This window comes from Herpailurus yagouaroundi, unplaced genomic scaffold, assembly GCF_014898765.1.
Source record: "Herpailurus yagouaroundi ecotype Mexico unplaced genomic scaffold, PumYag 210, whole genome shotgun sequence".
Taxonomy (NCBI): Eukaryota; Metazoa; Chordata; class Mammalia; order Carnivora; family Felidae; genus Herpailurus; species Herpailurus yagouaroundi.
In genome coordinates, this window is record NW_024412441.1 from 163494 (window position 1) to 235582 (window position 72089).

The 72089-nt window shown below is 38.1% G+C and overlaps 1 protein-coding gene across 2 annotated transcripts; it reads left to right on the plus strand.

The window, feature by feature from the left end:
- Nucleotides 1-3457: 3457 nt before the first annotated feature.
- XPO1 (exportin 1) lies at nucleotides 3458-48041 on the plus strand. 2 transcript variants are annotated; one of them, XM_040453634.1, is made up of 25 exons: nucleotides 3458-3585; nucleotides 7333-7464; nucleotides 12498-12599; nucleotides 16032-16104; nucleotides 30688-30749; nucleotides 30965-31009; nucleotides 32288-32469; nucleotides 33687-33735; nucleotides 33817-33936; nucleotides 35083-35211; nucleotides 35868-36026; nucleotides 37360-37557; nucleotides 38324-38462; nucleotides 38654-38835; nucleotides 38914-39070; nucleotides 39171-39334; nucleotides 40132-40266; nucleotides 40616-40799; nucleotides 41095-41201; nucleotides 43071-43265; nucleotides 43949-44117; nucleotides 44794-44928; nucleotides 45011-45170; nucleotides 45702-45798; nucleotides 46905-48041. In XM_040453634.1, exons 2-25 carry the CDS (start codon nucleotides 7339-7341, stop codon nucleotides 47049-47051), a joined length of 3216 nt encoding a protein of 1071 aa, XP_040309568.1. In that variant the 5' UTR covers nucleotides 3458-3585; nucleotides 7333-7338; the 3' UTR covers nucleotides 47052-48041. The 2 variants fall into 2 exon arrangements, with proteins under 2 accessions (XP_040309568.1, XP_040309569.1); XM_040453635.1 differs by lacking the exon at nucleotides 3458-3585 and adding an exon at nucleotides 4403-4422.
- Nucleotides 48042-72089: the final 24048 nt, after the last annotated feature.

Consider the following 72089-nt stretch of genomic DNA (forward strand, 5'->3'; position numbering starts at 1 on the left):
CTAGTACAAAGAACACAAACATAGGTTCTAATATTGACTCAACCACTGTGGGGTGGGGTGTACCTGTGTGTATGTATATGCATGTGTGTTTGAAGAGAGGGAAATAAGTGTGAAATTGCAAAATAATAACTATCTGACAGGATTGCTATGAGAGTTAAGTGAAATTTTGTACAAAAAAGTCTCAGCCTGCTAGACAGCTGGCAGGCACTCAATACAGTTTACTTACATTTCCTTATTCATAGCCCACTCCAAGGTTTGAAATCTGTTTGATTCCAGTAAATGAAGGTAATGAAAGCAGTATCAAATGTGTCAGACCTTTGTTCTGAATCTTGAATGTTGAAAATACAGTCATCAAATATCTGCTCCTGTCACTTCTTTTTACACTTGTTAATAACAAGTTGATATTAAATACTCCATTTTGGTTAACTCCAGGCAAAAATGATGGGCTAAATTTTTATATCTGATTCACAGAGAGGACCTCCTAGGGAGGTATGATTTAAAGATGGGATAAAAACAGACAAAGGGAGGGGCGCTTAAAAATGCTCTTAAAAATGCTTCATAAGGGGTGCCTGGGTGGCCTGGTCGGTTAAGCATACGACTTCAGCTCAGGTCATGATCTAACGGTCCGTGAGTTCGAGCCCCGCGTCGGGCTCTGTGCTGACAGCTCAGAGCCTGGAGCCTGTTTCAGATTCTGTGTCTCACTCTCTCTCTGCCCCTCCCCTGTTCATGCTCTGTCTCTCTCTGTCTCGGAAATAAATAAACGTTAAAAAAAAAAATTAAAAAAAAACAAAGGGACAGCAAACTGAGACTATTTGAACTTTACAATCCACACAGTACTTTATGGGTCACACTGCTTCTTCATACCCATTTGATCCTTACATGAATAAGACAGGCATTGATGATGTCAGCCTCATTAAATGGGTGAGATGCGTGAGAAGGAAACCGAAGCCCAAAGAGGTGAAGTGACCTGCCCAAGGGCACACTCTGAGTAAAGCCAGTTCTCACTCCCAGTTTTTATTCCTATTATTCTGCCACCTAACAACAACAACAAAAGTGGCCTGGTACAAGAGCTGAAAATGTGGAAGGAAAAAGTTTTTAAAAAACAGGACGGGGCGCCTGGGTGGCTGTCAGTTAGGTGTCCGACTTCCGCTCAAGTCATGATTTTGGGATTTACGGGTTTGATCTCTACATTGGGATCTGTGCCGACAGCTCAGAGCCTGGAGCCTACTTCAGATTCTGTGTCTCCCTCTCTCTGCCCCTCTCCCACTCTCTCTCTCTCTCTCTCAAAAATAAATGAAAACATTAAAATTTTTTTTAAAAAGACAGCTCCAGTTGTCCAGTTGTAATAGAAGTATTCCAAATGACTAGTGTATGTTATATATTATGGTTTGATATTATTCAGTTAGGCAGTGAGTAAAAATCTTAGGTGTGAAATATTATGTTGGTAAAATATTATTTTGGTAAATCCAAGAGTTGAGTTACAATTTTTCTTTAGGTGAGAATGAGGGAGTTTTTCTTAAGTAGTGCATTAGTGTTAGCTATTGTTGATTGTAATGAATATTTGCTGTTGAAATTGTGGCTTAATAAATCATGATTAAACCTCTCGGTGGCACAATGGGCCCAGAAGATTTTGGTGGGTTACTTTATGTTTCTTAAGAAAAATCAGTAAAGCTGATTTGGAGGGCAGTTGGGGACAAACGAGAGGCAACCACGTGAAAGGCCACGTGCATGTGACTTTCAGGGAAAGTCACTATTTGGGATGATGAAGAATGTGAAGGGCAGCTATGTTGAAAAGAAAACTCAAGGGCACCTGGTGGGAAGCTGTTGGCATGCACCCTAACCCAGAAAAAATACCGGTTACGCCAATTACGGAAATTATAGTTAGTGTCTTAGTTTCTAGGAAGGGTTAGTCCTTGGAGCAAACTCCAGCCTGGAGACACCTCGTTAAAATTTGAAGGAGCCTTGTTCAAGAACCACTCAGGTACCTTTTCCGAGACTCTGAGATCACCAGGCACCAAGAGTGCACGCCCCCATATCTCACCCCAAATTCCTTCAAGGTTATTCTCCCCCTCAACTCCCTGGCCCCAAACGTAGGCCTTTGAAATGGATGAGAGGTCCGAGGCCTACAACTGCCCTCCCCTGCGTTCCTTTCGCTCTTTTTTGCCATCTCCACCTCCTCGATTAAAAAAACAACTGAGTGTGCTCTCCATTCTCAAAGCGCTGCGAGGAGGTGGGTCCCGGTCACTGCGGGCTCGCGCCCCGCAGGTTGGCGGGAGCAGGCAGGGGCGGGCCAGCGCGGATCCGGAGAAAGCCGAGCGACTGCAGCCGCGCGCCGCGCTCAAACTCGCGCCGCCACCAGCTCACGAGCTGTGCCCCACCCTCTCCGTCACCAAAGGCGCCAGCCAATGAGCGGATCGGAAAGGCCGGGCCTGAGGGCTGAGCTTTGGGAGGGGGAGCAGCGGGAGGGGAACGGGAAGTCGAGGGCGGGCTGCGTTTGATTGACAGGTCGCTCGAACCAATCCTCCGCGCGGCTTCTCTTTGCTCTCTTCTCCGCTGGGCACAGCTCTCCGTTCCACCTCCTCCTCTACCCCCCTCCTCACTCCTTTTCGACCCGCCCCATTTCCCTTCCCCCACTCTGCAGGCAAATCGCTGCTGGAAAGAGGCGGGGGCCGAAGCGGCGGGCTCGTGTGGAGACTTGAGGTGGGATTGACGGGGGATCTGGCCAATAAGAGATAGGCTGATGGCGCGGCAGTGGCTGGAACCGGCCAATGGGCAAGCGGGCTGGGGGCGGAGGCCCAGGTTCCAAACGCTCCGCGGCGCCATGGGCTGAAAACTCAACCGAGATGGAATCTCCCAGTCTGAACCGGTTTCAACCGGTTCCGAGTTTGAGGCACTAGGAGGAGGGGGAGAAGCGGCTGCAGCGGCCGCGGCAGGAGCAGCGGGAGCTACAGCATCAGCAAGAGCAACAGTAGCTACAGCCCCGGCGGCGGTGCCTGTTCCAGTCTTTGCTGCTGCAGTCCGTGCAACCACCCAGAGGGGGAGGGGGGAACCACCAGTCGCTGAGGAGCAGGAGAAGGGGGGAAAGTTTAGGCGAGCCTGGGTGGGGGGGCCCAGCGCCGGAGCCGCGTGAGAGAGGGAGCCGTATTTTGGTAGGGGGGAGTCGGACTGCAACTGGCAGCAGAGCGTCCCCCGACCTTGTGGACTCTATACCCCCTACTCCTGCCGCTCCTGCTGCCGCCTGTGGCTGGAGGGTCCCCCTGGGGCTGAATCTTTGGGACTTGACCCCTTTCCCCTCCCCCTTCCCTCACTCCCCAGCCAGGCGCGAGCATTTATTCCACGGATTAATTCCCCTTCTTTTTTTGGGGGGGGGCGGGGGGGGGGGGGGCGGGGGGGGGGTCCCCTAAAATAGAAATTATTTTTGAGCTTTTTTTTTTTTTTGCCCTTATCCTCTTCGTTTTTTTAATTTCCTTTTTTAAGGTGGGAAAACTGAAACCCACCTTGATTTCCTCCCCTCTCCCCCCTCCCCACCTTCCCTCGCCCTAATCCCCCGACAAGGAAAGAAGAAGCAGTTGGTTCAATCTCTGGGTAAGTCGACTGTGTCTTCAGGGCCGAGGGTCGGGCGGCGGCCGGGCGGGAGGAGGCCGGCGTGGGGCGCGGCGGCGGCCGCGGGAGGCGAGCCCGGGAGGCGGCGGCGGGCCCACAGCAGAGCCTGCGATTGAATGGAGCCGCTTCTGCCGCTGGGGGATGGAGGCGGGGAGGCTGCCGCGGGAGGGTAGCGCTTGCTGGGTTATTCGCGTGTGCGGGTGGCGGTGGAGGAAGGCGAGGAGCGTGTGATAGTGAAGTGGAGCCGGCGTGGGGGTGGAAGGGCTTCCCCAGCCCAGGGGGCTGGGGAGAAGTTGGGGTGATTTCAGGAACATCTCTGTAAATTATTAGGAGTGGAAGTTTCCAGAAATATTTAGTGCAGCAGCATTGAAACGTCCGCCTGCATCACGTGGCCCCTCGGTGGAGAGCTTGGGATCGGGGGAGGGAGGGGCCGTTGAGTCCCTCCTCCTCCTGCAAGGAAACTCAAAATCTTTCTGGTTTTTTTGCAGGGTAGGATTAGAAGTAGGAGAGGTTAGTTGATTGTTCAGAGTCCTGCAATTGGGATTCCGTGCTGTAGTTTGTTGGGGGGGGGGGGGTGTTGAGTGTGTTAAGTGATCGAATCGCTTGCTGCTGGCTTTGTACGGTGGATGATGCCCTGATTCTCCTTCATTTCGAGGTCTTCGAGTTTGGGGTGGGTGGGAAGAAGTGGTGTAGTAGAGGAAGCTTTAAAGATTTGCCCACCCCGGACCTCCTCTGATCACGCAGAGGCCATGCTGCATAGAGAATGGGGCGGTGAACTTCTAGCGCCTGGTCTAAATGCCTCCTCCGAGTATGGGCGGGGTGAGTGCGTGCTCCGGTATGCTATAGTTAGAAGTGCTGCAAATCGGTTCGGGTGGGAAGCGAGGGGAGGGCGGGCCTTAGTGAGGTGTGTTTCTACTGAATGAAGCAGGCAATTGCCCACACATCTAAGTAGCAGTCTCTCCTTGTAGCGACTTGTTTTTTGACCTACTACTTAGTAATCATAAAGCAACGGTTATAGTTTGGATGGGAGCTGGCAGTGTGTAGCTGCTTGCTTTTTCAGTTTGAAGTGGCACTGAAGGTATTTTGGTAGTCACTTGTAGAGTCACATTGCTGGATAATCCCTTGTATATGCTATCCAGTGAGTGGATTTTAGGATTGAGTGTCCCAAGGAGAAAAGAAAGCGTTTGTGGTTTCGCCTCTCCAGCGTTGCTGTTTGCTATCGGGCTGATTGTGTATCGTAAGCGTGTGGGACACTGCTGTTAGTGGAAAGAATGTTTTGGAAGCTGTTTGATTTGGGGGACTAAATGTGCTTGGCATTGACCAGAAAGCCGCCATTTCTGTACAGTTCAAGAATAGGTAGGTCATTTCGAAGACAGTCGGTAGTTTTAAGGATGGCAAACTACTGTATTTAACACAAGCTTCTATTCTAACCCTGATTTTTCACAAGAATTTATCCAGAAGAACTCTGTAAGGACAGTGTACTTGAAAGTGAAACTTTTTACAGTCAAATTGTTCTTTTTGTTTGGGTTATTAAATTATGATAGGACTACTTAGAAAAGTTCGTTCAGTTTTTAACCAAAAATTGAAAACTTTTGTTCTGTACATCTTGGTGCTTTGTGGGGGCATTGTTTTTCAGCCTCAATTTTTAGACTGTTCTGATCTTACTGTACTTGAAGCTAGGAAATTTACGTTTGTTGGTGGAATATATATATTTTTGCTTTGATATTAGTATTTTAGTATTTAGAGCAAAGATTTTCATTAATGTGTGTCAGGTATTCTGTTTGTATTGAAAACCTTAAATAAATGCTATAAAAATTTTTGAAATCTTATGAGTTTTTGCTGTCAGTAATGGGCTGAAAGGCGTCAGAGGAATAAAAATCCTTGAACTCTTCATTTTTACGTCATCTGTAACTTAACTGACTTGTTTTTTACACTTCTGGGTTTTTTTGTAACTGGCATTATCATTAAGGAAAACATTTGAGTTAAAATTGAAATTGCTGCCATTGTTACGAACATTTTTAAATTGCTATCAAGTAGCCAAGAAATAATGTCTCTTTTCTACCAACCTACTTTGTACAAACATAATCAAGCCACCCACCCATTTCCTTATCCTGGAAGGTTTTTAAGAGGGGGAGAAGTGGAGGTGACCATCTGACCTTTTTAGGTCTAACTACAGTAAACCAGGGGTTCTTAACCTGAGGTTTCTTGCATGGCTTTCAAGATGTCCTGCATTTTCTGTAATTGTATACAATATTGTGAGTTTTTAAAATTTGGCAGGCACCAACAGGCATCATGTTCTTCTGATTGTAATGCATCTTGGCCCAAAAAGGTTAAGGAGTACTGATTTAGTCAGTCAGACCTTGAGTAGCACTGGCTTTGAAGAAAAAGCAAAGGAAAGATCTTTATAATGCTGGGCAATAAAAATGTGAATGTGTGCCAGCATCTTGATTAGAATCCTCTTAAAAAAGATAACGTTGCATATGAACTGGTAGGTTTTAGCCAGTATATTATGTGAGGTGAAGAAACTCATTTTTCTGTTATCATAGAATTTGTATTTATTTGGCAAATAGTTGGCAGGCTTTTATAGCTTTTCACCTTGCCAATGAATACCTGGAAGTTAAGAAAAAAATTCTTCTGACATATCATAAAGTATTTTTTAGACATACATATGTTCAAGGAATTTGTACACTTGTAATTTTAATCTCCAAAATCATTGAGGGTTGAAAGAAACAAAATATATATAAAAATTTTAAGTTCTGTTGAGTTTAAGGGTACCATATTTGATTGACTTGTGGTTCTTGCTAATTATTGGTATATACAGTAGGAAAACTCGTATACCATGTTTAACTTTTAGCATCTTCCTGTTGTTCTTCCCAGCATATCTTAAAAATTAAGGTAACATGCAATGCAGGGAAAGGAGTTTTACCGAATTAAAAGACCCTACTTAGTTAGGAAAGGGGAAATCCACTTAAACTTCATCTGTACCTAAAAATTTGAGATTAAGACTTCGAACTGTATCGATTTTTAGGGCCATAAATTCCTAATAGTTTCATTTAAAAATAGGTTGGGGTGGTGTCTAGGTGGTTTGGTCAGTTGAGCATCCAACTTCGGTTTGGGTCATGATCTCACTTTGTTAGTTCCAGCCCCACATTGGGCTTGCTGCTGTCAGCGCAGAGCCAGCTTTGGATCCTCTGTCCCCCTCTCTTTGCCCCTCCCCCACTCCCACTGTCTCAATAAAAAAGATTTAAAAAATAAAGTAAAATAGGTTAGGAGTAATTCTTTATTTTTATAGTTAAGGTTTATTTTGAGAGTGCGCACATGCATGAGCAAGGGAAGGTCAAAGGGGGAGAGAGAATCAGAGGCAGGCTCTGCACGGATAACTTAGAGCTCCATCGGGCTCAATCTCACAAACTGAGATCAGGACCTAAGCGGAGATCAAGAGTCAGATGCTTAACCCACTAAGCTACCAGACACCCCCAGGGGTAACTTTTTTTTAAATATGAGTAGAACAGTAAGAGTTTTCTGTGGTCTTAAAATAGATCTTAATAACTAAAGCAGTTAGAGTATCTTCACCACTTATTTGCTTTTACTATTTATTTAGGTAGCCTTTAAAATACTTGTTAAAATATTTCCAAGAACATGGTTGAAGTAAAATAATATGAATAGAAAGTTCTTGACTGGTAATATCAAAACTTCATAGGCACCTTAAATTTTTTTCTTTATTTACAGTAATCTATGCCAGCAATTATGACAATGTTAGCAGACCATGCAGCTCGTCAGCTGCTCGATTTCAGCCAAAAACTGGATATCAACCTTCTAGACAATGTGGTGAATTGCTTATACCATGGAGAAGGAGCCCAGGTAAAGTAGCTGATCAAAACTTTATAACATTCTTACAGTATAATGAAGTTGTTCATTTAGAATTAGATTTTAAATTATTACCTTTTTAAAAAGTGTTCCATAGTTTGTATTAACTTGGAAGTATGTATCAACCAATGAGAAGTGATCTGGAGAAATTGCAGTATATTTTGACATGGTTAGAGTGAGATATTTTGGAATATTATACTCATTCTATCTTTCAGAAACCCTTACCGCCGTTTAATGAAAGACCCCCCCCATTTAAAATATTTATTAAATGCTTTGTAGATATAAAGGCTGTACATATTTTATGTGTGTAATATATTTGGAGTAAGGATTCTTGTATTTTTGAAATATGTAAATTACAGAAGTACTTCACAGGTAAAACTTGTTTTAAAATTCCCAGCAATACAGAGCATCTTAAGTTATTTGAATTTAAGACTTGTAAAAGTGGTACTGTTAATGTAGGTAGTTATCTTACATATCCATGTTTTGAACAGTTGAAGGTTTGGGGTTTTTTTGTTAAAAACACCCAGTTGAAAGAAAAACGAGAGAGGAATGTTCATAAATGTTTTAATTGTTTTACATTACAAGAAATTAGGCAATCTTGAATCTTCACTGGAATTAATCACAAAGAATTTTAAATCAGTAAGTTTTCTGTTGTTGGATTTAAGTCTTTTAAGGTGATGTAACAAATATTAGTACAATTTTGTTGCCAAAACGTTATGTTTCTAGTAGATAATGTCTAGTACTTTTGAAGTTACTTATGTTCAAGAGATTAGTTTATATTTGTGTAGTTAAACCCTGAGTACTATCATAACTTTAGAAACCTGAAAGGTAGAAATTCTTTCTTTTATGGACAGTATAAAAAACAGGATGTATAAGTACCAGCCTATGCATAAGTATTTCCATTTCTTTTTGAAATCTAACATTTGTGGTTTCGCTGTATATAATAAAGAGAAAATTTAAAAAGGGGGCCATGAAAGTTGTATGAGCAGTAAAAACTATTCTGCAGACTTTGTGATAAGCTTGTTGGTCCAGTTTTATAACTCCTAGGGGCTTTTGGTCAGCATTCTTGTCTCCAAAAGTCTTCCTGAAAAAGTTATTCCATCCTTACCATGTAGTTGTTTTTTTGTGCTGTGCATTCACTGTGGAGCTTTAAGCTTCATTTCATTCTAACATGCACGTATGGAAAGCAGCTGCTTTTGGAAGAAAGTATGGAAGTAAGGTTGGGCTCAACTTTGAATGTATTCGAAGCACAAGTCTTGTCGCCTTTAGGAAGATGGGCATTTAATTTTGTCACGTCGCTCAGCTGCTACTGCTGTTTAAATCTTTGTTGTTTTTTAACATGGCTCACAACATCTAAAACTATGATGGATAAACAAAGAGACCGGTGTTTTTTTAGGCTTAAAACTAAGAAGTAGCAGTAATTTTTTTTTTTTTTTTTTTTTATCATGAATATATTGGTACTGGGATACCTGGCTGGTTCCGTTGAGTTCAAGCCCCATGCTGGGTGTAGAGATTACTAAAAAAATAAAGATAAATACGTATCAGAGGTGATGCCACTTTTAGTAATGTTTCACAGTATTGAGAGTTAATGATTTGTTTTAAATTTGACTTTTGAGTAAAATGTAGGCTTAGAAAAGTTTTCATATTTTCTAATTTTGTTCTTTCTTTTTTTTTTTTTTTTTTTTTGAGAGAGAGAGTAGGACAGGGATAGAGAGAGGGAGACTGAGAATCCCAACCCGGCTATCAGCACAGAGCCCGACTTGGGGCTCAAATAAACCATGAGATCTCAACCTGAGCTGAAATCGAGAGTTGGACACTTCTGAGCCAACTGGACACCAACTGAGCCACCCAGGCACCCTTAAATTTTCTATTTATCAAGGCAAAATAAACTTTCCCCAAAATAAGAATATTATGTTTCGTTATATCATAAGATGAATAGGTTGCGTAAAGATAATTGCAAACTGTTATATTGTAGATAAGGAAATGGAGGCTGAGAGCTTAAAGTCAGCTGAGAACTTTTTTCTAAAAGTCATGTTTTTTAAATTCTAGTTCAGTGTATTTTACATGTGCCACCTTTTGAGGGTCTTATTTTGAATAAAAAGAAGCATAAAGCTGTTGTGGAAAACATGTTTTTAGTGATAGAATCTTGATTTTAGTCCAGTAAGGTTTCTAGTCACTACTCTAGAGTCTCAGCCACAAGGTTACCAACTTACTGAAGACAAAGATAGTGGGGTTTGTAAAACCACCTGTTATAGTACCTGATACTTACAAGGCATTCTATTTAAAAGGTACTTTGGGAAGTATAATGAAGATTTACCATATGTGATGTAAACTCATTGTGTTTTTGTTTTGTTTTGTTTTGTTTAATTTTTTTTTAACGTTTTTATTTTTGAGACAGCATGAGCAGGGGAGGGGCAGAGAGAGAGAGGGAGACGCAGAATCTGAAGTAGGCTCCAGGCTCTGAGCTGTCAGCACAGAGCCCAACGCGGGGCTCGAACTCACAGACTGAGATCATGACCTGAGCTGAAGTAGGACACTCAACCGACTGAGCCACCCAGGCACCCCTAAACTCATTGTTTTAAAATACAGTAAGGTTTCTTAATTTTTTCCAGTTTCAAAATAATGTACTAAAAAATGACAACTAAAGGACTACATAAAAGTATTTTTCTATTTTTAGCCAAGTTAGGCAGCCAGGGGGGAAAAAGATATATAGAAGAGTTGTGTGTTTTCTCCAGTATTGTGTGAGGTGACTTGAACTCAATCTATTGCTTAGCAACTAAAATACTTTCACCATTCAGTAAGTAACACAGGGAGATAACAAATTTTCTCTTCCTTTAGTTGCCTTTTTCTTTTTTAGCTCCTTTTGGAGTTTTAACTTAATAAAATATTATAGAAGGATAGTGTGGTTGGGGCAAAATTAAGACCCTAAGATGGAAATACTAGAAATAACTTTAGAGAGTAAAATGACCACTAAAAGGAAGGGACATGATTTATGCAGAGTTTTAATGAATGGTTAATAGTGTAGGGAGTATTCACTACGTGCACAATGGTCATCACTTCAAAAGTTCTCCCAGTATCTTAACAAAATATTATTAGGCATGGATCTTTGGTATTCTTATTCTCTTGATATTTGTTACTATTTTATGTGCAAGACTATAACTAGTTAGAAATGAATAGATCTAGTTAGATGCTCTCAGGGAGAGAATCAAAACATTTCTAAAGTGTGCTTTGGCCCTAGATAACTCAGTTCACTATTCTTTTAGCTTTTTGTCATATAGCATAATTATAACTCCATAAAACTATTAGTCCCTTAATGAAGTCAGATCCGAAATACTTACATAATAAGAATTTATACTCTGGCTTTAACCCTATGTATATTTTTAGGTTGGAACCCAGGCAACTGGTTTTCCTTCCAAGTTACATGGTGGTTCTGGTGGTGGTGTCAAGGTGCAAAACCACTACTTAACATAGTTGGGTGTATATTTCTCAGTTCTTCTAAACAGTAAGCAGTGTCTATTGCTGATTGGGTGGTAGGGAAAATCACTATTTGCTACCTAAGGAAAATAATGCTTAACATTAAAGCCAAAATAAGGAGCATGATTTTTTTTCTTCTGTAAGTTTGAATAAAAGCTAAGTTAAAGAAGATTATGAGGTGTCGGTCAGAGAAGGTTCCAATTGGAAGGCTTCTTTTCCCCTTTTTGATGCTTGCTTATAAACTCTTAACCAAGTTGAATCAATCTGACAGAAAGGTAATTGGCATTCTAAAGCCATCAAACTTTTTGATTTCATGTGTTAGAAACAGGTAAAAGGTAATTAGGGAGGATCCAGTTGAGCTACAAAACTTCCTTTAAAGGCCAAAAGATTAAGCTCTTCTTGGAAAAAAAAATCAGAATTAACAGCCTTTGGTAAAATGTGTTCATCTCCTGAAAAACTATAATGATTAAAATGAAAATACATAGTATCAATATGGCGAGATCTCAAACTCCATTGTCAGTCATACCTTGCAATAAAGCTGAAGGAAAATGTCAAAAGAAAAGAGCAAATTGTAGGATTTTTATAGTATGTTATTTATGTAAAATTTAGTGACCACACAACTGTATTGTTTATGAAATTTATACACATGCTGTGAAGACATGGACAGAAAAAGACACCAAATTCATGAAAGTGATTACCTCTACAGGAGGAACAAAGGAAGGAAATGGCATTGGAGAAAGGTATAAAGGTGATTGCCAAAAGTTTTAGATCTTCTGCGTTTAAAAGAAAAACAGATACAAGTAAAACAAAATGTCAGTATTTGTTCTAGATCATGGCTGTATGCTAGGTTTTTACTATTTCTGGGTTGTATTTTAAAGATAATGAAACGAAGTTTTTGAAATAAGATCGGATTTAATATGACATTTAGAGGAATTTGAGAGAGTGTAAAACAGATGTATTTACCATAAACTTAGACTTTTTAAAAAGGGTTTAAGGATCTTCATGTTTTATATATATCTACAGGTATTTGAGGTTTGTGACCTTACTTAGACCTAGTTTTTTTCAGTCTTCCTATGAGATCTATTTTTATAGTAAAGTTTGTTAGAGGTATCTTGGTAACTTGTAAGTCAGAGTGTACCATTACATAATTTATCTAAGTATCTGAATTTTTATATGTTGCTTTTGGTTGATTGTAAACTGAAATTTGGGACGACTAGGTGGTTCAGCTCTGCTCAGGTCATGATCTCATGGTTTGCTTTGTGAGTTCAAGCCCCACATCAGGCTCTGTGCTGACAGCGCTGAGCCTGCTTGGGATTCTCCCTCTCCCTTCCCCCATCCCCTCTCAAAATAAATGAATTAATTTTAAAAAAAGAAATCGGATTTTAAGAGTGATAATGGACATATTTATTTGTATATGGACTCATTAATTTCTTGTGTTTCAGAAAGTTAATAGAATCACTGTCCCATTGGGATTTGTGCCTTGCTCGGTACCATTTTAATGAATGATTAAAAAGAACAAGTGAGCTTAAAATTATTTTCATGTAATATTTTAGCAAAGAATGGCTCAAGAAGTACTGACACATTTAAAGGAGCATCCTGATGCATGGACAAGAGTCGACACAATTTTGGAATTTTCACAGAATATGAACACGAAAGTAAGCAAGTGGTGGTTTTAAAATCCATTATTTCTTCTTTTCTTCCAGTCATAAACTTTGAGGAAGGTATCTCATTTTTAGTATTAGTGTTTGTTTTCTCAAACATTTAATATTGTTAACTTATTTCAAAATTTAGTCTTAAACATAGAATTAATTCTTGCAAATAGTCCTAAGAATTATGAATGAAGTTTTGTAATTGGGACTAGAATGCAAGGTGGCTTTTTTTTGGTTGTTTTTTGTTTTTGTTTTAGAATATGTATACAGATCTAAGTAGCATAAATTCTGGATGTTATTCAGATATGAAACATAACATCAGAGGAATTTTGGGCAAGTAATCAATATAATACAGGTTAGGCACCTCCAACACGAAGTTGTGTGGGCAGCAATAAAACCCTGCTCCATGGTAGCAATGCTCTTAATGGGACAGCACTCAGTTTTTATTTGCAATTGAAAAATGTTATAATTTGGGTCCTTTTTTCCTAGTTTGAACAGAAGGGTTGATCAAAATGTGTTTTGACTGTTTTAGGCTTGATGATTCACACTTCTCTTTAAACTGCCTTGAAGTAATAAAATACCATGCATGGCATTCTGTTTAATACACACAAGATTTCCACTTGGTATACATTGTGTTAAAACAGAAAATAGCCATTTTCACATCTGTTTCTGAAATCAGACTGTATTAATTAACAGTTTTAAAATATTGATTAGTTTTGACATCTTGTAAATTTTAGAGCAAAAATACAGTCCAGAACTTCCTCAAAGTGCTAACCTTAAGTAACATAATAGTGTTTGCCTGTTTGCTTGCCTGGTAAATTTTGCTTTTTATACTGACAGACATTACTAATGTTTAAGTTGATTTATCAACAGTATTTTTAAAAACTCAAATTTGTCTTGTGAAAAATGAGATGATTAGAGGAACAGAAAGAAAGCAACAGGTAAAGAATTCTTCAATTTACATAAATTACAAATGATTTGGTGCTAAATTTATGCACTATGACATTTGGCTTTTATGCAATCATTTTTTTTTCTTTAAAGATGTTAACACTACCTGATATTAATCATAATGTTCCATTATGTTGATTGCTTGTAATAGGAAGAAAAGGGGTGTCTTCCTGTGCAACTGACACAGCTAGGCTTTGACGGCAGGCCTCCACAAGGTCTACCCTTTTGATTCCCTTTAACTGAATTCTGTTCATCAATTGTTTTTGTTTCATGGGCGGTGGGAGGGGAAAGGGGAATTCAATGCATAAAATAAGTATTTCTAAGGGCTCAGTAGAAATTTCTACCATAGGGATCATTTCATGCATTTATTTTTTCATTTAGTCTTTGCTGTTATCTGTCCCTCATCTTCATAACTCAGCAGTGGATTTCTCAGGTCCTGAGATGTGACGTAGATACGTAAATAATTCTTTTGAATGATGTTTGGATTATTTATCAGTATCTCCAAAGTAGTCTTTTACTATTGGCCCCAGATTTGGCTAACACTTAAGATTTTTAATCAAAATACTCTTATTTCAAAAAAATGTGGGTTCTCTTCATATGTAGAGTCTTAAGGTCTAGGAGAGATTCGGTTTGGGGATATTATGATGATCTTTGTATCCCTTTGACTTGTGAAAGCTTTTATTGGGCTTAACTGCTTCAGCCAGGAGGGCAGAATGAGGAAAATATGAATTGTATGCTCCGCAAGCTTATGCTATCTTTTTACAGTTGGGGAAAGGACTTAGAGGTTAGTAAATAGGTAACTTAGGTAACAAAGTATCAAACATAAAGGAAGCGGGGTAATAGCCTTCAATTAAAAAGTGTAAGCTGGAAAATATGGGCTAAATAGGGCGAAGTTAAGAGATTTTGCTTCTTCGTGGTATATTTATAGTGGATTTTTAGTTTTTTAAAGATCTTTTTAATTGCTTGAGAATTAACAATATTCCATGTAGTAAGAAGTGCATTGTTTTGACTTAGCAAAACGTTGACAGTCTGATTTCGTATCTAGAAAATTAAAGTTTTTAGGGTAGTATGTTCTTAAAAGTTAATTTAAAATTTCAATCAGAATATCACCTTTTTTTGCCTATTTTTCTGAGGTCTAGACCTATAAAGGAATTATAAATGAACAGGATAGAAAGTATCCCTATTTACTGCTGATTATGAAACCCTTTAATGGTATCAAATTTGTAATTTCAGAATTTTGCTTTGGCTTTTTTATTTTGGAAGTCTTTTTAAGGAATGTTCTGCAAATGTAGGATTTTAGTTGAAATGGCAAAATTTTCTTGAAAAGTATGAAATGTTAAAATGAAAGAAAACAGCAAAAACGTTTACTATTTGAGCACAATGTAGTTTGGGACAGTCTATATTGTGCTTTGGATAAAATTAGCATTCACATGATCCCTTTGGTTGAAATACTAATGCTCCTATTTTATTGTGTGATGACTAACCATTTTAAAGATGAACTCTTATTCTCAGCCAAAACTTGCAATCTGAGGTTATATGTCTATATATGAATGAGTTTATCTTTCAGGTATTATAACTGATTCTTCCCTAATTCAACCAGTTGAGACGTACCACAACAGTTTTGTCCCTTTTCTTCCTCCTGTCTATCCACACTAATTGGTCATGGTAATAATTTTGTGTAGTAACTTGTATAGCATTATAAATTGTTGTGAACATTGTTGACTATTTAGAGTGAGTAATGAGCAGGAGGGACAAAATGGCTTCAAAGTGGTATCTGTATTTATTAACGTACTTATATTTTTAGTAATGACTTTTATATTTAGGAAGGAATACCTGAAAGATAAATACAGATTGCAACATGCGTTTGTGTATTATTTTTGACTGTGCACAAAAGTTTATCTTTAAATTAGTAGAAATAGCAACTGTAAGGGTGGGATTAAAATTGAAAATTAAACCCTTGGGCTGTCTTGCTGCTCCTTAAGTAACACACCAGTGATGTTTGTAAACACTTTCTATAGAAAGTATCTGTGACAATACTTTAATACTTGGCCAAGAGCTTACAACTCCTAGAGGATGGTAGGGAGCTTGAGAGCATCCAAGCTGCTAAATTCTTAGGAGCCTGGTCGTGTTAAAGTACGTGAGCCTATGAGCAGTCATTTATGCTGTGAATTCATATCTGGCTGCTACTTTTCCTTCTACAGATAAGCCCATTTGGCTGCTAAAGGGCTTTTTATTTGGTTCTTCCTCCTGGTGTGAGCATGTATAAACAGCAGGACATTAAATAGAGTAGTAAACAATAAAATGAGGAAAATGCATGAAAACTCAGTATATGGGTGAATAGATCCTTGTTTAATATATGTAATTAAACTTGGTAGCATAATGTTTTTGAAACTTTAGATGTAAATGTGTGAATGTCTGTCCATTTGTGAATCCTGAAAATTGCCAGTCTTATAGCAATATGTTCACATGATTCTATTCTCCAATTTTCAGTATTATGGACTACAAATTTTGGAAAATGTGATAAAAACAAGATGGAAGATTCTTCCGAGGAACCAGTGTGAAGGTAGGAAAATGCTTTGAAGAATTGTAAATCCAGAATTTTATTATTTTTGGCATTTGTATTATAGTTGAATATCAGATGGGGGATTGTTAAATCTTTAGTAGTTTATTATGCTTTAATGGAGATTATGGCTTTCGTCATGTAGCAAAGCAGGGGGAGGAATTAGTTTACCTTTTGGGGGAAAGAGGAGGCCAAAGTGGTTGAACTATTTATAATAAGTACCATGATAAAAAGTATATATCAACTTCTAGTTAATTGGGACCATGTTTGAAGTGAGTGAAATTTGAATGTGTGTTCTTACACATGGGTTTAAGTTTGCCAAATGGTAACTGACAAGTGATAAGTACTGTAGTACCTGAAATAATATGTCAATTTAACAAAGCAAAGGAAAAACGAAATTTTAAAAGTCACAAGGCTTTACCTTTGGAAATTCTGGGCGAGCGCTAGAAGATATGGACTTCTAACTTAAGGAAAGAAAAGAAAATTAGGATGTGATGATGCTTGCTATTCACATTTAACTTTTGCCTTTGTACTGTCTCAGTAACAGTCCTGTTTAAGAAACTTGGGGCAAGCTTAATCTCTTGGAGTATATTGATGTAGTTACTTCCAGTTTTCATATACTGCCTCTGTCACCTACTTTATATCCCTTGTTAACCTCTGAAAAATATAGAAGTACAAGCCTGAACTTTATAATGGGGAGTATGCTACTACTGGTGGCAGTTTTTTCTATTAAAACCAGTCTCCTGTCTTGGACTGTTGATCTTTAATATGTCTTTTTTCACTTGCTTTTTCATGTCTTTTTTATGGTGGAATAATGACCTGGATTTACTCAGCTGGTCTTTCTCTAGAAAACTGACATCTTTCTGGCATGTTTATAGGTGAATAAGACAGTTTTTAATGGCAGTATCCTTAATGTACCATAAGCCATAGAGTAAGAATGAGAGTACAGGGGGAAATACTGCCTTCAAAAAAAGGTTCCTATTTCTTTAAATATTTTATTTGGGGTTGAAACTATCTTAGATCACGTTGTGTGACCTTCTCAGAAGTTAGTAAGTCCAGTTTGTTTGGACCAAATAGATCCTTCATATCTCGTCACTGCCCTTTAGGGATCTTCGGAGCACTTCTCATTCCTTTGCTGCTGTTAAGTCCCTCTTTTGTTTCTAAACACATAGTCTGCCTCTTACCACATAAGGATTGCACTAGATGATTCTTTGACATTTTTCTGACTTTAAAATGAAACAATTTATAATGATACTAGCTGATCATGGTTCTCCATGAAAAAATTTCTCCATGAAAAAATTGGAGGCTAAAGGGTTCCCTGAGGATTTGACATTTTTAGCCTTCTGCATGAATGAGAGTAGTAGTAAGTTTTAGTTTTTATCATAAAGTCCCAGTGCTTCTCATGCTTATGTGTGTCAAATGTGCACATGCTCCAGGGTGTGTAAAACTGTTTACTTTTGAAAACCTGTCATGTTTGAAAAAACCGGAGAGAGACATGGTGATTATTCTGCCTGTAACATTTCTAGACAAAAGAATATTATTAAGAAAATTGAAGTGAATATATACTTACAGTATTATACTGTATATAATTTTTTAAATGCACATATGAATGGACCCATCCACTTCAAGCCTGTGTTGTTCAAAGGTCAGCTGTTATCTATAAAACGATTTATCAGGGGCACATGGTTGCCTTAGTCAGTTGAGCATTTGACAATTTTGGCTCAAGACATGATCCCAGAATCATGGGATGGACCCCGGAGTTGGGCTCTGCATTGAGCATGGAGCCTGCTTAAGATTCTCTCTCCCAAGGTTCCTGGGTGGCTCAGTCAGTTAAGCGTCTGACTCTTGATTTTGGCTCAGATTGTGATCTGACGGTTCATGAGTTGGAGCCCCATGTTGGGGTCTGCACTGACAGTGCCGAGCCTGCTTGGGATTCTCTCCCCCTCTCTCTACCCCTCCCCACTCGTGCTCACTCTCTAATTGAATAAATAAAATAAAAAACCTCTCCCTCTGCCCCCCCCTTGCATGTGTGCTGTCTAAAATAAAATAAAGATTTATCAGAATCCCCTTTCCCCTGGTATTTCTCTTAAAGACTAATGATAACAATTAAGTGGGATCTAAACTTTATAAAAACCACTCACATGATGGTTGCCATTGTCAGTGAGGTCATTACATGGAGGAAAAAGTGGTATAACTTCTAGGATCTTTCACAGGCTTGTTGGAAGAGCATGTAATGTGCCTCCCAGAGAATGTGAATTCCAGATTTAAATAGGCAACAACAACTTTGCATGATGCATTTAGTGTGATTGTGTTTTTAAAGTAAAACATTGGGGGGGGGGGGAATTCAGTACTCTCTGAATTTTTTAATTAATTTAAACGTTGTCAATCCTGGTAGGGTTCTCCAATCTTAAGCTTTCTTATCCCCCAAAGTACACTAAGTTTTCTGAATGTTACTTTTATTTCATCTTTAAGTAACTTAAGTATTGGGAATAAGTTTGTGTAACCCCCAAAATAATGTATATTCTTTTTATCTACAATTGTCATGTTTTTTAAAGGTGTTGTCTCCACTTGGTAGCTATTCCTTGTCCATCTTCCTTAGCATATATATTTATTTACCTAGTACATATATTGTGTTTCTGCTTAGTACAAAGCATTAGTTGGTATTAAGTCTATGTAAATGTATCCCTATACCAACATGCAGTAGTTGGGAAGATATAGAAAAGTTAAATAAGGTATATATAATGAGTGCTACTCTCACTATAAAAGAAGGGGATGATGATCAGGTTGAGCCCTTTAAACCGCTCCTTCATGTAAATGGCAATATTTTAAAGTAAGAAAACATTTGCACAGAGAGCAAGCCAAAATAACTTTTACATTTTTCCAAACTAGTTTTTTTTGTTTATGTTTGTTTTGAGAGAGAGAGAGAGTGCCTGAGCTATGGAGGGGTAGAGAGAGAGAATTCTCCAAGCAGGCTCCGTGCTGTCAGTGCAGAACCCACAGAGACTGACACGGGGCTCAGTCTCAACAACCATGAGATCATGACCTGAACCAAAATCAACAGCTGGATGCCTAACTGACTGAGCCACCCAGGCGCCCCAGAGAATTTTTGTTTCTTTTTTTTTTTTTTTTTTTTTAATTTTTTTTCCCAACATTTATTTATTTTTGGGAGAGAGAGAGACAGAGCATGAACGGGGGAGGGGCAGAGAGAGAGGGAGACACAGAATCGGAAACAGGCTCCAGGCTCTGAGCCATCAGCCCAGAGCCTGACGCGGGGCTGGAACTCACGGACCGCGAGATCGTGACCTGGCTGAAGTCGGACGCTTAACCGACTGCGCCACCCAGGCGCCCCGAGAATTTTTGTTTCAATTAAAATTTTTTTATTGAAGTAAAATTGACACAGTTTCAGGTATACAATGTAATGCCATGCTCACCATAAGTGTAGCTTCCATTTGTCACCATACAATGCTGTTATAATATCATTGACTGTATTTTCTATGCTGTACCTTTCATCCCTATGATTTATTCCTTCCATACTGGAAACCTGTACATCCCAGTCCCCTTCAGCCCCCCCCCTTTAGTGTTTTATTCTTCATTTTTGAGAGAGAGCATGAGCAGAGGAGGGGCAGAGAGAGAGGGAGGCACAGAATCTGAAGCAACTCCAGGCTCTCAGCTGTCAATATAGAGCCTGACGAACCGCAAGATCATGACCTGAGCTGAAGTCAGACGTTTAACCAACTGAGCCACCCAGATGCCCCACCCCTTCACCCCTTTTGCTTCTGTGTAACCATCTGTCCTCTAGGTAGCACTAGTTTTCTCTTTATATATGGGTATGTTTCTGCTTTGTTTTGTTGGTTTATTTTGTTCCTTAGGTTCTGCATATAAATTATGTGGTATTTTGTCCTTTTCTGACTTAGTTCACTTAGCATCATACCTTCAAGAACTCATTTTTTGTGGCTGAGTAATAATCCTTTGTGTGTGTTTGTATTTAACCCCACATCTTTGTCCATTCATCTGTCGATGAGCACTTAGGTTGCTTCCGTATCTTGCCTATTGGAATTAATTGCTGCAGTAAACACAGGGGTGCATAGATCTTGTGAATTTGTGTTTCCATTTGAGTAAATCCGCGGTAGTAGAATTACTGGATCATACGGTATTCCTATATGTAAGTTTTTGAGGAACCTGCACATACTTTTTTCCACAGTGGCTGCACCAGTTTACATTCCTACCAACCATGCAAGAGGGTTCTTTTTTTTCCATATCCTTGCTGTGGGTTATTATTTCTTGTGTTTTTGATTCTACCATTCTGACAGATGTAAGATGATCTCATTGTGGTTTTGGTTTGCATTTTCCTAATGATTAGTGATGTTGAGTATCTTTTCATGTGTTTGTTTGCCATCTGTATGTCTTCTTTGGAAAAATAACTATTCAAGTCCTCTGCCCATTTTTAATCAGATTATATGGGGGATTTTTTGATATTGAGTTGCAGGCTTTTTATGTATTTTTGATGTTAACCCCTTATTGGATAGATCATTGGCAAATATCTTCTCCCATTCAATAGGTTGCCTTGTTTTGTTGATGGTTTCCTTTGCTATGCAAAGTTCTTTTATTTTGGTGTAGTCCCAATAGTTTAATTGTGGTTTTGTTTCTTTTGCCTGAGGAGACATCTGTGCTAGGTCTAAGAGATTACTGTCTATGTTTTCTTCTAGGAGTTTTAGATTCATGTCTCATATTTAGGTGTAACTCTCTGTTAAGGTGTGTGTGTGTGTGCGCACGCACGCGCTGTAATAAGAAAGGGGTATAATTTCATTCTTTTGCGTGTAGCTGTCCAGTTCTCCCAACACCCATTTGTTGAAGAGACTGGTTGCTAGACACTGAAGTAATTAAAGGTACACTAGGACTGTTAGTGATGTTGATTATCTGGGCTGCACATCAACATGAATTTTTCCAGCTAACCCTCCTCCTTTTTTAAAAATAATGTTTGCATTTGGATTAGAAAATTCTAATTAGAATTAGAAATTCTAATTTGATCTTCCCTGGGAAAAAAAATTTATCTGTATAAAGATAGCTTTATGTTTTGTTTTATTTTGTTTTGTTTTGAACCAGAGGATCATGATTTAATCTGTTAAGGCATATGGCTTACATGTCCTTTCATTTCATGAGATAAGAACTTACTATAGTTGAAAAGTCGTGGTCAATTTATGAGTAGTTCCAAGTGATAAAGTCATAATTGGACATTTTGAAAGTTTGGGTGCTCAATTAAAGGTAGTTGGGCAATTAAGTTCCTGAGTTGTATACTTCTGTGTTTTAATTTGAGTAAGTTGACAAATCCAGTTACCCAAAAGATTTTTACTCCGTGCCCTTCCTATGGAATGAGGCATATGGTACATTTATTTGTTTGTTCTAAGTTTATTTATTTTGAGAGAGAGAGAGAGAGCAGAGGAGGGGAGGAGAGAAAGGATCCCAAGCAGGCTCCGTGCTCCCCACGCAGAGCCTGAACCAGGGCTTGGACTCACAAACTGTGAGATTGTGGCCTGAGCCAAAACCCAGAACCGGACACTTAACCGACTGAACCACCCAGGTGCCCCCATGGTACAATTATTAGTATGATCTTTATGCAAAATATTTTACTCCTCTGAATCTTGACTGCTTTGCAACCATTTTGGGATATGATAGAAAAGGTAATGTGTATAAAGCCCCTGGGCCCTTCTAGGTGCTAGGTATGAATAAACATCCGGCATGTGTTTCGCCAGTCTCTTTCCACAAAAATGTATTCGTTTCACCAAATAACCTTGAAATTTCTGCAGTAGCTTCCTAACTAGGCTCCTTAATACCTACTTTTGTGTGTCCCCTATATTTACCACAAAGGATTTTACCATGTTTCGTTTATTATTTTCCCAAACAAGGGATTTTAGTGCGGAGAATTGAGGGGGTTGGTAAGGCCAGGAGAGGGCTATTGAGGTAACTCAGATGTTAGTAAACACAGGAAGCAGCTACTAACCTTAGGGAAGGGGGAACAAAAGGAAAGAGATGGTTATCAAAACCTAGAAGCTGTTCACTTATACAATTTGATAAGAAGTTTGACTTAAGCATATACCCATGAAACCACCACTGTAATCAAGGTCTTCATCTTTGTGATTGCCTTCTTTTTTACCCTTCCTCCTCCCCAGTCTTTCTGTCACTTACTTGATTAGCTGGAGTAGAATGGCTGGATAATATGGTAGGTGCATGTTTAACTGCCAAACTATATTCCAAAATAGTTGTATCATTTTACATTCTCACTAGCAGTACAGTTGACCCGTGAACAGTGTGTGTGAGGGGTTAGGGAAGCTGACCCCCTGGCAATCAGATACCTGTGCAAAACTTTTGATCCCCCAGAATTTAACTACTAATAGCCTACTGTGTGTTGCCTCATTGATAACAGTTGATGAATACGTATTTTGTATGTTGTATGTGTTTTATACTGTATTCTTAAAGAAAGCTAGAGAAAAGTGTTAAAATCATAAGGAGAGTACATTTACAGTACTGTACTGTATTTACCTAAAAAACCCACGTATAAGGGGATCTGTGTGGCCAAACCTGCGTTGTTCAAGGGTCACCTGTAATCAATGAATCTTAAATAAATGGTTGTTTTGTGATAAAATATACATAAAGTATACATAACCATTTTAAGTGTGTAGTTCAGTGTTTGTAAATACATTCATAATATTGTACAACCATTATCACTATCAATCTCTAAAGTTTTTTCATCCCAAATTGAAACCCTACCCATTTAACATGAGCTCTCCCATTATACTGTCTCCCCAATCTCTGTTAACTACTTAACTACTGTTATGCTATCTGTCTCTGTGAATTGCTTATTCTAAGTAACTCCTGTAGGTACAATCATTTTATGTGTGTCTGGTTAACATCACTTAGCACATGTTTCCAAGGTTTGTCCATGTTACAGCCTTCGATATCTGAATTTCATTTTTTTAATGACTGAATAATATTCTTTTGTAGTCTATACCACATTTTTATTGGTTCATCTGTGGGTGGATGTTTGGGTTGTTTCCATCTTTTTGCCCATTATAAATAATGATGCTATAAATGTAATAAAATTTAAATTCCTTATATATCCTTTATAGTTCTTGTTCAATATCTGAGGCCATAAAACCCTTTTAAGAGTGATCGATGTTCTGGGGTAACTGGGTGGCTCGATCAGTTAAGCTTTGGACTTTGGCTCAAGTCATGATCTCATGGTTCAGTTCATGAGCTCAAGCCCCAGGCAGTGCAGAGAGTCTGCTTGGGATTCTCTCTCCTCTATCTCTGCCCTTCCCCACTTGTGCTTTCTCTCTCATTGTCAGAATAAACAAAAGAGTGATCATTATTCTTACAGCTTGTTCCTCCTGAAATTACTAAACATGCAGGTAATAATCGTTCTAGCCTATCTGTGTGAGCCCTGGGTTAAGAATTCCCGCTTTTGAGGGGTGCCTGGGTGGCTCAGTTGGTTAGGCGTCCAACTTCAGCTCAGGTCGTGCTCTTGCGGGGTTCCTGCGTTTGAGCCCCACGTCGGGCTCTGTGCGGGCAGCTGAGAGCCTGCAGCCTGCTTTGGATTCTGTATCTTCCCCTCTCTCTGTCCCTCCCCCATTCGCACTCGGTGCTCTCTCTCTCTCATTAAAAATTTTTTAAAATTCCCACTTTTGAATTGATTCAGCTGTCTCTCATTTTGCTGTTTGTTATCTGAAGTATTGAATTGAGTGAAGAGTAGGAACCATACTCTGGATTCATCTGTACAAGAAGGTGTAAAGAGGTTAGATAACTATATTTTAGTGTCTGCCTTTCTGATGGTCACTGTTGGTGGTTAGATGGACAGATATTTGTGATAAATTTATGGCACAGGGAAAGAACCTTACTTTCAATTAAAATGGCTCTGATGGAGAAATGTACCAGACTTGCATTGTTAGAGCTTAAGAATGTAAAGAAATATTTAAAGTGGAATTGGAGGGGCACCTGACTGGCTCAGTCAGGAGAGCATATGACTTGATTTGAGGGTTCTGAGTTTGAGGCCCACATTGGGGTAGAGTTTACTTAAAGTAATAATGCATAAATAAATTTCTAAAGTGGAATTGGATACTTTTAAGTATTGCACAGTGGTTGGAACTGGGGTGAACTCAGTTTTGTCTGTAGTTTTGCTTTTATAATAATAGTGTGTTGAGATTTTGTTTTCTGTAATATGTAAAAATTAGCCACTGTGAAAGAGGAATCAGAATGTGCAACTTTTTTTTTTAAATACTTATTTTTGAGATAGAATGAGTGGGGGAGGTGCAGAGAGAGAGGGAGACAGGTATGAAGCAGACTCTGCTTCATTCTCCCCCCGTTGTGGGGCTCGAACTCAGGAACTGCAAGATCATGACCTGGGCCAAAGTTGGATGCTTCACCAACTGAGCCACCCATGCACCCCCAGAATGTGCAGCTTTTTTATTCAACATATTTTATAATTTGTCTAGGAATGCATTTTTTCTTAGTAGGTACAATCATGTATTTGGTGGAAAAGTTGCTGACAATCTATCACTGACCAGATAGGATGCTAAGGTAGAACCTTAAGTAAATTTTGAAAAGTAAGGCTTTTGCTCCCAGGGGAATATGACACCAACAGGAAGTTGTAGTCAGTAATAAGTTCTCATATTTTAAATTTGAAATTTTTAGTTTTAGTGAATCCTCTTTATGAAATTCAGGTTTGGTAATGGATTTCTTTTACCCTGTCATTATCCACTTTTTGGAAGATATTCCTAGATGCAAGTAGCTTGCAAGATGATGTGTAACTTCTAAGGCAGGATGATGTTTATTTTATTTTCTAATGTTTATTTTTGAGAGAGAGAGAGTGTGAGCAGGGGAGGGGCAGAGAGAGAGGGAGACACAGAATCTGAAGCAGCCTCCAGGCTCTGAGCAATCAGCACAGAGCCTGGACACAGGGCTTAAACTAAGAAACTGTGAGATCATGACCTCAGCTGAAGTTGGATGTTTAACCCACTGAGCCACCCATGTGCCCCAGGATGAGGTTTATTTTAATCTTACCTTTTAACTAGCTAAAGTTGACATGCTCTCTTCTTTCAATAAGTTTATGTTGACTGTTTAGCATTGCTTGTTTTTTTATTTTAATGTTTATTTTTGAGAGAGACAGACACAGCGTGAGCAGGGGAGGGGCAGAGAGGAAGGGAGACACAGAATCTAAAGCAGGCTCCAGGCTCTGAGCTGTCTTCACAGAGCCCACTGTGGGGCTTAAACTCATGAACTGTGAGATCATAACCTGAACTGAAGTCCGACACTCAAGTTACTGAGCCACCCACGCACCCAAATTGTTTATTGTAAATAAGACTGTCAGAAGACATTTTTCTTTACCTTGAGAAAATAGATGATAAGAGATAAATGCATAAACATGGATTTGAAATTTTTGCATCATAATATGCTTTTCTATGACTAGTTTGCCATTTTTATGCTAGTGTAGATATTAAAGAAAATATACATGGCCGTCTTTTTTAAAAAACAGCACTTAAAAAAAATAAAATAGCACTCTTCAGTACTTTGTAGGTTAATTTAAACTTTGGAGGTGAATTTTTGTTCAAATTGAGAAGAATGAGGAGCTATAGATAAAAATTTGTTAAAATGATTTTATGAATCCCTTGAAAAGCTTGATGACATAGTAACAAGAACATAACTGTGCTGAAATGTTATTGATTTTTCAAAAACTTTTTAATTTTATATTTGTGTGTCTTATCGTTTCTTCATTCCCAAAGAGGAGCTTAGAAAGCTGCTGGAAGAAATATCCCAGGTTCTTCACATACACTTTCTGAATGATAGGAAACAGATAATTTTATATTAATAGGTTTTGACAGATAATAAAGTTTTATATGAATGTGTATAGGGAGTGCCTTATTTTAAGAAGTTTATATTATGTGAATGTCTCTTTTGCACGTGACAGACATGAATTCGTTTGGTACAAAGAATAAGACACTGAGAATATATAATTTTGTCATCTCAGATAATTTTCTGTTAAGTTTCAGAAGCTGAGCTTCTCTAATAGTTGTCAACATTTGGCTTTTCTGCCTTGATAAGCACGATGTCATTGTGCTATTTCTTTAGTTTTTATTTAAAAGTTTTGTTTTTTTTTTTTTAAGCTTACTTGAGAGAGACAGAGACCATGCGAGTGGCAGAGGGCCAGAGAGAGAATCCCAAGCAAGTTCCACAATGCCAGTGTAGAGCCTGACTTGGGGCCCTAACTCACAGAACCGTGAGATCATGGCCTGAGCCAAAACCAAGAGTCGGACACTTAACTCAGCCACCTAGGCGCTGCATTGTGCTATTTATTTACAGTTGTAAAACTCCTCCTCATTGAGCTGCTTTTTTAAATTTTGGGTAAGCCATGGAATGTACTTGGGGAAGAAGTTAGAGTACTTAATGAAATAAGCTTTGTACCTAGCAATAGGAGATTCCAGACACTTTATGTGCAGCAGTACTTGATCAGAAAAGGCGTTGTTCCGGTGTTCTGAAGGGATTGAAGTACTGTCATTTCAGAGTGACATTAAATTAAATTAATATTATATTGTCTGTGAGAAATTTCCATTTTTGTTTTCCTACTATTTTCATCATTTACGCTTTGCTTCATCTACAGGTGAACCTCAGACCTCTGAAAACAGGGAGAAGATACTTAATTGATTTAATTGGTAACAGAAGAGTTGAAGGATCTATTTGATCCTATTTTACTGTTCCCTGAGGCTGAGAAAAGCCTCCAAACAGATAATATGTGTTCCAAATAGAGGCAGCAATAGTGGTTTTAGACATTGTTTCATTCCTTATGACAGATTAAGAAGAAAACTACTAAATCTCATTATATGGTATTGTCTCTCCTCTAACAGAGAGAAGGCAATATATTTGTTTCTGTTTTTAGGCTGTTTCCTGTGTTAAGAGGATTCCTGTGTTTATTGTTGTTCATATTTTTTTAGAATTGTCATTTAATTTTTTAAAGATGCCTTAGTAGTAGTAATTTATGTAAAGAACAGAAGGACCAGCGATAAAATATTTACGTTTTGGTTAAACCTTCTGGACACTAAGGATATGTGGGATTGTTTTGTGGGTTAGCCTAAATAATTGGTAAAATTTAGCTTTTTTTTTTTTTTTTTTTAAGTTTATTTATTTTGAGAGAGAACACTGGGGAGGAGGGAGGGAGGGAGAGAGAGAGGATTTCAAGCAGGCTCCATGCTGTCAGCACAGAGCTCCACACTGGGCTTGAATTCACAAGACTCTGAAATCATGACCTGAGCTGAAATCGAGTTGGATATTTAATCAACTGAGCCACACAGGTGCGCACCTAGCTTGTTTTTTAAAACTGATGTATGGTTGTTAAAATAAATGATTCATGTACAGAAGCACTTGTTTTAAAATAAGTTTGATACTCAGAGCACCTGGGTAGCTCGGTTGGTGACAGTGCAGAGCCTTCTTGGGACTCTCTCTGCCTCTCCCCTGCTCATGTGTGCTGTTGCAATCTGAAAATAAATGTTAATAAAACAAATTTGATAATCTTATTACCTTTTTTTAGTAGTCTTATTAAAACTAGACCTGATTTTGTGTCCACATAGCCTTCTTCTTGTTTTAAAATAATTTTAGACTGTAGAAATGTTGCCCCAAAAATATAGAATGCACTTAATACCTTTTGGTTTATTCTAATACTAACAAGCTTCTGCAACCATAATAAAATTATCAGAACCATAGCAGGGGGGGTGCCTGCATGGGTGGCTCAGTCGGTTAAGCATCCGACTTCAGCTCAGGTCATGATCTTCCAGTTTGTGAGTTTGAGCCCCGTGTCAGGTTCTTTGCTGACAGCTCAGGCTGGAAGTTGCTTCAGATTCTGTGTCGTCCCCCGCCCCCCACCACCGTGTACTCCTCCCCTGCTCAATGTTGTCTCTATCTCAAAAATAAACATTAAAAAATTTTATCAAAACCATGAAAAGAACATTGGTTCGGTACTATTAACTGAAACATGCCCATTTAAATTTCACGTGTTTTTTCTAAAGGCCTTTTTCTGTTCTACAGCTTAGTGTGTTTTTTTAGTGTTCTTCTGTGTGTTGGTTCTTAATCCTTGCTTGATACATCTTTGACACTTTTGATGAGTTTTGATCATTTATTTATTTTATAGAGTGTATTTCAGTTTAGGTTTGTCTTAATTCCTCGGGGTTAAATGGAGGTTCCATGATTTTTTGGTAAGAATGTCATAATGGTGTTGTATGTCCCAGGTGCCTGGGTGGCTCAGTCGGTTGGGCATCAGATGTTGGCTCAAAGCCTGGAGCCTGCTTTGGATTCTGTGGCTCCCTCTCTCTCTCTGTCCCTTCCACACTCATGCTCTCTCTCTCTCAAAAATAAATAAAACAATAAAAATTTTTTAAAAATAATGGTGTTGTGTCCTCAGTCCACCAAGACAGGGTATGTAATGCTAGTACATTTGTTTATTATTAACATTTATTATCTGGTTATGGTGGTTCCTGCTGTTTTTTTTAACAAAATTACTGGGGTTTTTTTCTTGAAAACGATCTTGGGATAATTGAGATCACACTGGTATCTTATTTTTTCTGAAAGGTTTTCCCATTCTTTTTTAGCATTAATTGATAGATTTTGTCTGCAGCATTTAGTATTGTGGTCTTTGCCTAGGGTAGAACTAGCTTTTAAAAATGTAAATGAAGAGTGCCTGGGTGGCTCAGTTGGTTGAGAATCCCGACTTCAGCTCAGGTCATGATCTCATGGTTTGTGGGTTCAAGCCCCATGTCAGCTGTGCTGACAGCTCAGAGCCTGGAGCCTGGTTCAGAGTGTGTGTGTGTGTGTGTGTGTGTGTGTGTGTGTGTGTGTGTGTGTGAGAAAAATGAACAAACATTAAAAAACTTTTATTAAAAAAAACGTAAATGAGATAGTTTATATTAGATTGTATATAACAATTAAATTTTTGGCACTTACCAAACAGTTTTTTAAATGTCTCTTAATCTGTGAATATTGATACCATTTAACATTACATTTTCAGTTGATAAATAGCTCTCATGTGACTTTATTGGACTAGTAGTTTTTTTACAATAAGGAAATTATTTACATAATTAGTGTATTTTAATGTTTAGTTGCTTGGAATATGAAAGAAAATGGAGGAACAAATTGAATAAATTTAATACTTCAGCACATGAAGTATTGAGATGATTTTACAATCAGATCAACATTTTACTGCCTTCATGTCAGCTGTGTTTCCTGCTTAATATTATGGGTAAATTTCTTAGCAAATCCCCTCTCCCTGAGTTCCAAATTTGTTACATAAAGCTTGGGGCAATATAGTTCCAGAAGCTCTTGAACTGTATTTCCAAAGGTCATATAGCTGTCAAAGATGATGATCGTTTGGTACCAAAGCCTAAATTAAATAGTGAGAATAGTTTTTATATGGTAGGAAATCGTAATTTGTTTATTTAAGGGTCCTACCTCTCAAACCCATTGGATGTATTGATGTAGGAGCACTGTGTAATTTTGAAACTGAAGGGAACTTATAATAGATGTTCTGTAAATTTTGAATGATGTGAATTAAAATCACAGGCAAGAAGTCTTTGTTGTTTAAAGAATAGGTTGTACTATTAAGATATCCTTAAGTAAATAACATTATAAACAAAGCTTTCTCCTTAATTCTTGTGTATTGTAGTGGAGGGGACAAGTTAAAATCATTTCCACCTCAGGAGCCTGGGTGGCTCAGTCGGTTAAGTATCCAACTTTTGATTTCAGCTCAGGTCATGATCTCCCAGTTGGTGAAATCAAGCCCTATGTCAGGCTCTGCGCAGACAGTGAGGAGCCTGCTTTGGGATTCTCTGCCCCTCTCCTGCTCAGGTGTACTTTCCTCAAAATAAAAAGTTTCTAGGAATACCTTAATGTTACAATTAAATTTGAAAAGGGAAACAACATTTATCTTGATTTAGAAATATTTTCAATAGGGGCGCCTGGGTGGCTCAGTCGGTTAAGCATCAGACTTCAGCTCAGGTCATGATCTCGTGGTCCATGAGTTTGAGTCAGTGAGTTCGAGCCCCGCATCAGGCTCTGTGCTGACATCTCAGAGCCTGGAGCCTGTTTCAGATTCTGTGTCTCCCTCTCTCTCTGACCCTCCCCTGTTCATGCTCTGTCTCTCTCTGTCTCAAAAATAAATGTTAAAAATTTTTTTTCAAAAAAATATATTTTCAGTAAACTTACTTAGAATGCTTTTCAGGGGTTTTGTAGTTTTAACCTTATAAAAATAAGTTTATGTTTATTTAAATGAACAACAAATTAATCCCTGGTGGGGTTGTTTTTGTAATTACATGTTGACTGATATAGCATTAAAGAATATCTTAGAATATAATCTGTAGTTGTTAAACCTATACATGTGGTAAAGTTAAAATTTAAAGGGTAGTACACAAAAACGATGGGCATCATTCAAAAATGTAAATATTTCTGATGGGATTGGGGTTTATTATCTGACCTTTTATCTTCCCCTTCCTCGGTTTTTTGTTACTGATGATTTATTGGCGTGCTATGAAAGTGTTGAATATTTTTTTTTAATAGGAATTAAAAAATACGTTGTTGGCCTCATTATCAAGACGTCATCTGACCCAACTTGTGTAGAGGTAAGACCATTTTTGGAAATTAGTGTGAGAATTTAAAATCATTTAAATAATGAATCTTCAGCTTAAATCTACTCCTGTCACAGACATACAAACATATATGTACAATCATTTACAGTAGATCTGCATTCATTTTTTTCAGAGGAATTCCTTTGCTTGTGTTCTTACTATTTCTTATTTTAGACATTCATTTAATCTAAACTTTTTTTTTTTCTTAGAAGGAAAAGGTGTATATTGGAAAATTAAATATGATTCTTGTTCAGGTAAGCTTTTACTTGATTTACTGTTTTCTATAGAATAATTAATGCTTCAGTTAGGCTGATTACTGGAACAAAATATTCAAACCTACTTTGTCAAATAGCTAGACTAACATCTTAAAGTAATAATAGTTTTTACAATAACTATAATCTACCGTTTTCACATTTGAAATTATAATTTTGCTATGGTTGAAAACTTTATATACTGTAAGTTTATCACTTCTATGGCTCCAGTATGGATCAGACCCATTACAGTTTTTTCATTTGCCTGTTCCTGTGCATACGTTTTTTTCCATGTCATCTGTCTCCATTTTAATTCATAAATCATTGCTTTTGAATTCAACATTCCTTAAACCGATCTCTACACCTAGTCTGTTTTTCAAACTTATCTAATAATCTCACTTTTGAATTTTTATTTACATATTTTTTTATAATATTGCAAAAGGTTTCCTGAGAACATTAATTGGTATGTGAGGAAAAAATACAGATTTTTCCATTTAGTAAGTGATGAAAACATTTGGGTTTTCATTAAGTTACGCTTTTATCCTGGGGACTTTTTGTTGTCAGCCTATCTTTGGGATGGAGAGAAGTACAAAGAAGTTAGTTACCTCTTATAATAACAGGTACTATATGGAATATCTGGTTGGGAAAATCCTAGTATGCATAATATATAGTATAGACTTTAAAGTGTAATACAGTTCATTAGACTTTGGTCAAAGATGATTCCATCCCCAATTATAATGCTGCCTTCCAAATTTATATGAGAAAATGAGCCTCTCTGCCCATCATGTTTTTACTGCTTAGAGTTAGATCTTTATATCTACTAGGATAATATGTACGTGTGTATCCAGCTTGTATTGATATGCATGCGTATTAGAACCGACTAGACCATGGTACCTGGCTGGCTCAGTTGGTGGAACACGCAAGCATGCATCTCTTGATCTTGGGGTTATGAGTTCATGCCCTACGTTAGGTGTACAAATTACTTAAAATCTTTAATTAAAAAAGAAAAAGGAACCAGACTATACCAATTGGGAAAACTGAGAGGAGTCCTGGGCATTTGAAGCTGAAAACTTTATCTATAAAGTTTTATACTTTTTCTATATATATATACTTTATACAGTTTTATACTTTTATATTTTATCTTATGTTATACTTTATCTAGTTGATTCTATAGAGGCTGGCACATTTCAAGGGGGAAAAATGAAAAGTGGTTGTTATTCACTCTTGCTTTATCTGCCATTGAGAAGTAAAATGAAATTAACATTTCCTATCTTATTTCAGATACTGAAACAAGAATGGCCAAAACACTGGCCAACTTTTATCAGTGACATTGTTGGAGCAAGTAGGACTAGTGAAAGTCTCTGTCAGAATAATATGGTGATTCTTAAACTCTTGAGTGAAGAAGTATTTGATTTCTCTAGTGGACAAATAACTCAAGTGAAAGCTAAGCATTTAAAAGACAGGCAAGTAATTATTTTGCTTTAGAATTTAAGCTTTTCTGAAAGGATGTCCAGGAATTTGGAGGTAGATTATAAATTTTTGAGATTGTAAATATGTTAAATTACTTTTAATTGTTTTTGTGTACAAATTTAAATAGTCCTAGAGTGGACCTAATAATTCTAAATCTGGAGCCTTGAAAAATTATGTGTGATGATAAAGACAGGATGTCATACTTCATTGTCCCAGCAAAATAACTTCATACATCTCATGCAAAAGGAGTATAGGTGTGGAGTTTCTAGAAACCTTTGGGATCTGTTTTTATATGGTGACTAAATATAATTCAAGGAAATGACTTGGGTCCAAATGTCAACTGAATTGTTACCAGTCCTGTGTCCTGGGAAGCAGGCCACTTTATTTTTTCACTTAGTGATAAAAATTGTTCTCGTCGGTAGGGCACAGCAGTATTTCACATTTATATATTCAAACTAGCTTCAGACTTCACAAGTTTGTCTCTGTTTTGGTGTATAAGCATATTTTAGGATTTAGGATACATATATATAATGCCACCCCTCTTGTTTTGCAGAGTTTTGTTTCAACTATCTTGATTTAAAAGACAGATTGATTTTGGGTGCTTGGCTGGGTCAGTCAGTAGAGCATGCGACTCTTCTTGATCTTAGGGTTGTAAGTTCACATCTCACGTTGGGTATACAGATTACTTAAATAAAATCTTAGGGGCGCCTGGGTGGCTCAGTTGGTTAAGCACCCAATTCTTTGTTTTCAGCTCAGATCATGGTTTCATGGTTCATGGGACTGAGCCCTGTGTCAGCCTCTTGTTGCTGACAGTACAGAACCTGCTTGGGATTCTCTCTCCCTCTCTCTCTCTCTCACTGGCCCCTCGCATTCCCTCCCCCACTCCTCAAAATAAACAATTTTTTAAAAATAAAAAATCACTAAAAAGACCAGGTGGATTGAAATTACTCACATTAGAGGAAGACAAAAATCTCCTCAAAATCAAATTCTGTGCTCTTTATAGTATTCTTTATGGGTAAGCTTTGAAAGAGTTATACTACATGTAGTTTTAGTAACTTGTGTAGCTTTTGATGAAGTTATTGATATTTGTGTTTAAATAGAAGTGACTCAAATTTTTAGCGACCAGATTGGTGACATTTTTAGTAATTTTCTTACTATGTAAATAATTACAGTATTTGTGTCTTCTAAACAGTTTACTTTTTTCTTTTAGCATGTGCAATGAATTCTCGCAAATTTTCCAGCTGTGTCAGTTTGTGATGGTAAGTGCTTTTGATTTCATTTTTTAAGTAACAGTTAATTATAGGAAGAGGATTATTTACCAGGTATGTTTTCATTAATAGGAAAATTCCCAAAATGCTCCACTTGTACATGCAACTTTGGAAACATTGCTCAGATTTCTTAATTGGATTCCACTGGGATATATTTTTGAGACCAAGTTAATCAGCACATTAATTTATAAGGTATAGTGAATACATTTCAGTTCTTTATCACTGTCTAGTTGGCATATGTTCATAATTTGTAATGCTCTGTGCTATAGAAAAACCATTTTGCATTTATAGGTATAACTAGTGTTATTTCTAAGATGAGAAAACTGCTCAGGAGAATTTTTCATTAGTTGCAGCTGGTAATTCTTTGAAATGGTGTCAGAAATCTTAGAAATCCATGTGAACCACTGTTTAACAGATTTGATTTGATTTTAGTTGATTGTATAGGTCACAATAAGGTAAATCAAGGGACATTTCTATAACACAAAGTCTGGCTTTTTTCCATTTTGTTTTTTTTTTTAAACCAATAGTGTGTAATGCCTAGCCTATATGAGGTCTTAATAATTGTTCATCCAGAGATGACTGGGTACCAATTGGTGTATTATTTTTCCAGATCTTTTCTTGGCAGATACGATGAATAAATTTGTATGCCTAATTGAGGCCTTATTATAACTTAACATTTGAGGCTTTATAGTTTAGTTCATTGAGGTAATACTCTGTTCTAATATGTGAATTTATAATACTTGAGACATTGTATTGGTAGACAATTATATATAAAACTTATTGTCAGTTGTACTGCAGAGGAAACATTGTTAAATAATAATGACACTTAATCTACTTTTCTAAATATTTATTTTGCAAAAATTTTATACATGTATCAGGGCAATAGGCATGTCTGTTATTTCTTTTTTAAGGTTTTTGGTGCTTACCAAATTGCCATCCACAAATGGTATGCCAATTTTATCTCACATTTGTTAATCCTAGGTGTGCTGCCCATCTCTTAAAATCCTAAGTAAATCCTGGGAGGGACTTTCTTAGACTATGCATAAAATATAATGTCCTTAATTAAGGCATATAATAGATTGTGGGAAAGTCACTAAGCAACTTTGTGTTTTAGATGTCTGAAGACCTATCAAAATAAAGCACAGTTTGCTCCTGAAGCTTTTACTGTCTATAGGATGTATAATGAAATTTCCTCAAAATAAATGCGCAAACAAAATGTATCTATCCATTTACCTGTTTTTTTCCCTCTTGTGTTCTCAATTGTTAAAACCTTTATTTTTTTAATTGTTAATAAAGTATTAATGGCCATTTAATTTTATGCTTCGTTTATTAAAATAGTTCCTGAATGTTCCAATGTTTCGAAATGTCTCTCTGAAGTGCCTCACTGAGATTGCTGGTGTAAGTGTAAGCCAATATGAGGAACAATTTGTAACATTATTTACACTGACAATGATGCAGCTAAAACAGGTAATACAACACTTAACAATAGACTAAATAATTTTAGTGCTTTGGAAAAAGTTGGGTTGAACTGCTTTGTCACAACTAATCAATCATAACAGATCTGCTATAATGTGATTGTGTATTTATTATATAAAATAAGATTAGGTAGAGGTTTTAGTGAACATTTTGAAAATTCCTTGAAATAAAGATTCTGGGAGTATCATAGTAATGTATTTAAACAGTATTTAAAAACTTGGAAACCTGAGGTTTAAGTATTAGCTTTTCTTCTGAAAACTTATGTCTCTAAACTAAAGAGATAGGCCAGTACAATCTTGATTAGGTATGTAGGAAATTATTCGGAATGTTACTCCTAATACTACATAACAGTTTGTGTTTACAATACGAATGAATTACTTGAATATTTTTGTTTCTAATAACATTAAGGAAGGAAAAGTCTGATAACGGAAAAATTGAAAAGAAATCTTATCTCTTGTAGCATTTTTAAAAATCAGAAGCCAGAACACAAAAACAACTATAAAGAACCAAAGGTTTCTAGTGAAGAATAATCTATTTAATGGTTTAATATTAGTAACAAGGATATCAAATTTTAGGGCTTAAAAATAATGTCTTTTGTGGGTTTTAAAATACAGGCTCAGACTAATGGTCCATATTTAAACTTGTAGATGCTACCTTTAAATACCAATATTCGACTTGCGTACTCAAATGGAAAAGATGATGAACAGAACTTTATTCAGAATCTCAGTTTGTTTCTCTGCACCTTTCTTAAGGAACATGGTCAACTTATAGAAAAAAGGTTAAATCTCAGGGAAACACTCATGGAGGTAGGCTTTATGAAGCCTCTGGCTTCTGAAATTCTTCTCTACATAATGAAAGCTTTTTCAGAAATGCCTTTGTTCTAAAATGTCTACCCTTTTATTAATGTCTGTACCTTTGATGTATCTTCTTACCTCTTACTCGTCAGTGCATAAAAATATGTTCTGAGTTACAAGCTGAATTTGCTTTTTTATATTCTCAATAATGCCAGATCAGTAATTTTATTATCAAAATTAAATTCCTAAAGGGTACTCAGACATTTCAAGACTATTTTTAAAGATAGTCTTTAAAATTGAAGTGTGATGCATGTAACGTAAAACTGTATTTTATAGTGTACAGTTCAGTGACATTCACAGTGTTATCAACTGTCACCTTTTCTAAAACCTTTTCATCACCCACAAAGGATGACATACCTATTAAAATAATCCCTCATTCTGCTCTCCCCCCAGCTCCTTAGCAACCACTTATTTGCTCTCTGTGGGTTTACCTATTCTGAACCGTTCATATAAATGGGCTCATGGTTTTTGTAGTTAGCTTCTTTCACTTAGCATGTTTTTAGGGTTCATTCATCTTGCAGCCTATATATTTCATTTCTTTGGGTTTCATTCCATTATTCTTCGAATAATGTTCCATTGTATGATTATATCACATTTTGCATGTCCACTCCTGAGTAGATGGATATTTGGATTGTTTACACTTTACTATTGGTACTAAATGTCCATACCTTTTTAGGGGACTTAATTAACATATGTATTGGCTAATAACTACATAAGGTTTTTGAAGTATTCCAGGACCTGTCAGAAGACACAGTTTGGGGTCCTTGGGTGGCTCAGTCAGTTAAAAGTCCTAACTCCTGATTACAGTTCATGAGATTGAGCACAGAGCCTGCTTGGGATTTTCTCTCTCTCCCTCAAAAACAAATTAATGAAACATTAATAAAAGGAAGAAGAAGGGCGCCTGCTTTGCTCAATGGGTTAAGCATCCAACTTCGTGCTTAGTTCAGGTCATGATCTGGCTTGTTGGTTGAGCCCCGTGTTGGGCTCTGTGCTGACTGCGCAAAGCCTGGGGCCTGCTTAGAATTTTGTGTCTCCCTCTCTCTTTCGGCCCCTCTCCCACTTGTTCTCTGTTTCTCTCAAAAATAAACATTTAAAAAAAGGGATGAAGAAGAAAGCACAATTTGTTCCTACAGAATATCTGTAGTGTGTTAGATGAATGACGAAACAGAGTTGTGTAAAATGAAGCATGAATTTTTATTTCCTGTTAATGTAACGAGTGGAAGGCAATTTGTGGCAGGATAATAATGTCTAAGGATTATTTTGATAGTTTTGGTCTTCTTTGTAGGCCCTTCATTATATGTTGTTGGTATCAGAAGTGGAGGAAACTGAAATCTTTAAGATTTGTCTTGAATACTGGAATCATTTAGCAGCTGAACTCTATAGAGAGAGCCCATTCTCTACATCTGCTTCTCCGTTGCTATCTGGAAGCCAACATTTTGATGTTCCTCCCAGGAGACAGCTGTATTTGCCCGTGTTATCCAAGGTAACTCAATTGGGTGGTTGATTGCTCACTCTTCTGTTCCTTGCTGTGATTTTGAAGACTAAATGCAAATGGTGGGTTTTATTTTATTTTGGCTTTTATGATCTATCCAAATAAAAGAGTTGCAAAAATTGAATCCAACTTTTTCATGCCTGTTCAAAACTAGACCATTGAAAGGGATTGGTTTAAGAGCTTTGGTTTTTAGTAGTGTGGCCTTACGAGTATACTGCATCAGCACCACCAGTGAGTTTGTTAGAAATGCGGATTAAGAGGTGCCTGGGTGGCTCAGTGGGTTGAGCGGCCTACTTTGGCTTTGGCTCAGGCTCAGGTCATGATCTCACCTTTTGTGAGTTCAAGCCCCGCATCAGGTCCTGTGCTAACGGCTTGGAGCCTGGAGCCTGCTTCAGATGCTGTCTCCCCCTGTCTCTCGGCCCCTCCCCTGCTCGCACTGTCTGTCTCTCAAAAATAAATAAACATTAAAAGTTAAAAAAAAAAGAAATGCAAGTTAAGAGATCACTTACCAATCTACTGAATCAATCTCTAGATGAGACACAGGAAACTTACCACTAGATGTTTATTCATGATAAATAACATTAGAAAACTTACTGTAGAATTCTATTTTCTAAATGTCTATATTTTATATTGTGAGAACAATTTTGGGAGGTATGTTGGTCTAAGTATAAAGTGCTTATTCTTAATTTTTTTTCCTATGCTGGATGTGGCTGATTTCATAGAGGTAACAGGTTTTTCTTGTGTATTTGTTGATTAGGTCCGTTTATTAATGGTTAGTCGTATGGCTAAACCAGAGGAAGTATTGGTTGTAGAAAATGATCAGGGAGAAGTTGTAAGAGAATTCATGAAGGATACAGATTCCATTAATTTGTATAAGAATATGAGAGAAACATTAGGTAAGTTAATAAATGCTGTCAATTTAATCTTCATCTTTGGAATTCTCTTGGGGTGAAAATACTAGGAAATGTATAGTTTTCTGAATTTGTCAACAACCATCTTTATTAATGTGCTGTTATTTCTTAGTTAATATTTCTATTCATAGAGTTTTGCTATTTGACGTTTTGGAACCTTTTCCCTTCCTTTATAGTTTATCTCACTCACCTGGATTATGTAGATACAGAAAGAATAATGACTGAGAAGCTTCACAATCAAGTGAATGGTACAGAGTGGTCATGGAAAAATTTGAATACATTGTGTTGGGCAATAGGCTCCATTAGTGGAGCAATGCATGAAGAGGATGAAAAACGATTTCTTGTTACTGTTATAAAGGTATGCAAGTGGTAGCAACTGGAACCTTTAGGTCACTGTATTTTATTCTAAATGACTGAAATTTCTCTTGTTTTGCAGGATCTATTAGGATTATGTGAACAGAAAAGAGGCAAAGATAATAAAGCTATTATCGCTTCAAATATCATGTACATAGTAGGTCAATATCCAAGATTTTTAAGAGCTCACTGGAAATTTCTGAAGACTGTAGTTAACAAGTTGTTTGAATTCATGCATGGTAAATCCTCTTTAATATATATTACTTAGTTATTCTATGCTTCTTGAACAAAAACATTTTTTCTTGAAAATCTTACGATAAATGTTTTTGTTTTGTTTAGAGACCCATGACGGAGTCCAAGATATGGCTTGTGATACTTTCATTAAAATAGCTCAAAAATGCCGCAGGCATTTTGTTCAGGTTCAGGTTGGAGAAGTAATGCCATTTATTGATGAAATCTTGAACAATATCAACACCATAATTTGCGATCTTCAGCCTCAACAGGTATGTAGAGCTCTGAGTATATCTCTCTTATAAAATGACTACTGTTTTGGGGCGCCTAGGTGGCGCAGTCGGTTAAGCGTCCGACTTCAACCAGGTCACGATCTCGCGGTCCATGAGTTCGAGCCCCGCGTCGGGCTCTGGGCTGATGGCTCAGAGCCAGGAGCCTGTTTCCGATTCTGTGTCTCCCTCCCTCTCTCTCTCTGCCCCTCGCCCGTTCATGCTCTGTCTCTCTCTGTCCCAAAAATAAATAAACGTTGAAAAAAAAATAAAAAAAAAATGACTACTGTTTTAATCGGAATGCATTTAATGCGAATAGAGAGTTCCATACATCACTCAGGACCCATCATAAGTACACGTGTTAATCCTCCTCCCTATTTCACCTATCCCTCCACCCATTAAATGTTCATAATGAGACAAAAATTTAACCAGAAGTTTGTTAGGCTATTTGTCTACCTGATGCAAGTTATTTCTCACACTCATAAAATGAGTTCCACTACAAACATGAATTGCTTTCCTTATGATGCATTAAAGTAAAATATCTGGGGGTGCATGAGTGGCTCATCTGGTTAAGCATCTGACTCTAGATTTCTGCTCAGGTCATGATCTTTGTGGTTCATGGCTTCAAGCCCCATGTCAGTGTCTCTGCTGACAGAGTGTAACCTGCTTGAGGTTTTCTCTCTCTGCCCCTCCCCTCCCCTTCTCCCGTGCATGTGCTCTCTCTGTCTCAGTCTCCTCCCTGCCTCCCCCGCAAATAAATGAACTTTTTTTTTAAGTAAAATGTCTGCCTTTTTACATAGGTCCATACATTTTATGAAGCTGTGGGGTACATGATTGGTGCACAAACAGACCAAACAGTGCAAGAACATTTAATAGAAAAATATATGCTACTTCCTAATCAGGTTTGGGATAGCATAATCCAGCAGGCAACCAAAGTAAGTTTTACTACTTTTTTTCAAAGTTCTAACGGAATGCAAGACATGTTATTTACAAAAAGTAATGAATTCAGTACCTTGGATGTGTATTCGTTATCCATGAATGGTTTCTGCATTTTTGCACATTAAAAAGAATTACACTATAATCTTACTCTGTTTTGATGGTTTAGTGGGACACTTTCTATTCCTACTTGTAGACATAGGCAATAAAGATTTTTGTATTTGTTTTACTCTCAGATTATAAATGTGCGGGTGGTTTGGAGTAAGGTGTAGGTAGTGTTTTTTCCTTTAGTAATTACAAAGGTAAATTTCATGTGATAAATGAAATTTTGTTACTTGTCCTTCACAGAATGTGGATATACTTAAAGATCCTGAAACAGTCAAGCAGCTCGGTAGCATATTGAAAACAAATGTTAGAGCCTGCAAAGCTGTCGGACACCCCTTTGTAATTCAGCTTGGGAGAATTTATTTAGATATGCTTAATGTATACAAGTGCCTCAGTGAAAATATTTCAGCAGCTATCCAAGCTAATGGTAAGTGACTCTGAACTTTTGTGGAGTGGTGTATGACAAGTCAGTTCTTTAAACATTCATTCCTCACAGATTTAATTTAACTCTCCCAATGTCCCACATGACCCCAGACAATTATTTTTAACCAGTTGAATTCCCTTTCCCTTGTAAAATTAGTCTAATTTTGTTTTCCCGGTACATTTATATCTGTGCCTCTGTCTTTAAGTTTTTGTGTGGTAAATGGGAGCTAATAGTGTCTTAAACTACTGATGTAGAATTTTAGTTGTCAAGTTGGATTCCACTGGATTGTATTTTTTAGGTGAGATGGTTACAAAGCAACCGTTGATTAGAAGTATGCGAACTGTAAAAAGGGAAACTTTAAAGTTAATATCTGGTTGGGTGAGCCGGTCCAATGATCCACAGATGGTAAGTGAAACGTTACACTTTTTGTTTAAGTGGATGTTGTATTTTCCTATATATGCATATTGCCCAATTAAAGGTAATTTCGATGCACATATTGGGGGGGATTATTTTAGTGTCCTATTTTTTTAGTCCTCAAATACTTTAAAATATTAGTTAATATATACCATGTTCCTAAGAAATTGCTCTTAGTGGGGGACAGTGGTGATATGTAACAAGGTAGCTCAAGCCATTTCATTTTTCTACGGATAGGGTAAAATTTTTTGTGTTCTTTTGGGATTTTTCAGAGCAATTTACAAAGCTGTCATTAGTTTGCCTCTGCAGTGAGAGTAAGCGCTTTCCCAGTTAGAGGGATTAAAAATCTCTTCTTGGGGCGCCTGGGTGGCGCAGTCGGTTAAGCGTCCGACTTCAGCCAGGTCACGATCTCGCGGTCCGTGAGTTCGAGCCCCGCGTCAGGCTCTGGGCGGATGGCTCGGAGCCTGGAGCCTGTTTCCGATTCTGTGTCTCCCTCTCTCTCTGCCCCTCCCCCGTTCATGCTCTGTCTCTCTCTGTCCCAAAAATAAATAAACGTTGAAAAAAAAAAAATCTCTTCTTTTAGGTTTTTTGTTTATTTGTTTATTTTGAGAGAGAGTGTGTGCGTGCAGGGAAGGGACAGAGAGAGAATCCCAAGCAGGCTCCACACTGTGAACGCAGAGCTGGACTTGGTGCTCAAGAACAAGACCATGACCTGAGCCGAGATCAAGAGTTGCATGCTTAACCAGCTCTGCTACCCAGGTTCCCCACTTCTTTTGGTTTTAATTGGTTCTCAGAAATTAAACCAGGGTCTATATGCCTCAACTTGGGGAAAAGTTCATTTTTTTTTTAAATGTGTATTCTTTATTTATTCTACCATTTCATTCTCTTTCCTTGGAACATTGCAAAAAATCCTTTTCTGTTCATCATTGCTACGTGGAAACACTGGTTGACACATGTGCTATTTACTTTCATAATGTTGAAATTTCAGTGTTGTTCCTTAACATATTTTCAGGAAATTTGTTCAGAAAACTGTGCAGTTCTCATGATAAAATACTGAAAAACACACTGAAGATTCAGTTTGTGGGAAAAGAATTATTACAGTGTTGAGAGTAAAATGAGAAACCAGTTCTGGTCTAAGAACAAGTAGCTTATTGGAAAAATAATGTGCTTATTCTTAAATTTTTACTAGATCTGTTTTGTATGGTAGGACACTACTAACACTGGTAATCTTCAGTTACAAGAAACATTGCTTGTATTTAATGTCCATGTCTTAGTAAAGAAACTATTAAGAGCATGTAAGTTACACCTTAAGATCCTGTTTATTGAGACTCATGGAAACCCATGGTCTTTCTGGTACAGTTCCAATTCCTTTTACAAGTGTAAGGGATGGTTATTATTTTTGTTCATTAAGATACTTACCAGTTAGTATTCATTAAGTTAAAAAAAATCATTGAATGGGTGTCTATTTTTTATTATATATGAGCCTGCATGGTTTTTACAGATACTATGCATTGACGAAACTGATAGTATTGGTTAGGAGGAATTTTCTTTCCATTTAGCTAAGTTATCTCACATAGAATCCTGGTCCTATCATAGTAACATGGAGCCACTTGCTTGATATGGGGCTGCAGTTGCCTTGGTAATGACAAACTTGTACTCTACAATAGGTTGTTGGCTCTTCCCAGCCTATTACAATTTCTTGGTTTCTTTTGCTAAAAAAAGTTTTAGTCTCCAAAACCAAATTAAATTGTGCAGTTTTCCAGTCTTAAGCAGATACTTAACTTAAATGTCAGTACAACACCCATCTAACTATATTAGTTAGCAAATACACATAGAATACAACTTTTTTTTTTTTAACAGGTAGCCGAAAATTTTGTTCCTCCTCTATTGGATGCAGTTCTCATTGATTATCAGAGAAATGTCCCTGCTGCTAGAGAACCAGAAGTGCTTAGTACTATGGCTATTATTGTCAATAAGTTAGGAGGACATATAACAGCTGAAATACCTCAAATATTTGATGCTGTTTTTGAATGCACATTGAATATGATAAATAAGGTATGTGGTTTACCTTACAGTTGTAATGAGGAATTTTGCAGTATGTATCCTTGCAATTCTTGAAAGCATAAATGATACTTATGAGAATAGTGTAAGTTTTAAAATCTGGAGTTAAATATTTGAACTTGCAGACAAGAGAAATACTTTTTAAAAATTTTTTCTGTTAAAAGAGATCTTAACAGCCAAATAGGGGTAAATTTGATAGGCTGTATGTAACATCCAAATAGCAGCTAGCATTTATGCTTATAAGAAATGGGAAAATATATTAAGCAAGAAGGAAAAATGTACATGTAAGTCTGAATTTACACAGTAGGTAAAATTTCAAATCTCTATTAGCAGTCTCAAAGTCCCTATCATAAAGTGGTAGTAATACTCAGAGTTACTAGAAAATGTGATGTTCTTTATGTGGGTTTTTTTGTTTTGTTTACTTTGAGAGAGAGAGCATGCACATGCTAGCTAGCATGGGAGGGGCAGACAGGTAGAGGGACAAAGAGAATCCCAAGCCAGCCCTGCACTGTCAGGGTGGAGCCTGACACCTGAGATCGGAGTTGGACGTTTAACTGACTAAACCACCAGGGGGCCCCTAACAACTCCAAACTTTTGTAATAAATTAGTGTTTACTTCTTCTGTCTTATTTAACATAATTAAGGCATTGAAACTTTGTTCTCACCATTTATTTCTAGGACTTTGAGGAGTATCCTGAACACAGAACAAACTTCTTCTTGCTACTTCAGGCTGTCAATTCTCATTGTTTCCCAGCATTTCTGGCTATACCACCTGCACAATTTAAACTTGTTTTGGACTCCATTATTTGGGCTTTCAAACACACTATGAGGAATGTTGCAGATACAGGTAAATACATAGAAATTAGGTCCTTTTATTCATTTGCCCTACCAATACATAACCTATAGACTCTTACAGGTAGGGCTGTATTTGTAGCTAGGTAGCTAGCACTTGTTATCAGGGATTTGTTTGAGTGCATCAGTTGTATATATAGGTTTAAGAAAGTCCTAAAAGCAGTTTAATTATCTCTTCCATAGTGAGTCCATAGGCAGGATTGAACTATGGGAAAATGGGCATAAAATTCAAAGTAGAGGAACCTCTCTTATCCACGGTTTGTTTCCTTTTCCCTCATATGCTTTGCCTCTGTTCCACTAAGGGTCAAAATAAGGATAAACCACGACATCTTTAGTAGGAAATTTGCATCTCCTGCTAGAGATGTCGTGGTTTATCCTACTTATTTTTATTCTAGAGAGAGGGTGCAAATTGAGGAGAGGGAAAGAAAGCTGTCATCCTGAACAGGCTCCGTGCTCAGTGTGGAGCCCAACACTGTGCTCCATCCCACAATTCTTGGATTATGACTTGAGCTGAAAATCAAGAGTCGAATGTTCAACTGATTAAGCCACCTGGGTGCCCCTATTTTGTTTTTAAACAGTAATTGGTTTCTGTAATAGATGTGTACTTGGTAATGCTGTTTTTAGAGTTGATAGGGAGAGAATTGACTTTTTTGGTGTTCTATACATTTCAGGCTTACAGATACTTTTTACACTCTTACAAAATGTTGCACAAGAAGAAGCTGCAGCTCAGAGTTTCTATCAAACGTATTTTTGTGATATTCTTCAGCATATCTTTTCTGTTGTGACAGACACCTCACATACTGCTGGTAAGCACATAAAGCCATGAAAATGTTAAGGGTTTCCATTGCTATTACATGACGGAGTTCATAATGTTCTTTTTATCAACAGGCTTGACAATGCATGCATCAATACTTGCATATATGTTTAATTTGGTTGAAGAAGGAAAAATAAGTACGCCGTTAAATCCTGGAAATCCGGTTAACAACCAAATGTTCATTCAGGAATATGTGGCAAATCTCCTTAAATCTGCATTCCCTCATCTACAAGAGTAAGTATGCTTTTTTTTTTTTAATTTATTTTTATGTTTTTATTAATTTTTGAGACAGCACGAGGAGGGGAGGGGCAGAGAGAGAGGGAGACACAGAATCCAAAGCAGGCTCCAGGCTCTGAGCTGTCAGCACAGAGCCCGACACGAGGCTCGAACTCACGGACTGCGAGATCATGACCCGAGCCGAAGTCGGCCACTTAACCGACTGAGCCACCCAGGCGCCCCTAAATATGCTTTTAAAAAAAATTTTTTTTTAACGTTTATTTATTTTTGAGACAGAGAGAGAGCATGAACGGGGGAGGGGCAGAGAGAGAGGGAGACACAGAATCGGAAGCAGGCTCCAGGCTCCGAGCCATCAGCCCAGAGCCCGACGTGGGGCTCAAACTCACAGACCACAAGATTGTGACCTGAGCTGAAGTCGGACGCTTAACCGACTTAGCCACCCAGGCGCCCCTAAATATGCTTTTTAATACGCATACATTTTTCATTTTAAAAATAGTGATTATTTAATTGTTGTGTTTTGATTTGCAGTGCTCAAGTAAAGCTCTTTGTGACAGGGCTTTTCAGCTTAAATCAGGATATTCCTGCTTTCAAGGAACATCTTAGGGATTTCCTAGTACAAATAAAGGTACGTATTTTCTTTGCACTTGGCAGAAGTATTAAGACTGAATATGATTAGTTGTTGCTTTGTGGAATTAACCACTTTTTTGTGAAGCAAAATGGACTTTTTGAATAATATTCAGGTTTACCTAGTTTGAGACTGATTCAGTGAATAACTATAAAACATAGTTGACAAGAGAATGGGTTTAAAATATTTTTGGAAATGTGTTACTAACATAATTCATTTTAGATGATATAAAGGTCTGTTGCAATATTGTGAATATATCCTACAGATGATTTTTAAATTGTGGAAAATGGGGGAAGAAATATATTGGCAGTCCCTTTGGGGATTTATACCCATTTGGTTAGTTAGGAGTCCATTTTAGGGAATTCTGACAAATTAGGTAATTTTTTTTTTTAATTATTCATTTATTTTGAGAGAAAGAGGGAGGCGGGGAGGGAGAATACCAGGCAGGCTTTACACTGTCTGCACAGAACCTGACACGGGGCTTAAACTCACCGCAAACTGTGAGATCATGACTTGAGCCAAAATAAGAGTTAGATGCTTAACCAAGACTGAGCCACCCAGGTGCCCCATGAAACAGGTTTTTAAATCTTTGTTTATGAAGCATATTCTATATATGATATCAGACATGCCTCTTCTTATATAACCTTTTTTTAATCCCCAGAACTGCCACCCTTGGCTTTAATTTAGCTACACAGAATTGTATAAATATACCATAAATTAAACCCAGCCAGTGGGGGCACCTGGGTGGTTCAGTCGGTTAAGCCTCTAATTCATTGATTTCAGCTCAGATCATGATCTCACAGTTCGTGGGATCAAGCCCCGTGTCAGGCTCTATGTTGACAGTGCAGAGCTTGCTTGGGATTCTCTCCCTCTTTCTGTACCCTTCTCCTGCTCTTATGTGTACCATGCACACGCATTCTCTCCCCCCACCCCCAAAATAAATGAAAAAAAAAAAAAAAAAAGAAATTCAACCAATGGAAGGATAAATTCTATTCTTGTGTAAGCAAAAGAAGGTGCTTGTCTATGCTTTTTTTTTTTCCAAAGCAGGTCTTTTTCCAAAATTGAAGTTTGGTTTTTTTGACAGCTCAACTATCTTGTTTTCACAGGAGTTTGCAGGTGAAGATACATCTGATCTGTTTTTGGAAGAAAGAGAAACAGCCCTTCGACAGGCTCAGGAAGAGAAACATAAACTTCAAATGTCTGTCCCTGGCATCCTTAATCCACATGAAATTCCAGAAGAAATGTGTGATTAAAATCCGAAGTGATGCTGGGTTTTTTGGGGTTTTTTTGTTTTTGTTTTTGTTTTTTTGGGTTTTTTTTTTTTTGTTTTGTTTTTGTTTTTTGGTTTTTTTTTTTTTCCCTCTCTGCAACACTTGTTAGCAGAAGAAAACAACAGCATCTGGATATTTGTCGACCAAAATGATGCCAATTTGTAAATTAAAATGTCACCTAGTGGCCCTTTTTCTTATGTGTTTTTTGTATAAGAAATTTTCTGTGAAATATCCTTCCATTGTTTAAGCTTTTGTTTTGGTCATCTTTATTTAGTTTGCATGAAGTTAAAAATTAAGGCATTTTTAAAAATTTTACTTCATGCCCATGTTGTGGCTGGGATGGGGGGAGGAGGTAAATTCAATTTGAACATATACTTGTAAATTCTAATGCAAAATTACACAATTTTCCTGTAAACAGTACCAATTTTTAATTAGGGAGCATTTTCTTTCTAGCCTGTATTTCAGCCTAGAAGAAAAGATAATGAGTAAAACAAATTGCGTTGTTAAAAGGATTATAGTGCTGCATTGTCTGAAGTTAGCACCTCTTGGACTGAATCGTTTGTCTAGACTACATGTATTACAAGTCTGTATGGCAAGTTTGCAGCAAGATCATGTGCATATCATCCCATTGTAAAGCGACTTCAAAAAATATGGGAACACAGTTAGTTATTTTTACACAGTTCTTTTTGTTTTTGTGTGTGTGTGCTGTCGCTTGTCGACAACAGCTTTTTGTTTTCCTCAATGAGGAGTGTTGCTCATTTGTGAGCCTTCATTAACTCGAAGTGAAATGGTTAAAAATATTTATCCTGTTAGAATAGGCTGCATCTTTTTAACAACTCATTAAAAAACAAACAAAACAAAACTCTGGCTTTTGAGATGACTTATACTAATTTACATTGTTTACCAAGCTGTAGTGCTTTAAGAACACTACTTAAAAAGCAAAATAAACTTGGTTTACATTTATTCTCTCCCTTTATTGGCTCAAGATTATTCCTGTATTAATGAAAGTGGTTTTATTACGTGTTTTACATTTTAGGTAACATTATTAAGTGAAGTTTGACACTTGTTGGTTTACAAATATTATCTCTAGGGTTTCTGGAGTTAAGGGGTAACAGAGAATGAGAACCCAAGTGTAAGAAGCTTGCGGATAGCCTTAATTGTATTCTTGTAAAATCTAACACTTCCGAAAGTTGCCATGTATCCCTTTAAGAAAGGGAAGAAAGAGGACAATGTGTAGATGTCCTGTAAAACATGAAAGGGCAACAACTAGGGGAATAGAAACCGAAAAGTGGCTTGGGTGAACCTGTTTCCAGAGGATTGAATCTAACCATCTATAAACTTAAACCAAAAGGTAAACGTTTGAAGTGCCTCATGTTCATGCAGAGTCAGCAATATTGTGTAATTGCTGTACTCTTAATTTTTATAGGCTTTGGCAAATCTATCATTTCAATGGAATACAATCCTGCATAAAACTTTTTTCCAGGGCAGTAAATGGTAAGAGTTTAAATATATTAAAAGAACATTGGAAAACTTTTATTAGACTTTAGCTTTGTTAAAATCTTTGCTTAGTTCTCATTGGTGTTTGCTTAAAAACACCTTTTAAGAGGTTTTCTTTGATCACACAAGAGTTTAAGTTCAGATTTTTCTTTTCTTTTTTTTTTTTTTTCAACACATTTATTTTTGAGACAGAGAGCGACAGAGCATGAACGGGGGAGGGGAAGAGAGAGAGGGAGACACAGAATCTGAAACAGGCTCCAGACTCTGAGCAGTCAGCACAGAGCCCGACACGGGGCTTGAACTCACGGACCGTGAGATCGTGACCTGAGCCGAAGTCGGCCGCTTAACCGACTGAGCCACCCAGGCGCCCCTAAGTTCAGATTGTTTATGCTGTATTTGAATGTGCTGTAAAACATATCGTTTCTGAATAGCTGTTACCATTTCTGCCTGTGATCATACAGAATTTTCTTACCTTCCAGCACATCCACTGTGTACCCCTGGGGGGGGGGCGGGGGCCCGGGGGCGGGGGGTGGGGGGTAGATGTTGCAAGGAAACAGGCCTTGGCAGTAGTCCGCTTTGAATTAGAAATGATTGGCAACTTGACTCTTTAATGTTTTTTTGGGTTTTTTTTGGAGAGAGAGAGAACTTCCCTCCCATTTTTTTGGATTGAGAATAACTTACCTCCCATTTCCTCTTCTGACTTCTGTTACTGTCCTGTATTTTAATAAACCCTGCATATTATTTTGAACTCCATGAGATATTAAATGTATACCTTAATAAGGGTAATTAGTTACAGAACCATAGCCTAGAAGAAGTATTTCTTCAATGTTTATATAAAGTAAATACATTCAATGAGAATCCATAAATTGAAGTAGAAGCCTCAAACTTGTTTTCTTTACACAAAGATTTCATCAGAGGTATGCTCTTTCCCATAGTTGAGTCCCTTGCATGAAGCTTGTGTTAGCTATTGAACAAAGAATTGACCAAAACTAGAGAAAACTAGTGATAACAAATTTAGACTGGACATTTCTTTTCCTTGCTTGATTTTATTTTGATCATATTTGGATTACCCTCAAGGTATTATACAGCAAAGCACACTGATACTGGCCATTTTAGTATTTGGCATGGCGCTATTTAAGTATTCATTTTTTTTGAGAGAGAGCATGGGGGCAGGCATAGACACTGGGGGAGAGAATCCTAAGCAGGCTCTGTGCTGCCAGCAAAGAGCCCAATGCTGGGCTCAAACTCATGAGCCATGAGATCATGATCTGAGCCAAAATCAAGAGTTGGACGTTTAACGTACTGACACATTATCTTTCATAGTCAGTGGCACTGAATCGTGGTCTAGGCACTCATTAGATGGACAATCTTGGGTAACTCGTGAACTTTCAAAAATGGGAACCCAGAGCCAAGTCCCTGGATGGTTCGGAGGATTTATATAGAAACTTGCCGATATGCCTGATGCCATAGCTAACTGTAGGGTGCATTTTTTCACATTTTAGTTGCTCTGAAATTGGAGTACATCTGGGCTTTTTGTGTTTTGTTTTTTTTTTTAAGTGTTTATTTTGAAAGCACAAGCAAGGGAGGGACTGGGGAGATAGAATTCCAAGCAGGCTCTCCTGTCGGCACAGGGCCTGATGTGAGGCTCAATCTCAAACCATTGAGATCATGACCCAAGCTGTATTCAAGAGTCGGGACTCTAAACTGAGCCACTCAGGTACCCCAAATTAGGGTATATCTTAACAGCCCATGCCCTCTTAATTTCTGGTATCCCAACAATACCACTTTCTCCACATGTGAACTTAGTCATCGGCTTTTGTGTGTATTAGTTTAATTGCTAAGTGTCTTCAGAAGGAGGTCCAACATCAAAATGTTAACTTGTATGAACAAAAAGGCACACAGAAGCAGCAGGGCATAAACGTTATTAAGGAAGGATATCTTACTGTTCAAAGGGTAACCACAATTCTGTATTTTTGTGCAAAGTGGCAACCAAATTTTTCTCGAGGCCTGGGCAAGGGAGCTGTCCATATCTGTAATGCAAGGAATTGTCTACCAAATACCAAGCAATGCATTTTTATTCATGAAAAGTGTGAACAGATGGATGAAATTTCAAAAAGAGGCTGCTGTAGCCAATTTATGCATTTTGCAGGACTATCAGATACACGGAGTTGGCAGTGTTTTCTCATTCTTGGTACGTGTTGCAGCTGATGTCCTCTTTGAGTTGTAATAAAGAAGTGAGTAAATCACATGTGAGTTCAGTCTTCACAGGCATTCCTTATCTCACTTGGAGTCTAATTATTTTGGTAGGCTTACATAGGATGCAGACATTTCATGTTTGATGCCAGCACAGATAGGCAAGCATGGGTTTGAAAAACAGATTATTAAAATACCAAGAGGAACTAAATGGTCGATTTGGTAGTGTGTGTTCAGTTTTCCTCCAAAAAAGTTAACAGCAGAATTCATTCTGTAAAGATGTGAAGGTAAATCTTTATGGAAAAGAGGTTCATAAAAGAATCCGTCACAGGCTGCTGTGAAACATACAATTCCGGGTCTCAGGTTGTGAGTTCAAGCCCCACATTGGGCTTAAATAAAGGGGCATCTGGGTGGCTTAGTCGGTTCAATGTCTGACTGTTGATTTTGGCTCAGGTTGTGATCTGATCGTGAGTTAAGCTCCATGCTGAGTGTGGAGTCTACTTCAAATTCTCTGCCCCTCCATCACTCGCGAACACACATGCTCTCTTTATCTCAAACTAATAAACTGTAAAATAAAAATACATAAAGCATGTTTACCTACTACTTGTTAGTACTTTTTTGTTCAAGATTTTAGTTTTAAGTAATCTCTGCACCCAACATGGAGTTTTAATTTAACCCTGACATCAAGAGTTGCATGTTCCACCAACTGAGCCAGCCAGGTGCCCCTATAAATAGTACTTTGGATAAGTGCTATTCTGATACAGTTTCCCTTACCATCTTTTGGGTTTTTTTGTTTGGCAGTTCACATTTTTAAAGATTTACTTATTTTTGAGAGAATGTGAGCCGGGGAGGGGCAGAGAGAGGAAGACAATCCAAAAGTAGGCTCCAAGCTCTGAGCTGTTAGCATAGAGCCCAAAACAGGGCTTGAACTCACAAAACCGTGAGATCCTGACCTGAGCTGAAGTTGGACATTGAGCCCCCCAGGTGGCCCTCCCTTATCTTTTGTGCTTTCCATCTTTATGAGACATGCTGGGTAGATTCAAAAAATTAACAGTAATTCCATAATCTCTAGTCCATGTTCAGGTTTCCCCAAGAGTTCCTAAGAATGTCTTTCATGGCCTGTGTTCTTCCAAATGGGAGTTCAATTTAGGTTTATGTTTTTTGCATTTATAGTTAATGAGTTTTTAACTTTAGTGGTATTTTTTTACTTAAAATTTGTATTTGGTTATTTTTTCATTATTTTTTAAAAGTGTCTTATTTGTCACATGTATTACAGCATAGCTTGCATTTTATATCCTCCACAACTCAGACTGATAAAAACCTTCTGCCCTACCTCTCCACTGGTAACCTTTAAAATTTCATTGTGGGGGCCCTAGGGAAAAAACAGTGGCTAGCAAAGTGTTAGTATAGTAGTCCCCCTTTATCTGGGTTTCACGTTCTGTGGTTTCAGTTTCCAGAGATCAACTGCGGTCCGGAAGCACGTGATCCTCCTGACCAGTCCTCAGAAGGTCAGTAGTAGCCTAACGCTAAGTCATAATGCCTGCATCATTCACTTCCCTTTATTTTCACATCTCACATTATCACAAGAAGGGTGAGTACAGAACAATAAGATAATCTGAGAGAGACCACATTTACTAATTTTTTTTAAGGAATAAGTTTATATTATAATTGTTCAATTTTATTCTCAATCTCTTACTGTGCCTAAGTTTTAAATTGAACTTTATCATAGGTATGTATGTATAGGGAAAAATCTAGGGTTTGATACTATCTGTGATTTCAAGCATCTCCTGGGCATCTTGGGACATATTCCCCTCAGATAAGGTGGCACTGTTGTATATTTAAGAGAGATATATTACAACATATTGTTATATATATTTTTTAACTTAATATTTTTTTTGAGAGAGAGAGTGTGCAAGTTGGGGGAGAGGGGCAGAGGGAGAGAGAGAGAGAATCTTAAGAAGGTTCCCTGCTCAGCTTGGAGGCCCACATGGGGCTTGAACCCATAACCCTAGGATCATGACCTGAGCCAAAACAAGAGTGTTGGATGCTCAACCTTAAGGGACTGAGCCATCCAGGGGTTCCTAAGAGAACGTTCTTATAAATAAACATTTTAATGTGGTTCCCCCCTCCATGTAACAAAAATAATAACAATGACAATGTTTATTTTCCACTTGTGTCAGTGAAGTCCAGAGTTAAATAATATAGACCTTGTGAAGCTAAGCTTTATGATATCACTATGATATCACAGAATTCTGGCAATTTAGGAATTTTTTCTATACCCAACATCAAATATGGCTGCAGGAATTTCAACTACTGCATTTGCATTCTAGACAGGGAAAAAGAAACTTCCCCTTTTAAGACTTCAAGTCTCAGAAACTCCCAGAACAGTTCCAAGTACATCTCCATACGCCACCCAACAAGAGAAGCTCAGAAATACAATCTTAAACTTGGATGCATTGCTGTTTTGAATAAAATCGGCACTCTATTTAAGAGGAGGGGATTGGGTGTCTGGGTGGCTCAGTCAGTTAAGTGTCTGACTCTTGGGTTTTCGGCTCAGGTCATGACCTCACGGTTTGTGATTTCCAGCCCCATGTTGGGCACTGCATTGCCAATGTGGAGCCTGCTTGGGATTCTCTGTGTCTCCCTCTCTCTGCCCCTCTCTCAAAATAAAAACACTTTTAAAAATAAATAAATACAATTAAGAGGAGGTGGGAGAGTGAATTGAAGAAACTAACATCCTCTACCACAAGTTCAAAAAGTATTAAGTGAAAATAAAGGAAAAAAGGCAGTTGACTCCATTTGAAAGGCAAAATCTTCCCTAAGCATTCAGGTACTGATAATGCCAAAGAAATTGCTCCTGTGGCAGTGACAGCTGCCTTTGTCATTCACTGACCATGATTTGAAAAAAGCCCCATCTCTACAGGGTGGCAGACAAAACCATGTATTTACTTCTGGTCTTCGTTACTAATTGCTGTGTCCGTTTTCAAGATAAGTAAAAAGAGTATTAAAACTAATATCCTGACTTTACAAATGAAAACTTCAAAAGCTTCCTAAAGGAAAGGAGAACTTACAGAGTTTGGAGGGGAAAGGGTCCTAAGAGTTGGGGAAGTTTATTTGGGAAGTCTTTTATTTCCATTGCAAAAAAAGACCTTTTGGAAAAATGGATTTTGAAAATTCCAAAATCCTTTCCGTGGTGCACTCGTAACTGACCTAATGCCCAAACAGTACCACTGCTCTCTCTACTCTGTTTGGATACCCAAGAAAATTGTGTCTTTTACCCAGAGTTTGCCAACTAAACTAGGCTTTTCTCTTCTGACATGGAAGCCACTTGATCCACTTACAAAACTTTCTTTAGGGCACCTCGCTGGCTTGACTGTCAGAGCATGCAACTCTTGATCTCAGGGTTGCGAGTTTGAGCCCCACGTTGAGTGTAGAGATTACTTAAAAAAAAAAAAAAAAAAAAAACGAAAAGAAAAGAAAAAGAAAATCTTCCTTTGTCCTCTCACCCTGGGAGGATTTCTTTGGAGCCTATTATGGGTCAACGTGCACTTAAATTATTAAGTCTCTCTTCTTAGCCTATTGAACAAGACTAGAGTTTTATGCAAGCTAGGATATACTATATTTTGTACTACAGGAGGAGTACATAAGAGATCCAGCTTGAACATTAATTCTCTGAACTTGGTACCTTAACAAGTCTCTGACCCAGAATGTCCTTTTCCCTGGGTCTTGAGTCTCATACACTGCTGAGATCAGATCTTCAAAATGAGATCAGCCTTATTCAATATGTCCAATCAGTTAAGAGCAAACTATTCTTTTTTTTCTTTAAGTTTATTTATTTTGAGAAAGAAAGAGTATGAGCAGGGGAAGAGCAGAGAGAGGGAGAGAGAATCCTAAGCAGGCTCCATGCTCAGCGCAGAGCCCGATGTAGGGCTCAGTCTCACGAACCTCAAGATCATGACCTGAGCCAAGGTCAAGATTCAGACGTTTAACCAACTGAGACATCAATGGGGACATCTTTAAAAAATAATAACATCATGGGGTGCCCGGGGGGCACAGTCAGTTAAGCGTTGGTCTCTTGGTTTCGGCTCAGCTAATGATCTTGCATTTTTGTGAGTTCAAGCCCTGAATGGGGCTCTACGCTGGCAGCATGGAGTCTCCTTGGGATTTTTCCTCTCTTCCCATCTCTCACTCTGCCCCTCCCCCACTTGTGCTATCTCTGTCTCTTTAAAAATAAATAAACACATTTAAAAAAATAATATCATGATACTATTCAACAATTTAAAAGAAACCTGCTGATACATGCAACAAAAGGGATACATCTCAAAAACAATATGTAGGCGGAGTAAACCAGACATTAAGGAGTATATATGTACAGGAGCACCTGGGTGGCTCAGGTTCAGCCTCTGACTCTTGGTTTCGGCTCAGATCATGATCTCACGGTTCATGAGTTCTAGTTCTACATCAGTAGAACTGACTGTGCAGAGCCTTGGAATTCTCTCTCTCCCTCGGTCTCTGCCCCTCGCCTGCTTGCTCTCTCTCTCAAAATAAATAAACTTAAAAAAGGAATTACATATGTACAATTGCATTACTATGGTATTCATGAACAGACAAAACTAATGTAAGATAATAGAAAGTGATTATATGGGTGTTGTACAACTTTCATTTTTTTTTATTTTAAATTTTTTTTTCAACATTTTTTATTTATTTTTGGGACAGAGAGAGACAGAGCATGAACGGGGGAGGGGCAGAGAGAGAGGGAGACACAGAATTGGAAACAGGCTCCAGGCTCCGAGCCATCAGCCCAGAGCCTGACGCGGGGCTCGAACTCACGGACCGCGAGATCGTGACCTGGCTGAAGTCGGCCGCTTAACCGACTGTGCCACCCAGGCGCCCCTACAACTTTCAAATTAATCAAAATGATACCTGATCTGTGCATTTTATTTACATTAATTGTACCTTAATTGAAAACTGCAATAAAAGTTAAAATATAAAGCATGTTTCTATGCATGCAGTCTACTTGTACAATAAACCATTAGGAATAATGACCTCAAAGAGGTTAATCAATATATTGATAAAAACAACAAAAAAGGTGTGTATTTACCTATGTTTGTATATATTTAAATGTTTATTTTTGAAAGCGAGAATGCATGCAAGTGAGCGCACCCATGCACGCATGTGAGCAGGGGAGGGGGCGGAGAGGAAGAGGGAGACAGAGGATCCAAAGAGGACACTACGCTGCCAGCAGGAACCCAATGTGGGGCTCAAACTCATGAATAGTGAGATCATGACCTGGGCTGAAGTAAGTAGTTTAACCGACTGAGCCACCTATAGGCACCCCTGTTAATATATGTCTAAATGTATATATTTAGAGTACGTACAAATTGACTTTTTAATTGGATAGTTAAGATAAGTGAAATTGGACACTCATAGATATAAAATATTTTTTTAACAAAGACTTCCAAAAAATAGAATGTACATATAGTGTATCATTACAGTCTAGATTATAGGAAAACTTACAGAAAAACATATTTCAAGATGGTAAAATTCCATCATTATGGATGAGACTTCAGGGGCGCCTGGGTGGCTCAGTCGGTTAAGCATCCAACTTTGGCTCAAGTCATGATCTTGCAGTTGTGAGCTCACGCCTGGTGTCAGGCTCTGTGCTCACAGCTCAGAGCCTGGAACCTGCTTCGATTTTTCTGCGTCTCCCTCTCTCTCTGCCCCTCTCACACTCTGTCTCTCTCTCTCAAAAATAATGAAACGTTAAAAGAAAAAATTTTAATGAAACAAAAAAAGTTAAAGCATTGTAATTATTTACCTTAAAAAATGGAGAAACTATATAAAATTATTTATTGAAGTTCAAAGCAAAGCTTTAAGATAATTTAAGGTTATTATTGATCTTATGAAAATACTAGAAACATCTAAAATAATATTGAATTTTGCTGTTGCTGTAGTAAAAATGAGTTCATTGAGAAACTTTACATAAAATTCTGATTGAATTTTACACAAAACAGGCCAGTGTTAGACAATCTGGATTTTCAGCCAAAAGTTTAGAAGACTTTTTAGATATTTTAATTCGGCACTAATTCACTGTATTCACCTATCTCTGGATGATGTAATGAAAGATGTAAATCAAATAAATCACTTTTTTTTTTAACTTTATTGATTCATTTTGAGAGAGTGCACGTGTGAGTGGGGTAGGGGCAGAGAGAGGAAGAGAGATCATGACCTGAGCCAAGATCAAGAGTTGGACACTTAACCAACTAAGCCAGCCAGGAGCCCCTAAAATAAATCACTTTAAATAGTGTTGAATGTTTGATTTTATACCATATATAAAATAATCAAGGAGAATTAAATTATATGGTTGAAAAGCAGGGAATTGTGGTGCCTGGCTGGCTCAGTCAGTGGAACTTGAGATCCTTGATCTCGGAGTTGTGAGTTCGAGCCCCTCATTGGATGTAGAGATTGCTTAAAAATAAAATTAAGGGGCATCTGGGTGGCTTAGTCGGTTAAGCATCTGACTCTTGGTTTCAGCTCAGGTTATGATCTCGTGGTTTGTGAGCTCAAGCCCTGCATCAGGCTCTGTGCAGGCTTGGAGCCTGCTTGGGATCCTTTCCCTCTCTCACTCTGCCCTCTCTCTCTCTGTCTCTCTCTCTCTCTCTCAAAATAAATACACCTAATTTTTTTTAATATGTAAAAATAAAATCTTAGAAAAGAAAAGCAGGGAATTGAAATAAGACATATCAGAAGAATATTTGGACCTGGATGACATCCTATGCTACAAAACTTTAAAAGGCTGTTCAGACATCGAGTCAAGCCTTGTATATTTGGTTTAATAGAAATTATGAAATTGAAGTAAACCTTTGGAAAATGAAATTTTCTTTAAAGATTTGGCTCTAATAATAATAAAAAAAGATTTGACTCTAATATACAGTATTCTAACAGATGTGATTTTTTTTTCCCCCCAGCTTCACTGGAAGCTAGTTTTGGTTATTAAGGCTGACATGTTAATCCAATAATTGGTAAAAATGATTAAATACATAAAATTAAAGAAAGGAAACTATAAAGGCCAAGTAAAAGATGTTACAGAAATGAAGAAATATGAAATATAAAACAAATACTCGATTCTATGAAAATTAAATTATCCAAGAAATTATATGAACATGCGTTGTTGTTTGATCATTAAGGTGAAATGAAAAATACAATGAAATTTCAAATTCTTTCAGTCTTGGCCAAATTATAATTATGATGTGTTGGGGATTGAAGGTGAACAAGAATCAATAACATTAAGCTAAGTAATTAGTTATGGGATTCTAATAAATGACTTTTTGACTTAGTTGATAGTAAAACTATTATACATAGATTTCAGTATTATAAAGATTAAGACATTTCTTTTTTATTTTTGAAAGAGTACAAACAGGGGAGGGGCATAGAGAGAGTGGGGAACAGAGAATCTGAAGTGGGCTCTGTGCTGACAGCCGTGAGCCCAACGTGGGGCTTGAACCCACGAACCATTAGATCATGACTGAGCTGAAGTTGGACGCTTAACTGACTGAGCCACCCAGGTGACCCTACGGTTTTTCATTTTTAAGTAATCTCTATACTCAGCATGGGATCAAGAATCATATGCTCTACCAACTGAGCCAGCCAGGTACCCCAGTTTGAACATTTTCAAAGCATTTTTTTCTTTTCTTTCTTTTTTTTTTTTTAACATTTATTTATTTATTTTTGAGAGACAGAGGAGTGAGAGAGGATCAGAGAAAGAGGGAAACAAAGAATCCGAAGCAGGTTCCAGGCTCTGAGCTGTCAGCACAGAGCCTGACGCGTGAGATCACGGTCTGAGCTGAAGTCAGACGCTGAACCGACTGAGCCACTCAGGTGCCCCTCAAAGTATTTTTTAATATAATTCCGTAGAAGCTGAGCTATAAATTCTCTACATCTTGAAACTATATCATTGACTCTTGATTGAAGGAGGAAGTTTTTGGAAGAGTCTGACTATTCCCTGTGTTAAACCATTGCAGGGCTACATTTATCTAAGTAACAATTGTATCAAACAAAAAATAACATGAGAATTTCTCAAAATCAACCAAAGACTTGGTAATTAGGAAAATAATTTCATAGGACACCTGGGTGGCTCAGTTGGTTAAGCGTCCGACTTCGGCTCAGGTCACGATCTCATGGTCTGTGAGTTCGAGCCCCGCATCAGGCTCTGTGCTCAGAGCCTGGATCCTGTTTTGGATTCTGTGTCTCCCTCTCTCTCTGCCCCTCCCCCGCTCATGCTCTGTCTCTCTCTGTTTTTCAAAAATAAATAAAACATTAAAAAAATTAAAAAAAAAAAGATGATTTTATTTCTTTTAGGTGCCTGGGTGGCTCAGTCCCTTAAGTGTCTGATTTCTGCTTGGGTCATGATCTCATGGTTCATGGGTTTGAGCGCCACATTAGGCTTGCTGCTGTCAGCACAGAACCTGCTTCAGATCCTCTGTCTCCTTCTCTCCCCCACTTGAGAGAGTGCTCTCTTTCTCTCTCTTCTGTCTTTTATTTTCATTTATTTTACTTGAGAGAGAGAGAGAGAGAGTCCCCATGAGGAGGGGTGGGTAGAGGGAGAGAGAAAGAGAATCTCAAGCACTTAGCACAGAGCCTGACTCTGGGATCAATCCCGTGACCCTGGGATCATGACTTGAACCGAAACTGAGAGTTGGATGCTCAACCAACTGACCCACCCAGGCACCCCAAGATTTTGGTTTTAAAAGGTCTCTACACCCAATGTCGGCCTGAACGCACAACCCCGAGATCAAGGATCACACACTCCACAACTGAGGCAGCCAGGGGCCCATCTCTTTTTTTTTTAAGGTGGCTTTTTGAGGGACGCCTGGGTAGCTCAGTGGGTTAAGCGACCGACTTTGGCTCAGGTCATATCTCAGTTTGTGAGCTTGAGCCCCACATCAGGCTCACTACTGTCACTGCAGAGCCTGCTTCAGATCCTCTGTCCTCCCCTCTCTCTTCCACTCCCTCCCCCTCAAAAATAAACATGTAAAAATAAATAAAGTGGCTTGTTGACTGGGATGTTTTGAGAATTTTCAAAGACAGAAGTGAGTCTGATAAAAACTACAAATTACCTTACTTCCATTTAGTGCTTTATCCATTTGACTCTGCTGTATTTTCAAATTGCACATTTTCATCTTCATATGCTTCTTTGCTGTTATTGCAATTTGTCTGGGATCTTTCAAATCAGTTGAATAGCTAATAGCGTCCACACATCACAAGTGAATTCACAGTCTCATGTTATCTTCTAAACGTATCTAACGAACTGCAAGTTTGCTGTCATTCTCTGCAACCCAAAAGTGGGTTGGTGGCCTTATGGTCGTGGCCAGACCGCTATGGCAGCAATATGAGCCCCTGAGATTCCTGAGGAGGTCAAGTTCAGAAAATGCTTGGTGAGTAAATGTTCTTCAATTCTACAAATGTGTACAGACTAATTATATGCTGGGTCCTGCAGTTGCAACAATGAGTAAAGTAGCTAGGGCCCAGATAAATATTAAAGTGCTAAGTGCTATGATAGGGGCAGGCACAAGCTGCTATGGGGCATGAAGGAGGGGCGCCTGACTCAGAAGTGACTGGCTATGTTGGGGAAGGCAGGGAACATTATTTTGAATAGCCTTAAAAAGTACCACCAAGAAGTCAGCTTTTCATGAAGAAGACAGAAAGGGCAAACAGGAGGAGAAAACAGCAAGAGTAAATGACCCAAAGCAGAGTGTCATGATGTGTCTGGGAACACAGAAGTGAAAAGAAGGAGGCAGAGCGTGACTCCTCACCTTCCAGTCGGCAATCTCACTAGGCAGATCAGGTTTCCACTTGCCTGTGGTGACAGAATTAAGGAGTGACAGAGCAGCTAGGGTGCAAATCCAGACCTTCTGGCCCCATGTCCACTTTACACCATTGTTACCTAGGCACAATACAGTCCGAGAGAGGAGGACTATTCTGAGTTAACATCTAACAGGAATACAAATACAATGTTACAATAGTGCTTTGATGTCAGATCTGTCTGAAAGTGATGGCATAAAATCTTTTAACAATGATCTATGGTTCGGGTGCCTAGCTGGCTCAGTTGGTGGACTGTGTGATTCTTGATCTTTGGGTTGTGAGTTTGAACCCCACGATGGGTGTAGAGATTAGTAAAAAAATAAATAAGCTTTAAAAAATAAATAAACAATGAGATAGCGTTTCACAAAGAGATTAAAAAAGTCTGGTAAGACCAAGTTTGGTGAGGATGAGAAGAAACAGAAAGTGTCGTGTTTGCTGTGGAGAGTATGAAGTAGTGAATCCACTTTGGAGGGCAATTTAGCAATACCTAGAAAAGCTGAATGGGTATATATCCTCAATCCAGCAATTCCAATTATAGGTATATATTCCCGAGATTCTTCTGCACACATATCCAAGGAGACATGAACAAGAATTTTCATTTCACCATTGTTTCTAATAGCAAGAACTGGAAATAAACTAAATGTCCAACAGGGGAATGGACAAATTGTGATATATACAGGGACACCATACATGAGTTAAAATGAATGGGTCAGGGACACCTGGCTGGGCTCATTTGGTAGAGTGTGTGACTCCTGATCTCAGGGTGGTGAGTTCCAGCCTCATGTTGGAGTAGAGTTTACTCAAAATAATTTTGTTTAAGAGCACGTGGGTGGCTCAGTCGGCCAAGCATCTGACTTTGGCTCAGGTCATGATCGCACGGTTCGTGAGTTGGAGCCCTTTATCAGGCTCTGCACTGACAGCACAGAGCCTGCTTCGGTTCCTGTCCCACTCTCTCTCTGCCCCTCCCCAGCTCGTGCTTTCTCTCTGTCTCAAAAATAAATAAAAACATCAAAAAAAAAATCAAAATAATTTTAAAAAAAATATGTGTTAAAAAGGGGTGCCTGGCTGGCTCAGTCAGAAGAGCATAGGACTCTTGGGGCACCTGAGTGGCTCAGTCGGTTAAGCGTCCGACTTCGGTTCAGGTCATGATCTTGTGGTTTGTGAGTTTGAGCCCCATGTTGGGCTCTGTGCTGACAGCTCAGAGCCTGGAGCCTGCTTCAGAGTCTGTGTCTCCTTCTCTCTCTGCCCTTCCCCCACTTGTGCTCTGTCTCTCTCTCCCTATCAAAAATAAATAAATGTAAAAAAAAAAAATTAAAAAAAGAGCATAGGACTCTTGATCTTGAGGTTGTGGGTTCAAACCTCAGTCTGGGTGTAGAGATTACTAAAAAAAAATAATAAACTTAAAAATATAATAATATTTGTTTAAAAAATTAAAATAGAATGAACTAAGCTACATCAGTCAATAAGCATAAATTTAAAAAATATGTTGAGTGAGGATGGGTCACCTGGGCTGCTCAGTGGGTAGAGCATGGGACTCTTGATCTCAGGCTCCTGAGTTCAAGCCCCACGTACAACTTAAATTAAAAAGATAGGGGCACCTGGGTGTCTCAGTCAGTTAGGTGTCTGACTCTTGATTTTGGCTCAGGTCATGATTTTATGGTTCATGAGATTGAGCCCCATGTCAGGCTCTGCACCTGCTTGGGATTCTCTCCCCCTCTCTCTGGCCCCTCCCCACCTCTCAAAATAAATAAATAAACTTCATAAATAAATGAATAAATAAATAAATAAATAAATAAATAATATGTTGAGTGAAAAAACCAATTTGCAAAACATGTAAGGTATGCCATCTACATAAAACTTGAAAAATAAAACACATTGTGCTATATATTTTTAATACAATCCTTTGGATTAATAATATAAAGACATGTGTGGGTAAGGGAAACTGCTGAATTTAGATAAGAGATTATGATTACTTGGGGGAGGTGGGAGGGAGAAGGGCTAATGGAATAGGGAGATAGATGTTTTATTTCATTAAAAAAAATAAAGCAAATATGGATAAAGAACTTAATAGAAGAGTGGTTGATAAAATGGTGTTTATGTTATTGTCTGTATTGAAATACTTTACAAAACTTTTAAAAACGAGGAAACTAACAGTTTATCTGTAACATGAGGGTGTTGCCTTATCAATGTTTTCTAAAACACTAGTTTGCAGCCCATTAGAATGTTGTGAAATCAATTTAATATTTTTTAATTACTAATTTTTTTATTTTTTATTATTTGACATATAACACTGTATAATTTTAAAGCTTTTTAAAATGTTTTATTTATATTTGAGGTTGGGGAGGAGCAGAGACAAAGAGGGACAGAGGATCCGAAGCAGGCTCTGAGCTGATAGCACTGAGCCTGATGCTGGGCTGGAACTCACAAACCTTGAGATCATGACCCAAGCTGAGGTCGGATGCTCAACCAACTGACCTACCCAGGTACCCCTAACATTGTGTAAATTTTAAGTGTACAACATGGGGGTGTTGTCTGTATTCATTCTAATGTACATTAGATCTATAGTACTTACTTACCAACGGATGCAATTTTGTACTCTGAAACATCTCTCCTATTCCCATACCTCTCAGCCCATGGCAATTAGTGTTACTCTGTTTTTATGAGTTTGGCTCTTTTAGATTCCACATATAAGTTATATCATACAGTATGTCTTTCTCTGTCTGACTTATCTCACTTAGCATAATGTCTATAAGGTTCATCCACGTGCTGCAATGGCAGGATCTCCTTTCTCAAGGCTGAATAATATTCCATTGTATGTATATACCATGTCTTTATCTATTCATCCACTGACAGACGCTTAGGTTGTTTCCGTATCTTGGCTATTGTGAATAATGCTGCAATATACCTGGGAAACTTTTCATTTCCTTTGGGTATATACCTAGAAGTTGATTTGCTGTATCATATGGTAATTCCATTTTTTAAATTCTTTGAGGAGCCTCCATATTGTTTTCAATAGTGGCTGAACCCAGTTACATTCCTATCAACAGTATACAAGGGTTCCCTTTTCTCCACATCTTTGCTAACATTTGTTATCTCGTCTTCTTATGCTATCCATTCTAATAGGTATGAGGTGATATCTCACTATGGTTTTGATTTACATTTCCCTGATGACTGGAGATGCTGAGCATCTTTACATGTACCTGTTGGCCACCTGGAGGTCTTCTTTGAAAAAAAAATATTTAATTTCTTTGCCTATTTTTCTTCTAGATTTTACTTATAAACAAGCTCTACACCCAACATGGGGCTCGAACTTACAACTGAGAGATCAAGAGTCGCATGCTCTGTTGACTGAGCCAGCCAGGTGCCTCTCTCTGCCTATTTTTAAATCAGATTTTGTAGTGTTGTTATTAAGTTGCATGAGTTCTTTATTTTGAATATTAACCTTTTATGCCGTGTACGCTTTACAAACATTTTCTCCCATTCAGTAGGTTGTCTTTTCATTTTGTTGATTGTTTCTTTTGTTGTGTAGAAGATTTTAAGTTTGATATAGTTCCACTTGTGGACTTTTGTTCTTGTTGTTTGTGCTTTTGGTGTTATTTAAGTGACTAATTATTAAAATAAAATAGAAGATAGGAGCTGCATTGCACATAGTAAGGATAAATAGCTCTTAAAAATTTTGTTTCAATTATGTATAGATTGTGTGTGTGTGTGTGTGTGTGTGTATGTGTGTAAGATGTGTGGGACAATAACTACATGTCCTGGTTGGCCTGTGAAAGTCCTGATTTATGCCTATTAATACAGGGTGATTTTATTTTTTATTTTATTATATTTTTAAAATGTTTATTTTTGAGAGAGAATGTGAGCAGGGGAGGGGCAGAGAGAGAGAGAGAGAGAGAGAGAGAAGCCCAAGCAGGCTCTTCACTTGTCAGCACAGAACCTGACGCGGGACTTGATCCCACAAACTGTGAGATCATGACCTGAACCGAGATCAAGAGTCAGACATTTAACCTACTGAGCCACTCAGGTGCCCCCAGGGTAATTTTTAATAGTGTTCTCTTTCAGTCTAAAAGTTTCTGGTTCATATCTTCTGTCTCTCTCTCCCTCTCTCTGTCTCTCTGTGTTCTCTCTCTCTCTCAAAAAAAAAAAAAAAATTAAAAAAGAAAAAAAAAGATTTAAAAGAGTCCTGGTTTAGGGCAATAAATTATATGCTCACTCTGGTTCTAGATCTTGATGTAAATTTACTATGGAGTGCAGTTTAAAGAAAAGGACATGAAAAAAACCTAGCTTAGATGACATCTGAAGCACCATTCTTTCTATACATGAGTGGGATTGCACCAGAATTCCATTGTCCAAAATGCAGAGGAAGTCCATGTATCAAAATGCCAGGTGGTGAAATCTCTTACAATCATGGGTCATATTTACATATTTATTCATTATGTGCATATTTTCTAACATGAATAAAAGTTCTCGTTTACTGAGTGCTTACAATATACTAATTATCACGCAAAGTTGTTTTACATGTATTATCTCAATTCTCACAAGTCCTCTCACACATGGATTCTATTCTTTTCCCCATTTATAGATTAGGAAATGGACACAATTAAATGACTTACCCCAAATCACACAGATGGTATGTGGTTGAGCATCTGACTTTGCTGTGAAATATCATTTTGGAGTAGAGGGGAATTTCTAATGAGTCCTTAGAAATTATCTTCCTTTGGAATATTATAAGGGTTGATTGTCTAAAAAGTACCCATCACCCTTACATGAATGGTTCTGGGTTGAAATCGTCCAAAAAAGATTTGGTGAGAAACGGGTGGTGGAGGAACTCGTGGTTGGCTCAGTGGGTGGAGCTTAAGATTCTTGATTTTGGGGTTGTGAGTTCAAGCCCCAGGTTACCTGTGGAGACCACTTAAAAATAGAAAGAAAGAGGGGCGCCTGGGTGGTTCAGTCTGTTGAGTGTCCAACTTCGCTCAGGTCGTGATCTCACAGCTCGTGAATTCAAGCCCTGCGTCGGGCTCTGTGCTGACAGCTCAGAGCCTGGAGCCTGCTTCAGATTCTGTGTCTCCGTCTCCCTGCCCCTCCCCCACTCTCTCTCTCAAAAGTAAGTAAACACTAAGAAAGAAAGAAAGAAAGAAAGAAAGAAAGAAAAGAGGGGAGGGCATGGGAGGGGAGGGAAGGAAAGAAATATGTGGTGGAAGTGAGGCTTGCTCTCTGAAGGCTATCTTGACTAGATACAGATGGTGAGAGACAAGGATTCCAGCTCGTCCTTTCCTTTTCGCTTGGACTCATGCTCTAGTTCTTGCCTGAGGGCCCTGCTGACCAATAGTGACCCCATTTTGACCACCAGATGCAGAGTCAGTAGTCTTTGCTGCTTCTCCCACAATTATGGGTGCTCTTGTTCTTATAATGAATCCATTAGTTCATAATATTCATAGTGGTTCTGTTCCCTAATTGAATCCTAATTGAGCTATGGGCTTTATTCGTGTAGCTTAAGTATGAACAAGAACTTTTATTGTTTTAAAATTATAATAGTAAGACTTCATTGTAGAAAGTGCGCCAAATGTAGAGAAGCAAAAAGAAAAAATATTAACTGTAATCCCTCCAACAAAAGTTAACTGTTAACTTACTGTTAACCCATTGTTTCTTAACCTTTTTTAATAGAGTGGAACCATATAGTTCATACAGTTTCATTTATTTATATTTCTTTTATTTTTATTTTATTTATTAATATTTTTAAATTATTTTTAATGTTTATTTTTGAGAGAGAGAGAGAGAGGGAAAACATGAGCAGGAGAGGGGCACAGAGGGGAGGGAGACAGAGGATTCATAGTGGGCTTTGCGCTGACAGCAATGAGCCTGAGCCCGATATGGGGCTTGAACTCACAAACCGCAAGATCATGACCTGAGGTAAAGTCAGATGCTTAACCAACTGAGCCACCCAGGTGCCCTAATTTATTTTTATTTTTAAAAATTTTTTAATGTTTATTTTTTGAGAGAGAGCGAGAGAGAGCAAGTGAACAGGTGGAAGCAGGGGAGGGGCAGAGAGAGAGGGAGCCAGAGAATCCAAAGCAGGCTTCAGGGTCTGAGCTGTCAGCACAGAGCCTGACACGGGACTTGAACTCATGGACCATGAGATCATGACTTGAGCTGAAGTCAGATGCTTACCTAACTGAGCCACCCAGGCGCCCCCCAATTTATTTTTATCTTTTAAAATGTTTTATTTATTTATTTTGAGAGAAAGAGAGAGAGTGTGAGCAGGGGAGGAGCAGAGAGAAAGAGAGTATCCCAAGCAAGCTCTGAGCTGTCAACACAGAGCCCGATATGGGACTCAATCCTACTAATGGTGATATCATGATCTGAGCTGAAATCAGAAGTCAGAGGCTTAACTGACTGAGCCACCCAGGAGGCCCTGTTTCATATATTAAAAAAAAGTTGTATGCACTACTTATAACAGATTTTCAGGTTATTAAATACTATGCAACATCTATTTTAGTGACTGGATGATATTTCTTTGCATGAACATGTTTTAATTTACTTTACTACTAAGACATTTAGATGGCTGCTGGTTTTTTACTATTTAAGCAAAGCTTTCATGAGCATTCTTATAACTAAGTCTTAGCTCTCTGTCCTTAGATAAATTACTAGACAGAATTTCTGGGTCAGAGCATATATAAAATTAAAGACTTTATTTATTTATTTATTTATTAAATGTTTATTTATTTATTTTGAGAGAGAGAGAGTGAGCATATGCGAGCAGGGGAAGGGCAGAGAGCAGCGGAGAGAGAATCCCAAGCAGGCTCTGCGATGTCAGTGCAGAACCTGATGAGAAGCTTGAACTCATGAACCGTGAGATCATGACCTGAGCTGAAATCAAGAGTCGGCTGCTTAACCAACTGAGCTACCCAATCGCCCCCCAAATTAAGGACTTTAATACATATTGCCAAGTTTCTCTCTGGGTAAGTTGAAACAATTTTATATTCTCACCAATAACATATTACAGTTTGTGGTTTCTCTCTACCTCAGCCCAAGCTAGGAATTATCATTAAAAATATTCTTTGAGGGGCTCCTGGGTGGCTCAATCGATTAAGCCTTCAACTTGGGCTCAGGTCATGATCTCATGGTTCATGGGTTTGAGTCCTGTGTCGGGCTCTGTGCTGACAGCTCAGAGCCTGGAGCCTGCTTTGGATTCTGTCTCCCTCTTTCTCTGCCCTTTCTCTGCTCTCTCTCTCACAAAAATAAATAAACATTAAAAACAAAAAATTAAAAAAATGTTTTTTCTTTCATGGTATCTAATAAGGTTTAATTTTTTTAAAACTTTTGTTTTTAATGTTTATTTATTTTTGAGAGAGAGAGAGAGAGAGAGAGGGAGAGCGTGCAAGTCAGGGAGGGGCAGAGGGAGAAGGAGACACAGAATCCAAAGCAGGCTGCAGGCTCCAGGCTCCAAGCTGTCAGCATAGAACCGGACACAGGACTCAAACCCGTGAACCATGAGATCATGACTTGAACTCACTAACCATGAGATCATGACTCATGACCTGAGCCGAAGTTGGATGCATAACAGGCTGAGCCACACAGGTGCCCCGAGGTTGAATGTTTTTTACTTAAGAAAATATAGTTCCAATTTATGCCAGCCTATTTTTTGTCCTATTTAGGTTTTTGTACTTTGCGTTTACTTGCACAAGTGGAATAGTATTTGTAATGTTAGAATAGTTTCCTCAGTTTCTGGGTTTTTTTTTTCAATTCTATTTATGGTGATTAGACATACAGAATTTAAAAACTTTTATTTTTTTATTTTTTAAGTAATCTTTACACCCAACATGAGGCTCAAGCCCACAACCCCTAGATCAAGAGTCACATGCTTCACCTCATGAGCCAGCCAGGCCCGCCATATAAACAGCTTTTTTCAATGTTGTCAAATCTAGAGGTATCTGGGTGACTTAGTTGGTTGAGTGTCTGACCCTTGATTTTGGCTCAGGTCATGATCCTGAGTTGTGGGATTAAGCCCCACATCCAGTTCTGGGCTTACAGTGTGGAGCCTGCTTGGGATTCTCTTGTCTTGCAAATAAATAAATAAATAAATAAATAAAATTACAGAACATATTTTAAAAATGTAGTCAAATCTATCAATGTATGGATTTTCTTTTTCTTTTTTTTTTCTTTTTACATTTTTTTTTTAATCTTTATTTTCTGAGACAGAGAGACAGAGCATGCGTTGGGGAGGGACAGAGAGAGAGGGAGACACAGAATCAGAAGCAGGCTCCAGGCTCTGAGCTGGCAGCACAGAGCCCGACGCGGGGCTTGAACCCACAAACCGTGAGATCATGACCTGAGCCGAAGTCGGTCACTCAACCGACTGAGCTACCCAGGCGCCCCTGGATTTTATTTTTCATGTCATGCCTAGAGTAAAGGCCTTCTACAATCTAAGATTATTTTCTCTTGTATTTTCTTTTAGTACCTTTACAGTTTAATTCTGTATTTTTGGTAAATGGTATGGGAAACACTTTTCACCCCAAAAGACTAAGCACTTGCCCCCTAAGCCACCTTTTTAATAACGTCTTATATACATATTCTGTTTGAAGATTGTCTACTTCTTTGCTTTTTTTTTCTATTTCTGTATACATATTACTGTTTTATACTTTTAAAATTTTTCTTTTCAACGTTTATTTATTTTTGGGACAGAGAGAGACAGAGCATGAACGGGGGAGGGGCAGAGAGAGGGAGACACAGAATCGGAAACAGGCTCCAGGCTCTGAGCCATCAGCCCAGAGCCTGACGCGGGGCTCGAACTCACGGACCGCGAGATCGTGACCTGGCTGAAGTCGGACGCTCAACCGACTGCGCCACCCAGGCGCCCCTGTTTTATACTTTTTAAATGTTAATGTTTATTCATTTTTTGAGAAACAGAGAGAGAGAGAGAGAGACACAGCATGAGCAGGGGAGGAGCAGAGGAAGAGGGAGACACAGAATCTGAAGCAGGCTCCAGGCTTTGAGCTGTCTGTCAGATGAGCCTGATCTGGGGCTCAAACTCATGAAGTATGAGATCATGACCTGAGCTGAAGTCGTATGCTTAACCAACTGAGCCACCTGGGTGCCCCTACTGTTTTATACTTTATTCTTCATCTTAGTATTTATTATGTTCTAGTCAATACAGGAAATTTTGTAGTGGGAAAATTTGCCTTTAACAATTTAATATCAGATGACTCACGAGGCACCCTTGGGGCACCTGGCTGGCTCAATCTATATAGCATGCAACTCTTGATCTTAGGATTGTGGGTTCGAGCCCCACCTTGGGTGTAGAGATTACTTAAAAATGAAAAAAATTCTTAAAAGAACAAACAAGTAAATAAAAAGAAGCTCCCTTGACATAAATTCTACCTTTAAATGGATCTTTGGATGAGTTTTTTGTTACAATTGTCCTGGTACCCTGCTTCCTATTTAACTTGCTTTGGCTCCTCATACTAAAGAAAAGAAAAAGAAACCTCCAGAAGTGTGGTCTTGTTGAGTTCATTGACAAATTCTCTGCCTCCTTTGCTTCAGTTCATCCACCCAACCCCACACAACAAACACACACCCATGATAGCATTTCAGAACTATTTTTAGACATTAATTCTAATGAAAGCAGTAGCTTGCAGGAATCTCTATTAAGCTTCTCACAGAATTAGAGGAAATGAAAAAGAAGAAACAGTCTCATATCTGTGGAAGCTCAAAAAATTTCAGTTATGCTGACATGAAGAAATATTTCTTTATTTAGGTTTCAGTTAAGGAAAAGACTAGGCAGAGCAAGAGTGAAAAAAGACTTAGAGGGAAAGTATAAAGAGTAAAAGTAAAATTATGACAAATGTCCAGAAATGAAGAGAGATGGAACATGTAGCAACTTCTATGTTGCATGTTAATTCAACAAATGGTGAAAGTTTTTTGTATTTTTATATGTTTATTTATTTTGAGAGAGAGTGAGAGAGTGCACACACACAAGCGGGGGAGGAGCAGAGAGAGAGGGAGAGAGAGAATCCCAAGCCGACTCCTTGCTCAGTGCAGAGCCTGACACAGGGTTGATCTCACAAACCATGAGATCATGATCTGAGCTGATATCAAGAGTTGGATGCTTAACTGACTGTGCCGTCTGGGTGCCCCCATGGTAAAGTTTAATTCATGGAATGCGCTCTGCTGTTCAATTGGGCTGTGGTAATTAATTTAACAACTGTTAAAAAATGGTCCTCAACCTTTAAAAAAAAATTGTTTTTTTACATTTATTTATTTTTGAGAGACAGAGCACAAGTCGGGGAGGGGCAGAGAGAATGAGACACAATCCGAAGCAGACTCCAGGCTTCGAACTGTCAGCATGGAGCCTAATGCAGGGCTCAAACTCACAAACCGTGAGATCATGACCTGAGCCAAAGTCTGACACTTAACCGACTGAACCATCCAAGCGCCCCAACCTCAACATTTTGATCAGTAATTAGATATACTTATTAAATTTTCAGTTGTTTTACACATACTGAACGATCCACTGTTTTTATCTGACAGTGGCTGGTGCCTAATATCTCCTAATAAGGCCAGGTGAAATAAAGCTGAAGTATTGTTCCCTGAATCACAGATGAAATTTAACATAAAGTGGTCTGTCTTGGACACCAACCAAACAGAGTACTTTCTAGAAATATCTCACATAATAACCAACTATTTTTTTTTAAGTTTGTTTGTTTGTTTAAGTAATCTCCACACCCAACGTGGGGCTTAAATTCATGACCCCGAGATCAAGAGTCACATGCTCTTCTGACTGAGCCAGCCAGGCACCCTAATCTACTTTTTTTAGCATGGATTGAGGAGTAGAATTACAGCTAGGCATCACATCTTGATTTAAAGGGTAGTATAATTTAAATTTTATTTTCTGCCTTATTCCAAATTTCAGTTACCAAAGATAGCTCTGCTATGTGATACATGAAGGCAGTGAATTTGTAGAAAATAGTTAAAATACATCAATTAGTTCAGAACATTTTTACTAGGGAGTTCTTCATAATTTAGAATCACAGACTTTAAGGAAAGCGCCTAGGAGGGCATTTACCCCAATTTTCTGACACATTTCAGCTCATTGGTCAGCTAGCCTATGCTACTGCTGCATGCCTCGCTAATGCATTAACCTGTTGCCACTGTGTAGTCCAGGGGCAAGTTGTGATCTTGGATCAGTACTTCAACATGATGAAATTCCTCGGACAAACATTTCTAAGATCCTTCTTGAATGAAATGAAGTGAGAGCAGTTTTCTCTTTTTTTTTTTTCTTTTTTTTTTTTTTTTAGTGAGAGCAGTTTTCCAAACACTACAAGTTTGACAGTTCTAAAGTGTTTATTGGGCCATTTTATTGGGTCCTTTCTCTTGGCCTCAGTCTCCTTTGACCCAACTATAACCATAGTTTGGAGTTTCTGTTACTTATTTTTTCAGCATTTAGAATTCCTTTTTTAAAAATTATTTATT

What these genes read in the sequence shown, in the direction of transcription:
- XPO1 (XM_040453634.1), top strand. Translation starts at nt 7,339, where the DNA reads ATGCCAGCAATTATGACAATGTTAGCAGACCATGCAGCTCGTCAGCTG. An exon ending in TCAGGGAAACACTCATGGAG is followed by an intron (nt 36,027 to 37,359) that starts GTAGGCTTTATG and finishes TCTTCTTTGTAG; the next exon opens with GCCCTTCATTATATGTTGTT. An exon ending in AGACACCTCACATACTGCTG is followed by an intron (nt 44,929 to 45,010) that starts GTAAGCACATAA and finishes TTTTATCAACAG; the next exon opens with GCTTGACAATGCATGCATCA.